At 42.0% G+C, this 72,089-nt stretch overlaps 2 protein-coding genes across 2 annotated transcripts; both read right to left on the reverse strand.

Annotated features, from left to right (window-relative positions):
- Window positions 1–22,318: 22,318 nt before the first annotated feature.
- On the reverse strand, window positions 22,319–25,745 carry LOC311066126 (uncharacterized protein). The gene is made up of 2 exons (XM_084087134.1): window positions 25,595–25,745; window positions 22,319–23,854 (listed from the first exon to the last, which is right to left on the reverse strand). Exon 2 carries the CDS (start codon window positions 23,715–23,717, stop codon window positions 23,040–23,042), a length of 678 nt encoding a protein of 225 aa, XP_083943260.1. The 5' UTR covers window positions 23,718–23,854; window positions 25,595–25,745; the 3' UTR covers window positions 22,319–23,039.
- A 9,062-nt stretch (window positions 25,746–34,807) lies between these two features.
- Window positions 34,808–53,610, reverse strand: LOC311066102 (nuclear factor 7, brain-like). The gene is made up of 6 exons (XM_084087100.1): window positions 52,982–53,610; window positions 46,091–46,186; window positions 45,646–45,876; window positions 45,546–45,568; window positions 45,346–45,464; window positions 34,808–35,834 (listed from the first exon to the last, which is right to left on the reverse strand). The coding sequence occupies exons 1-6, from the start codon at window positions 53,363–53,365 to the stop codon at window positions 35,338–35,340; spliced, it is 1,350 nt and encodes a 449-aa protein (XP_083943226.1). The 5' UTR covers window positions 53,366–53,610; the 3' UTR covers window positions 34,808–35,337.
- Window positions 53,611–72,089: the final 18,479 nt, after the last annotated feature.

Raw genomic sequence — 72,089 nt, forward strand, 5'->3', positions numbered from 1 at the left:
GTGTTTCTATATCTATATCCGCCCGCGTGCGGGTATAGAAACACTAGCACTAGATGTCGCCTTCGCTATTGCAGTTCATTAGCCAAGGCGACATCAGTGTATATATCTATACCCGCCCGCGCCGTCAGATCAGTTGGACGCGGCTTTGTTCAAGAGGCAAAAACTATATAAATACGGTTCGTTTTCTCACACAAACCGCTCGTTTCGTGTCTTAGGCCATCAAAGTGTACTTACGATGGGGAATTGTTTCATTTGGACGATGGGGAATTGTTTTAATTTGGACTTGTGCATGCTCTTTGAGACAGTGACCATAGACCTGCATTATATGACTGACAGACAAGAACGGTTTGACCTAAAAATATCAAAATTGAAACTACTGCGGAAAAAAAGACACCTACATCTTGGATGCCCTTCAGGTAAGCTAAAACATACCAAAATTTAATTTCAAAGTGAACTATCCCTTTAAAGTATAGGGAGCCGGAGTTGTCTGGGGCCTGGATGACGACGTGCTTCCCATCCACCAAACCAAGACAGTTGGGGAAGTTCCAGCGATGGCTGAACACTTCTGCAATGGCACGCCAGTCCTCCATGCATGGTGCAGGCAGGTACTCAGGTAGCAGGGCATCCCAGATGGCAGCTGACACCTCTTTCTTGTGTAAAGGTGACACACGTCACCTTCACACACTTCTCCGCAACTTCAGGGTGGACCTCGATGAGGCGGCGGTACATCCTCCACTGTGAGGAGAGGATGCCAAAGGCGTTCTCCACCACCAGCCTGGCTCTGGAGAGGCGGTAATTTAAGACACACCTCTCTGGAGGAAGGGGGCGTCCAGGGAAGGGCCGCATGAGGTTCCTCCGCAGCGGTAACCTCATCAGCTACGAAGACATGGGGCTGGGGTCCTCTGTCTTTTGCACCAGGTAGATGGTGGTCAGGAGGCAGATGAAGTGTGCCAGCCCACACTTCACACTGTCCGAAGGCGGAGTTCGCCAGAATCCCACTGTCGCTGGTCCTGCCGTATCCCCCAACATTGATCACCCAGAAGCGATACTTCGCTTCCACAACTGCAAGGAGAACGATGGAGAAGGTTCCCTTGTAATTCTGGAACTGGGATCCAGAGTTGGGGAGTGCTTTGATCACCACATGCTTCCCACCCACCCCTCCACAGCACAGAGGAAAGTTCCACCGCTCCTGGAATCCCTCTGCAATGGACCTCCAGTCATCGGTGGTGGGCACAGCCATGTAGTCCTCCACAAGGCAGTCCCAGATGGCAGTCACTACTTGGAGGACAATCTGGCACACTGTGGAGACACCAACCCTGTAGCTGGATGCTATGGTCCTAAATGAGTCCCCAGTGGCAAGAAACCTAGAAAACATTGTTATAAATATTATTACAAGTACACTTGTAGTTACATATTCAACTATATACAATAACCAGTCTGTTTTACTTAAATGCACCATATTTGTTTGTTTGCTAGCAATTTTACAAAGTTTTGAATCTCCAAAAACAAAAGGGTATATGGTGTATTAAAATCACTAGTGTGCCAATAACCAATAAAAAAGCACTACATATTGCTTACAGATAGAGACATGACAGTATCACGTCTGTCAAGAGAATATTTTATTTTTTAGGTAATAGCAGTTAACTGAGTATCACTAGAAAGAGCACTATGTATTACTTACAGAGAGACATGATAGTATCACGTCTGCCAAGAGAATATTTAAATGGTCTGCATTTATATAGCGCTTTCACAGACCTATGGCCACCATAGCACTTTACCCATTCACTCACTCATTCATACACCGACGGCGTCAGCCATGCAAGACACCATCCAGCTTGTCAGGAGCAGCTGGGGTTAGGTGTCTTGCTCATGGACACCTCAACACTTGGTCAGGTGGAACCGGGGATTGAACCACCAACCTTCCAGTTGGTAGACAACCTACATGAGCCACTGAGCCACTGCCGCATATTTAAATTTTTAGGTTATAGCAATTAACCGAATATCACTAGAAAGAGCACCAACAGTGGTATCCGTACCACAGTTTGAAAAACATTGATAGCATAACGTATATTAGCATATATTTAATATACTGTATTTAAAATTTCATATACATTTACTAACCGAAGATAGATAGACAGGCGCTCCGCAGCTGGGATAGCGCCTGTAGTTGGTGTCCTGGAGGGTCATCCTCGCTCCGATGCGGGACAACAGGTCCTCAAACTGGAATGGATTCAAAAAAGTTCAAGCGTCCAACTAGACGCGGTAGACGCGAATTTGACGTGCTATTCGCGTTGGTGTGGTGTGAACGCACAGTTAAAGTGTTTATTACAAATAAATGACTAAATTCTATAAATGTTAATGAACTAATTAATGAACTAATACATGTAGAATATTTAGGTAGTACACATTAACCAGTATATGTAATCACTGTTTTAGATATCACACGTTAGCCTATTGCCCTCATAAGAAAATTTGAAAACAGAAATGTAGTGGTCCTCACTGAAATACCCTATTGACGCTGAGTATCTATTAATTAATTAATTAAACAATGTTGCTTTAAAGGTGCAATGCGCAACATTTCATGTTAAAAATACCCGTTTTTCTAACCCATACATGCTTAAACAATTGCCCGATGATTCTCTGATCACTGCGATTGCCTCTATAATCCTGTATAGTAAAATAAATAAGTGGGATTCGGGACGGAATGAGTGTGCACACCTCTGGTTGCAGTTTCGCTTGTCTCCAGAGGGGGCATAGTTCTGCAAAAACTCAGAGACTTGCGCAATGCACCTTTAAGATCATATTGAGTGAACGTCCACTACTCAATTTAACTAGTATTGAAAATAAAGTGATGTATTCTGATAGTAAATTAACCTGACATAATCATTTGATAACTGCATTATCTGTAGCCTACCATAGACAAATTACCCAGGGGGCAAAGGGGGTTTAGCAGACATGGGCTGCTGTAAAAGGCTGCCATATAAAAATGAAATCTATGATGTCTGAGGATCACAACCTGGGGGTGGACAACCCGGTTAACTAGCTGCTGGAAACTTGTAATTAGGTTCAAAACAATGCTACCTCAAATTCTGCTTTAACTACCGGAATCACCCAAACATGCTAAAACGGTTTAATTATATGAATCCTGAGCCATATCTCCCTGATACTTTATGCTAGAAACAAACTGAGCACACCTTTCAAAAGAGTGGAACATATGCTTTCATATGATGCCTTGATTGTACATGTAATTAGAATGTAACAGTTAACAATGCCTCTTAAAGGAGAAATCCGGTCAATTTTAACATTGAGCTAATTTTTTGGTAAATTTGGAGCGCTGTCAGTACAGAGAACAACGACAAAAATCGGTGTTGCCTACATCATGTTATCCGCTTTTTAAAATTTGCACCCTGTTGACTTCAATAAGGCAAGTTTTAAACCTGCTTTTAGCGTCTTAACATCCTTGATGTGTCATTACAAGTGCACAGCCAATGTGAGTGATTCCTTCAGAGCGTGTGAATCTGACTGCAGTAGATGTGAAAGATATGAATAAAAATTATGTTTATTCAGCCAGCGCTTATACCTGTATTTACATCCTGTTTTCGGTCGAAGTCCACAGTAATCGATTGTCGAGTTCACGCGCATAGGTTTAGTTACCTATGATCAAGCGCGTGAACTCGACAATCGATTACTATGTCAATTCAAACAAGATCCAAGAAAGAAGTTTACCATTAACTGATGTTAACTGTATACTGCTCTGTTTCTTTATGTACAGTATATCGTTTGCCTATTTATACAATATCTATTATTTGTATCGCAATCTGTTTCTAATATTCTTTCACAAGTGGGATAGCTTTATTTATTCTATCGAAATAAAAAAAAAGGATTTGAGGATTTTGGGTTAGGCTGGTTTCTGTTCAATCCAGGTGTTTGGAGTGTGAGACAAAAGGTCCTGACAACTGAATGTTGAAAGACTAAAACACACAGGAGTCATGTGTGGAGTAAGTTTAAAAGTATTTACTGATTAAAACTGTTACATTAAGTAGCAATTTGTATAAAAAAAAAAAAAAAAAAAAAAACGATTAATGAAACAGACAAACAGATTACAATTCAGGGTGATAACTAATTTCTGTAATAATGTTTATACAATTTGTTTAGCTGTTTTCAGAGTCACTGCTGCTGTCGCTGCTCTCTAGTTTTTCAGCATGCTGTATCCTTCTACATTTGGTTGCCAACCCCTGGCAACGGCATCCTGTGTAGCATGGAGCAGTTCTTCTGACAACCTTTAACCAGAGATGGGAACAAATACATCAAAAAGTATTTAATTACAAATAACAAATACTTACTCATCAAATGTATTTAAATAAAATACAAAATACTGCTGTGAAAAAAGTATTTAATTAAAATACAAGTAATTTGTAATTTGAAAATACAAAAATATATTTTTTTACAGTCTTCTGTAGTGTAAGTGTGGCGTTAGATACATGTAAGAGTCTAGAATATTGCAATATCATTGTTTAGTGCAGAAGATTTTTAGCTTTTAACGTACATGTTGCCACATACTGTCATAATAATTACGCATATATAACACTATATTTGTATTATATTACACAAAAACTATTTAACGCTGCTGCGAGGGTGTTTCTAATAGCGCGGCTGTGAAAAACTTGACAACTTTCTCTCTTCCGACTGCCATTAACTATTTTTTTACTCTTTTTTAAAGTTGTGAAAACGCTGTTGTGGCGTTTAGCCCATGAAAATTAGTCCATGATTTACTCAACCTGACGTCATCCTAGGTGTATATGACTTTCTTCTTTCAGAAGAATACAATCAGAGTTATATTAAGAAGTGATGGACAGATGCACTTTTATGATGGACAGATGCACTTTTATGATGACAGATGCACTTTTATGATGGACAGATTCACTTTTATGATGGACAGATGCACTTTTATGATGGATAGATGCACTTTTATGATGGATAGATGCACTTTTATCATGGTTAGATGCACTTTTATCATGGTTAGATGCACTTTTATGATGGATAGATGCACTTTTATCATGGATAAATGCACTTTTATGATGGATAGATGCACTTTTATGATGGAAAGATGCACTTTTATCATGGTTAGATGCACTTTTATGATGGATAGATGCACTTTTATCATGGATAAATGCACTTTTATGATGGATAGATGCACTTTTATGATGGATAGATGCACTTTTATCATGGATAGATGCACTTTTATGATGGATAGATGGACTTTTATGATGGATAGATGCACTTTTATCATGGATAAATGCACTTTTATGATGGATAGATGCACTTTTATGATAGATAGATGCACTTTTATCATGATAGATGCACTTTTATGATAGATGCACTTTTATCATGGATAAATGCACTTTTATGATGATAGATGCACTTTTATGATGGATAGATGGACTTTTATGATGGATAGATGCACTTTTATCATGATAGATGCACTTTTATCATGGATAAATGTACTTTTATCATGGATAAATGCACTTTTATGATGGATAGATGCACTTTTATCATGGATGAATGCACTTTTATCATGGATAAATGCACTTTTATGATAGATAGATGCACTTTTATCATGGATAGATGCACTTTTATCATGGATGAATGCACTTTTATCATGGATAAATGCACTTTTATGATAGATGCACTTTTATCATGGATAAATGCCCTTTTATGATGGATAGATGCACTTTTATGATGGATAGATGCACTTTTATCATGGATAAATGCACTTTTATCATGGATAGATGCACTTTTATCATGGATAGATGCACTTTTATGATGGATAGATGCACTTTTATGATGGATAGATGCACTTTTATCATGGATAAATGCACTTTTATGATGGATAGATGCACTTCTATCATGGATAGATGCACTTTTATCATGGATAGATGCACTTTTATGATGGATAGATGCACTTTTATGATAGATAGATGCACGTTTATCATGGATAGATGCACTTTTATCATGGAAAAATTCACTTTTATCATGGATAAATGCACTTTTATGATGGATAGATGCACTTTTATCATGGATAAATGCACTTTTATGATGATAGATGCACTTTTATGATGGATAGATGCACTTTTATCATGGATAGATGCACTTTTATGATGGATAAATGCACTTTTATCATGGATTGATGCACTTTTATGATGATAAATGCACTTTTATCATGGATAAATGCACTTTTATGATGGATAGATGCACTTTTATGATGGATAGATGCACTTTTATCATGGATAGATGCACTTTTATCATGGATAGATGCACTTTTATGATGGATAGACGCACTTATGATGGATAGATGCATTTTTATCATGGATAGATGCACTTTTATGATGGATAGAGGCACTTTGATGAAAAATATACCCATTGACTGTCATTATAAAGCTTGGAAGAGCCAGGACACTTCTTAATATAACTCTGATTGTATTCTTCTGAAAGAAGAAAGTCATATACACCTAGGATGACGTCAGGTTGAGTAAATCATGGACTAATTTTCATGGGCTAAACGCCACAACAGCGTTTTCACAACTTTAAAAAAGAGTAAAAAAATAGTTAATGGCAGTCGGAAGAGAGAAAGTTGTCAAGTTTGTCACAGCCGCGCTATTAGAAACACCCTCACAGCAGCGTTTACTAGTTTTTGTGTAATATAATACAAATATATGCTTATATAATATATATATACTTTTTGATGTATTTGTTCCCATCTCTGGTTAAAGGTTGTCAGAAGAACTGCTCCATGCTACATAGGATGCCGTTGCCAGGGGTTGGCAACCAAATGTAGAAGGATACAGCATGCTGAAAAACTAGAGAGCAGCGACAGCAGCAGTGACTCTGAAAACAGCTAAACAAATTGTATAAACATTATTACAGAAATTAGTTATCACCCTGAATTGTAATCTGTTTGTCTGTTTCATTAATGTTTTTTTTTTTTTTGGTACAAATTGCTACTTAATGTAACAGTTTTAATCAGTAAATACTTTTAAACTTACTCCACACATGACTCCTGTGTGTTTTAGTCTTTCAACATTCAGTTGTCAGGAACTTTTGTCTCACACTCCAAACACCTGGATTTAACAGTAACCAGCCTAACCCAAAATCCTCAAATCCTTTTTTTTATTTCGATAGAATAAATAAAGCTATCCCACTTGTGAAAGAATATTAGAAACACATTGCGATACAAATAATAGATATTGTATAAATAGGCAAACGATATACTGTACATACAGAAACAGAGCAGTATACAGTTAACATCAGTTAATGGTAAACTTCTTTCTTGGATCTTGTTTGAATTGACAGGCTATTATAGGCTTGAAATTGAATTCCCTCTAAATGTGTTCTGGGCCATGAGGACTGTCTGGTTAGTGAAAATGATCAAATATGATTTCCTCTTGTAAAAGTTAACTTCACATGGTAATTTGTTTATTTTAACAACAACAAAGGGAAAAGAATGCTACCGATTACAAATGGAATGTTCAATATTTTTTTCCTTTTTTTTGCCTACCTATGAATTAAGAGGCATTGTTAACTGTTACATTCTAATTACATGTACAAACAAGGCATCAGATGAAAGCTTATCTTCCACTCTTTTGAAAGGTGTGCTCAGTTTGTTTCTAGCATAAAGTATCAGGGAAATATGGCTCAAGATTCATGAATATAATTAAACCTTTTTAGCATGTTTGGGTGATTCCGGGTGTTACGGAGTCCAGTCTCCCGGGTTTCCCCATCTCTCAGTCATGAGCTTCCTCTCCCGAGTTCTAGTGCAGTACATACTTCTAATTAGTGTGCATCATTTGTACATTCTTGCCTTTCACCTGTTCTGTATCAGTTCTCATTGCTCAGCCTTTATCTGCCTCATTAACAGAGTGCTCCTTTGCGAAGTATTGCCTCTCTACGTGTGCATGTCCGAGCCGTTTCTGAGTTCCTAACCTTCCTGTGTTACTGACCCTCGCTAACGTTTTCCCTCTCTGATTGTCTGCAGCCTGCCTCTCGACCCATTGCCTGACTCTGACCTTGTTTCTCAGCCGCCTGCCTCGACCTCTTGCCTGTCCCTACTGGTTACCAGCCGCCTGCCCCGACCTCTTGCCTGTCCCTGGATACTGTTTTCTCGCCACCTGCCCTCTACTTCCAGCCTTGGTCTTACTCTTCGCTCAGTGCACCACTCAAGAATTCCTAAGTTTACTGTTTTCCCTGCCTCTGTTATTAAACGTTGTTGCATATGGATCTGCCTCTGCCTACTGATTCGTTACAGAATACTTCGCCACACGAGGATCCAGCAACTATGACGGCATTATCCGCAGCGATCAACGCTCAAGCCTCGCAACTGGCCACGCATCACCATCAGCTTTCCCGATTAACTTCTGTAACGGAGGAACTGGTAAAAGCTATGCAAACTCTACGTACCCCATCCTCGGATTCCTCGTCTGAAGCGGCTTCTCCGTCTTCCGCGCTCATGTCTGTGCTTCAGACCACCGCAAACCTTCGACTTGCATTACCGGAGAAGTTTGACGGGGATCCAGGTAAATATAAGGGATTCATCCTTCAATGTTCTCTGTTTCTGAGCCAACAGCCTTCACCGCATGCTTCGGACGCCAGCAAGATCTCCTTCGTCTCCTCCCTGCTTACTGGCCGCGCACTGGACTGGATAACGGCCGTATGGAGAACGGATGGCTCTGCATTTCGCTCATACAATGAATTTCTTCAGGAATTCCGGGCCGTCTTCGAACACTCCAAAGGAGGAAAGGGAGCGGAGGATCTTCTTCTGGAACTCACGCAAGGACGGACCACAGCTGCTGAGTATGCACTACAATTTCGTACTCTTGCCGCGCAGACTAACTGGACTGATAGTTCTCTTAAGGTGGTTTTCCGGCGCGGACTTAATCACGAGTTTCAGGCAGAGCTGGCATGCCGCGATGAGGGAAGGAATTTCAACCAGTTTGCTCAACTCGCCATTCAAATTGATAACCTGATGCGCTCACGCCGCGCTGGTATTCGCTCCACCCCCTCTCACAGTGTTCCTGTGTCACGTTACAGTCCCATGCCTATTGATTCAAGTGAACCAATGCAAGTTAACTCTTATCATATCACAGATAGCCAACTAACAAAGATAATGCTGCGGTGAGTTTAACTCTTGATTGTCTAAATCATGTGTAACTGTTCCCATTGAATTTACTGTCAATGGCAAATCCGTTTTCACATCAGCTCTGTTGGACTCAGGCGCTGCTGGGAATTTTATGTCACAAGAATTTGCTGAACTTCACATGATTTCTCTAATTCCATGCACTTCTCCCCTTTCTGTCGAGGTTGTTGACGGTAGACCGCTGGGCACCGGCCGCGTCACTCATCTCTCTCAAGAGTTAAACATGCGGACCGGTCTGCTGCACAGAGAATTAATTCAGTTCTACATTCTTCAAGATCCTCACACTCCTGTCATTCTGGGGTTGCCCTGGCTCCGCAAGCATGACCCACTTTTGCAATGGACCTCCGGCCAGATCGTCAGCTGGGGAGAGAGCTGTTTTTCCGATTGCCTGTCTACTGTCCAACCGCTTACTCTACGAAGCATTCAAGAACACCCTGATGACACTGTGTTGAAATGCCTACCCTCCGTGTACCACGACTTGGCGGAAGCCTTCAGCAAAGCAAAAGCCACAAAATTACCACCTCATCGCTCTTACGACTGCGCCATCTACTTCTTACCTGACGCTACACCGCCTAAGGGGCGTGTCTTTCCTCTGTCTCAGCCCGAGACCGAAGCCATGCAGAAATACATCGAGGAAGAGCTCGCCAAGGGTTTCATCCGTCCCTCCACATCTCCTGCATCTGCCAGGTTCTTTTTCATCCAGAAGAAGGATGGAGGACTCCGTCCATGTATTGACTACAGAGCGCTCAACGATTGTACCGTCAAGTTTCGCTATCCACTACCCCTGGTACCAGCTGCCCTGGAACTGCTCCGGAAAGCAAGATATTACACCAAGCTGGATCTGCGTAGTGCCTACAACCTTGTCCGTATCCGCGAAGGGGATGAGTGGAAGACTGCCTTTTCTACGTGTACTGGGCACTACGAATATCTGGTCATGCCTTTCGGCCTTTCCAACAGTCCAGCTGTGTTTCAATCATTCATTAATGATGTGTTCCGGGACATGCTCCATCGCCACGTCATTGTCTACATAGACGACATCCTGATTTACTCTAATACCCTAGAAGACCATGTCCAGCACGTCCGAGCGGTGCTTCAGAGGCTCATCCAACACCAGCTATACGCAAAGATTGAGAAGTGTGACTTTCACCAGACCTCTACCTCGTTCTTGGGCTACATCATTAGTCCAGGAGGCGTGGCCATGGATGATGGCAAGGTAAAGGCAGTGGTGGAATGGCCCAGACCTTCTACGCTTAAAGAGCTGCAGCGCTTCCTTGGGTTTGCGATTTTTAATCGCCGCTTCATCAGAGGATTCAGTACGGTAGCGGCACCCCTGACGGCACTGGTTCGCAAGGGCACGTTTCATCTACCTTGGAGTGAAGAGCCCACTAAGACCTTCAGCCGTCTCAAGCAGGATTTTACTTCAGCTCACATCCTGCGACATCCTGATCCAGAGCTACCTTTTGTCGTCGAAGTGGATGATTCTAGTACCGGACTGGGTGCAGTACTGTCTCAACGTCAGGGATCTCCTCCCAAGTTGTACCCCTGTGTGTATTATTCCAGGAAGCTCAGTTCTGCGGAGAGGAATTATGATGTGGGCGATCGTGAGTTACTGGCCATGAAGGCAGCTTTTGAGGAATGGAGGCATTGGCTAGAAGGTTCCACACATCCCTTCATCGTCCTTACTGATCACAAGAACTTGGAGTACCTTCGCACGGCAAAGAGACTGAACCCCCGTCAAGCCAGGTGGTCCTTGTTCTTCTCACGCTTCCAGTTCACAGTTACCTTTCGCCCGGGCTCCAAGAATACCAAGGCGGATTCCTTGTCTCGTCAGTTTGCTTCAGAGACAACCATCAAAGATCCAGAAACCATCCTCAGTCCAGATTTAGTCATCGGGCCCGTACAGTGGGATATCGAGACTGAACTCAAGCTGGCCAATGATGACACCAAGATCCCTCCTGAATGTCCTCCTGGAAAACTCTATGTACCTGAGCCCCTCTGTGAAAAGGTGCTAGAACACGTTCATGCCCTGCCCAGCTCCGGGCATCCAGGTATTACTGCTACTATCCATCTTCTTCAGAATCACTTCTGGTGGTCCACTCTGTCCCGGGATGCCAACCGGTTCGTTCAGCTGTGCCAAACCTGCAATATTCAGAAATCTTCCCGTCTCATGCCCGCTGGTTTACTTCAGCCACTGCCCTTACCACAGCGACCATGGTCTCATATCGCCATCGATTTTATTACGTATCTACCATCATCAGACAGACACACCACTATCCTCACTGTCATCGACCGCTTCTCCAAGGCCTGCCACCTCATACCTCTCAGTAAACTTCCCACGGCCCTGCAGACCGCTGAACATCTTTGTAATCTGGTCTTTCGATTTTATGGTTTGCCCGAAGACATTGTCTCGGACAGAGGTCCTCAGTTCACGTCCCGTGTCTGGTCTGCCTTTTTCCAAATGCTCCAAGTCAACATGAGTCTCACCTCTGGCTACCATCCTCAGGCCAACGGACAGGTCGAACGTCTCAACCAAGAGATCTCTCGCTTCCTCCGATCCTATTGTCAACTCCATCAGAAGGACTGGAGCCGGTACCTTATGTGGGCTGAATATGCACAAAATTCCATCCAGATGCAATCCACGGACTTGACTCCATTTCAGTGTGTCCTCGGTTTTCAGCCACCCCTGTTTCCTTGGTCCGGTGAGCCCACCAATGTCCCCGCCGTGAATGATTGGCTTAATCGAAGCGAGGAGACCTGGAATCTAGCACACACGCACCTCCAACAAGCTGTCAATCGTGGCAAAAGTCTGGCTGACCATCATCGCCGTCCCAACCCAGAATATCAGACAGGTCAATGGGTATGGTTATCCACTCGCAATCTCCGTCTCAACCTCCCTAGCAAAAAACTCAGTCCGAGATTCATGGGTCCTTACAAGATCTTACGTCAGATAACTCCTGTGTCCTTCAGTCTTGCTCTACCCAAGCATCTACGTATTTCTCCCACGTTCCACGTCTCGCTGCTCAAACCTGCCATGCCTCCCTCTGAGGAGAGGAATTTGTTTATGAGTATTAATACCATTCATTTTCCTTATCATTCTCCATACCACATGCATTCCAGTCTCTCTCCCAATTGTGTTACAGAACTCCTGCCATGCTTTTCTCTTTGCACTTTTAATTACCCTTCTTGCAGCTGCCCTTTTTTTCTGATAATCTATTACTGTATCTTGAGTTATTAACCTTTTTAAAACCCGGGATGCCTTATTCTTTTCAGACCACCATTTAACATTTTTCTTTCTTTTCCCATTTCCTCTTATTAATGGTATAGATAGGTTCGCTGCTAAAATAATTCCATTTACTACTTTTTTATATCTCTCCTCAATATTCCCTTCCAGCTTCATATTTTTGAAATTTTCTTCACACAACTCACAAAACTCCCCCCACCTTGCCTGTTTAAATCCCCACCTTGCACACTGGCTGACACTTTGCTTTTGTATGCACTCTGAATCTCACAGACTACAGGCCAGTGATCACTGCCCAAATTATCCTCTTGTACGCTCCAAATGCACTTACCTGCTAATGCAGCTGGTGTTACTGTGAGATCTAAACATGACAAGCCGCCTTTAACTATATCCATTCTTGTTGATTTTTCATCATTTAAACATACTAATGAGTGTTCTTCTATAGACAAGTTTCCCGGGCACTTCCGGTTTACTTCCTGTTTCTGCCAAGAACTTCCGGCGCAGGCTGAGTAGTGGTGTAAAAATGGCTTTGGAATGGCAACATTCGACCGAAAATCTTGTTAAAAATGGTGTTTTGACCATTCCGCATCCAAGTAAGGTAACTGTAACAGTACAGAGACGGATACAATCGCAAGTAAAAGAATGTTTATTCAAAGGTCAGAAAACACAGGTCGGGAACAACACTCAGATGTGGGAATGACGCAGGGACTTCAATGGGCAACCCGGTGATGGTGTGCGGTGAACGGCGTGCTCAGGAACCAGGAACAATAAACAATCCAGACGCGTGAACACACAACGAAGCAAATCCACGAAGACAGGAATCCACACGAGGAGATGAGAGCCACACACGGGAACAGGACACGACACCAGGGAAGCCACAAACAATCTGACAACATGAGATGGGAATTACTGCACATATAAAGGGAACGGGGATTGAATACAGCTGGCAACAATAATCACCACAATGAGTAACCACACCCACACACACACACATCAGTAATGAGACAGCCGATTCATGAACCGTGACAGTACCCCCTCCCTTAGGAACGCCTCCTGGCGTTCCCCGATAACCCTACCTGTCGATTGTAATCATCGATAAGGGAGTGATCCAGGATGTCTCTAGCAGGTACCCAACTTCTCTCCTCCGGACCGTAACCCTCCCAGTCCACCAAGTACTGAAATCCGCGTCCCCTCCGTCTCGAGTCCAGAATACGACGTACCGAATAAGTAAGCTCCCCATCTACGAGTCGCGGCGGGGGGGGAACTGGGACTGGCGGATTAATGTGAGAATAAAACACGGGCTTAATTCTAGACACATGAAAGGCGGGGTGAATTCTCCTGTACGCTGGAGGAAGTTTGAGTCGGACTGTCACCGGACTAATAATCTTGGTGACAGGAAACGGGCCGATAAATTTGGGAGCTAACTTGTTAGAAACGGAGCGGAGAGGAATATTTCTGGTAGAAAGCCACACTTTTTGACCCACGACGTATACGGGAGGCTTTGACCGGTGGCGATCGGCCTTGGCCTTCATGCGCCCCCCCGCTTGGAGAAGAGTCTCACGGGCTCTAGTCCAAGTGCGGCGACACCTCTGGACGAAGGCGTGAGCAGAGGGGACCGCGACTTCGGATTCCAGACTCGGAAAAATTGGTGGCTGGTAACCTAAACTACACTTAAACGGAGAGAGGCCCGTAGATGACACTGGTAACAAGTTATGGGCGTACTCCACCATAGAAAGTTGTTGGCTCCAGGACGAAGGATTCTTGGCTACCAAACATCGCAACGTTCTCTCCAGATCCTGGTTGGCCCGCTCAGACTGGCCATTGGTCTGGGGATGATAACCTGAAGACAAACTGACCGTAGCCCCCAATAATTTACAGAACTCCTTCCAGAATTTGGACACAAATTGGGAACCCCTGTCAGAGACCACGTCCGTCGGGAGGCCATGTAACCGAAAGACATGATCAATGACCGTGACCGCTGTCTCCTTGGCTGAAGGTAATTTGGGCAAGGGGATGAAATGTGCCGCCTTCGAGAACCGGTCCACTACGGTTAAAACAACTGTCATGCCCTTGGAGGGCGGGAGGGCGGTAACAAAATCTAGTGCGATGTGGGACCAGGGTCTCGAAGGGACAGACAGCGGTCGAAGTAACCCATCCGGAGGTCGGTTGGATGTCTTACCAGTGGCACAGACAGAACAAGCCAAAACAAAATCGTGAACGTCGCGAGCCATTAATGGCCACCAGAATCGTTGCTTAACTAAAAAACTGGTGCGAGTCACTCCTGGATGACAAGCCACGTTGGAGCAATGACCCCATCGAATAACGTCGGACCGTAACCCCTCCGGAACAAACAAACGATTCGGTGGGCAGCCGGGCGGAGGCGTGACCCCTTCTAAGGCCGTCTTGACCTTCGACTCGACCTCCCATACGAGTGTGGAGATAACTACTTTCTCAGGTAAAATGCACTCGGGAGTCACCGGGCGTTCGGAAGGATCAAAAATACGAGATAAAGAGTCGGGTTTGATGTTCTTGGAACCCGGGCGGTACGAGAGAACAAAGTCAAAACGTCCGAAAAAAAGTGCCCACCGAGCCTGCCTGGAGTTGAGTCTTTTAGCAGATCTAATATATTCAAGGTTCTTGTGATCGGTCCAAACGATAAAGGGGACCCCTGACCCCTCTAACCAATGACGCCACTCCTCCAACGCTAACTTGACTGCCAACAACTCTCTGTTACCAATGTCATAATTGCGTTCGGCAGGCGATAGTCAATGAGAATAAAACGCGCAGGGATGCATCTTGTCGTCTGAGGAAGCGTGTTGAGAAAGCACTGCTCCTACTCCCACCTCTGACGCGTCGACCTCCACCACGAACTGACGTGTGGGATCAGGGGTGACGAGAATGGGGGCCGAAACAAAACGACCTTTGAGTTTGACGAACACTGCCTCGGCAGTGTTCGACCACCTGAACGTCGTTCGGGGGGAGGTCAAGGCAGTCAGAGGTGCGACTAGATGGCTGTAATTGCGAATGAAACGCCGATAAAAATTGGCGAACCCCAGAAACCGCTGTAGGGCCTTACGGGAATCTGGACTTGGCCAATCTACCACAGTCTTAATCTTGTCAGGATCCATGCGCACTCCCTCAGAAGAGATGATGTACCCTAGAAAAGGAACAGACTGTGCATGAAACGCGCATTTCTCCGCCTTGACAAAAAGCCCATTCTCTAACAGTCTCTGGAGCACTCGTCTGACGTGTTGAACGTGTTCCTGGAGAGACGAAGAAAAAATCAATATGTCATCCAGGTAAACATATATGAACTGATCGACCATGTCTCTCAACACATCATTGACGAGTGCTTGGAAAACCGCTGGGGAGTTGGAAAGCCCGAAGGGCATAACCAAGTATTCAAAGTGCCCCCTGGGGGTGTTAAAAGCAGTTTTCCATTCATCCCCCTTCCTGATACGAACCAAATGATATGCATTACGCAAGTCCAGTTTCGTGAAAATGGATGCTCCCTGCAACCTCTCGAAAGCCGAAGACATCAACGGCAAAGGATAAGAATTCTTTACCGTGATGTTGTTCAGCTCTCGGTAATCAATACAAGGTCGCAGAGAGCCATCCTTCTTCCCAACGAAAAAGAACCCCGCCCCCGCAGGAGAAGAGAAAGGCTGGATGAACCCAGAGGCTAAAGAATCAGAAATATATTTCTCCATGGCCTCCCTCTCGGGAACAGAAAGAGAGTAGAGTTTGCCTTTAGGCGGAGATTTACCTGGCAGTAGATCTATCGCACAGTCATAGGAACGATGCGGAGGAAGAGAAGCAGCACGAGACTTACTGAACACCTCCTTCAGGTCGAGGTACTCCGCGGGCACGTTAGACAAATCCGCTGCCTCACTCTGAAACACAGAACCAGACACAGATGAACAGGCAGACACCAAACATGACTCATGACAATGGTTACTCCAAGAGGAAACAGAATTATTGTGCCAGTCGATATGGGGGTTGTGTTGAGTGAGCCACGGGTGCCCTAAAACCACTGGTGCTAGTGGTGAATCCATGAGTAAAAAGGAAATGTTCTCGGTGTGATTGCCAGAAGTAATAAGTTTAAGTAGATCAGTAGTGTGGGAGATTTCAGGAAGTTCTTGTCCATTGAGTGCGTTGATGGAGATCTTGTGGGAAAGGGGAGTGATAGGGATCTGGAGTTTGAGTGCAAGTCCGAAGTCCATAAAATTACCCTCTGCTCCCGAATCCAGCAGTGCTTGAGTGCGATGCGTGGAAGTTGCCCATTTCAGTCTTACCGGGAGAAGGGTCGATGATGGTGATGAGGTCTTCTCGGCGGAGATCCCACCCGATAGTAGCCTCATACTTACTATCGGGCTTGCTCTTTTACCGGGCAGCAAAAAAGGAAGTGGCCAGCCTTGCCACAGTAAAGGCAGAGTCCCTGGGATCTCCGCCTCTCCCTCTCCTCCCGGGAAAGCCGAGCTCTCCCTACCTGCATGGGTTCATGATCTGGAACTGGGCTGACCGCGTTCCCGCCGCTGGCCCGTAGATCCTCAGGATGGTGCTGGAGTCGACTCTGCTGTGCACGAGAAGTCACACGATCAAGACGAGCATCGACCCTCAGCGCAAGATCCACCAGGCCATCCAGGGTCTTGGGAAGGTCCAGGATGTAAATCTCTCTCTGAACGCGGTCAGCCAACCCATGCAGGAACATGTCCCACTGCGCCTCCTCGTTCCATTGGCACTCTGCAGCCAGGGTGCGGAACTGGATGGAATAGTCCGACACCGAGCCATTTCCTTGGCGTAGATCAGCGAGTAATCTGGCTGCCTCCTTACCCGCCACCGCTCGATCGAATACTCTTCTCATCTCCAAGGAGAGTGCCTGGAACGAGGCGCAGCAGATGTTTTGGTTTTCCCACACCGCCGTTCCCCAGAGAGCCGCCTTCCCCGACAGTAGTGTCAACACGAACGCCACTTTAGACTGTTCGGTGCAAAAGGTCCGTGGCTGCAATGCAAAGTGCAAAGAACAAGCAGTGAGAAAAGCCCTACAATACTCGGGCTCACCTGAGTATTTCTCTGGCGTGGGCAGACGAGGCTCCGGCTGATTCTCTTGTAGAGGCGGGGGGGGTTGAACGGGCGGTGTGGGCGGCGCAGTGGGAACACGGAGAAGTTGTAGCTGTTGGGTGAGCTCGGACACCTGCGTCACGAGTGTCTGAACCGCGCGACCTGTGTTCGCGATCTCTTCTCCTTGTTGATCCATTCTTGTGACGCTATGCGTGATGAACTCATTCAATCTGCCCGAACTTGCTGTATCCATTGTTTGGTCAGATCGTTCTGTAACAGTACAGAGACGGATACAATCGCAAGTAAAAGAATGTTTATTCAAAGGTCAGAAAACACAGGTCGGGAACAACACTCAGATGTGGGAATGACGCAGGGACTTCAATGGGCAACCCGGTGATGGTGTGCGGTGAACGGCGTGCTCAGGAACCAGGAACAATAAACAATCCAGACGCGTGAACACACAACGAAGCAAATCCACGAAGACAGGAATCCACACGAGGAGATGAGAGCCACACACGGGAACAGGACACGACACCAGGGAAGCCACAAACGATCTGACAACATGAGATGGGAATTACTGCACATATAAAGGGAACGGGGATTGAATACAGCTGGCAACAATAATCACCACAATGAGTAACCACACCCACACACACAACACACACACATCAGTAATGAGACAGCCGATTCATGAACCGTGACAGTAACATCATGGGCGGACAACATGTCGACATGGCCCAGCATCACAACATCCAAGATCTTTTCTTTTTTTATTGATTCCATGGCGGTGGATGGGAATGCAATTAATAACCTGAAAAGCTCAGAGGCGTTTCAGTACCTCCATTCCGACAAAGTGGGCTGTGTAATTTTACACGATATGGGCAGTTTAATTTACCTAAAGGCCGATGTTCAACCAAGCCAGTCCGTTAACAATTCAGCGCATAACGCCTGGGTTTTGGTTACCAAGACGGGAGATGTGGAGACTGCAGGCTGTACCTGTATCGCCGGACCTGGACGTTCCTGTAGCCATGCAGGCGCCGTGCTTTGGAAGGTACGTTAGCCCATCTTATGCTTGTATTAAGATGTTTGTATGTATCCGTGTGTTAATCTATAACAGAACACGAAGAGTAATAAAAATAAAAATAAAAAGTAATCCCCTCTAGCCTGCCTGCCTAGCATTTTAAATGCTTGTTGATCGGCGCTGATAGGAAGAGAGACATTTTGCATACATTGCAAGTTACTTTTACTTTTAGAGTTACTTTTAAGACAACAGCAATGTGTTTACAGTGAGCGCAGAATGCGGGGGTGTTTGACAGTGCTTTAATTAATTCGGTGCTAGGTGACAAAAGAGTTTATTGATAGCAATGTTAATGGTATCAAGGAGGATGGCTGATAAACCAGATTGCTGTACAAGTGATCAATCGCAGGATGATGAAAACCCTGGTTCATTTAGCGACAAAAAACAAACTTGGATGCAGTTTATTGTGCAAACGTGTAACCATATACTCTCATTCACTTGATCTGACGTTTGGCATGAGGCTGTGGTTTGTTGTTAATATTTAGTATGTAAACAAGCACAGGCATCACTAGACTTTTTTTTACTGATGCATGTTCCCCAGTATAAATAGTGTGATCTCTCTCTGTTTTATTGGTTGTTTTGTTTATTGTCTAAGGGGGCTTTCCTTTTAACCATATCCTTGCCATAAGCAGCTCTTCGCCCATCCACACCTTTATTAAACATTGATGTTGATGGCTGCAGGCCCAGCTCATTAATTGTTTTGAAAAGTAACAAAAACGCTCTACCTTCATCATACCCTTGTTATTTTGATTTACAAAATGTTGTCTCTAAAAGAAGTCAATTGTGCTGTGATGCTCAAACCATTATTTAAAAAGTGTGTGATTTTGTTTCTATCTGTCTGCAGGTAGAAAATGCTGTGAGGCAAGGGAAGACAGGGCTTATAAAAAGCAATACTGGGCAGCAAAAAATCAGAGATGTGTCTTTCCGAAGACACAGCAGAAATAATCTATACCAACCAGCATCACAGGCATCCTCCTCCAGCATAGTCTCTACACCTAGTCGCAAGGTAAAAGTCCATAAGACACTGGAAGAATGGCAAAATTACTGTCTCTCCACACCAATAGCGGCACTTTTTACTGCACCTGGCAGTGGACTAATGCAGCTCACTTTTAACACCAGCCTCCCTGCTCAGTCTGCCGAGACATCAAAAGCTCCACTGCCCCTACATCATGGTGATCACAACACACAACTTGAATGTGAGAAATGTAGGGCATTCTGCACCACATACATTGACATGACCACAACCCAATTTATGTACATTGAGCAGCACACAAAAGAACAGAGCAGGGAACAACTGTGGCATGACATGCGACGGGTACGGATAACAGCAAGCACAGCCAAGAATGTGCCAGTTCGGGCTACCACAGCACCAGACAAATTCTTGTCTGAACACCTCCATCCTACCTTTCATGGTAAAGCGGCAACCCGGCAAGGAGCAGAGGGTGAAGAGCACGCCAGGCAATACCTGCAAGACCAAGGTCATGACATCGATGTGAAAGGTTTGGTGGTTTGCCCAAGTGAGCCATGGCTTGCTGCGAGTCCGGATGGTGTCATGAACAGAGACACACTACTGGAGATCAAGTGCCCTGTCTTAGTCAAAAACCAGTCCCTTACTGGAGCACTTGCTGTGAGATCAAACGCATGCCCACAGGGGACTTCCATCTGTCCTTCAATGGGCCAAAGGGATATTACATGCAGGCAGTGTTGGGAACGTTACTTTAAAAAAGTAATTAGTTATAGTTACTCACTACTTGTTCCAAAAAGTAACTGAGTTAGTAACTGAATTACTCTATAATAAAAGTAACTCGTTACCAGGGAAAGTAACTATTTGCGTTACTGTTAAAAAAAAAGTTGCTATATGTCAAAGAATTTGAAAACACTTGTAACGATCGTTACTGTGTATTCATGTTTATCACATTATAGTGCAGTGTGCCCTTTAAGAGATGGTTACGTCACTCATGACGTGTACTATGCTAGACGTGCTCTACCCTTTTCCTGTATATTTTATTTGTTGACTAAGTTTTGTGACGCTAAGAAAGAGTAGCTCTCGTGTATGAGAGGATTGCATTGCCTGTGCACTTATCATTAAATGTGCGTGATACAGCCTTTTCCGCCTTCAAGCTCAGCTTTCTTCCCTCGATTTCTCTCGAGTTAATTTATCCGGTCCAAGCGTTACACACTTTGCAGTTTCAAAGTCCTGTATAAACAAAATTACGGAATGTTTTTATGTTTCCACTGTTCGATCGCGTCCGCGCCTCACACACACACACACACACACACAAGTAAACACTTTGCGACTTTTCGATCGCGCCTCTCTCTCTCTCTCTCTCTCTCTCTCTCTTTCGCGTATCTAACAGTAGTTCCGCATTAAATTAATTAATTTGCACGTGAGTTTTTATTTATTTTTATACCGTGTATTCTCCGTGTAAATGTATGCACCGATCGAATCTCTGTTTAGCTGGTGTGTGTGTGTGTGTGTGGCGCGTGTGCTGGCATGTGTGTAAAAACACTGGCTCTGAACACTGGCTACCATGAAACACATGACTCTGCCTTAGCCAATCATAATCGCTTATCTCGTTATTAACCCACCTCCTTACTAGCTGTGCGAGGCTGCGAGCCAGGGGTGCAACTGCGGTCGGATTACACTGTTTATTCAATCAATGCATAGTAACGCACCGCATTTAACGTCCAGTAATGTTAACGGCGTTGTAACGACGGGAAAAGTAATTAGTTAGATTACCCCGTAACTGAAAAAATAACGTCGTTACCTAACGCCGTTCTTTTAAACGGCGTTATTCCAAACACTGCATGCAGGTGCAACTGGGCATGCACTGCACAGGGCTACGGCAAGCCTTGTTGGTGATTTGGAGTAACACTGAATGTCTACAGCTCAACGTGCCCTACGACCAAACCTTTGTTGAGGGACGTATCTCAAGGCTACACTCCTTCTATTTCACCCACATGTTGCCAAAAGTTGTCGATGACTTCGATGATGGAAGGCTGGAGTTGTGCTTCAGATACATGAATGTTGTAAAATCAGCATGACCTGCTTATGTGTACTGGGGTGATTAGTCATTCCTTTTTTAACCCCTTGTCCCCTGTTGTCACAAATTTGTGACAAATCCTTTCTAGCTTTTATTTATTTTTATCAAACTGATTTATTTTTATTTTATTTTTTTATTTATTTATTTTTATATCAGTCACTTATCATTTATCTTTATTTATTAATTTTATTTCATATTTTATTTTATTCCAGTCTTTTTCTTTTTGTAATATTTTGAGATTTTTTCCTGTATTTACTTTGTTTTTATTTAATTCAAAAAAAAAAAAATCAGCCATTAGGAGTTAATGAAATTGTCCCTTTGTTATGGAATAGGATCAATAACAATTAATTCATTTCTTCTCAAAAATCTAATTGTTTATTGTCATGTGTCAATATTTACAATACAAGAAAAAGAATAGCACTCACACAAGTTTTTCTTAGTTAAAACTCTGTTTTGTCTTATCAATAATCACAACACCAGAAAGGGAACAATAACAATACATTTTTATTTATATATATATATATATATATATATATATATATAAAATAAAAAAAAAAGGAACATGTACAATTTAAAAAAAAATAAAAAAAACAACTGCAGGTAACCCAGGTTTTACTTTTCATAGGGACTTACACCTCATGTGGCAGTCGGATGAGTCTGGACCTCATGTTTGCTAAAGCAGCACATATGATAAGAATCTTGTCCAACCTCGGGTCATGGAGATGGGGACAGTTTTGGACAGAATTTTGAAGACTTTAAGTCTTTGGATTGCCCTCTCTACATGTATACGGACATTGGCCACTCGTCTAGTGCGCGTTACCTCCTCATTGGTCAATAGAGCTGGTAAGTCCCGCCCATCCGTAAAACCCCAAGTGGACCTCTAGGTTGAAAAATCGTCAATGCAAGTGAATGGGAGAAAATAATTATTTTCTGGTCCCGTTTGAATTGTGCCATGAATGTGAACATATGTTGTCTGTGAATTTTTATATAACTTTTCATGTTACGAGTTTGACAGTATATGGTATGATTCTTCAGCTAGCAGTTGTGTAAAAGACATAACGAGAAAGACTACATGTCGCCTATGTGACGTCACCCCATAAAGTTGACTTACCCGTGGTTTTCGCCAACCTCACCGATTTTGTCCTCTCCCTGAAAGAAGGCAGTGAAGTGCACCAAAGACACAGCCATGTTTAGCGGGATCCGTGAGCTAGTGTCCGTGTGCGAGTGGTGGTGACGTTTCAAACGCGTCGAAAGCAGCGAAGAGTTGTAGTCCACAAAGTGCTCTCACACAAAGTCTAACCGTATCAAACTTCTACCCGCTAAATTGTAGCATTCTTTACACGAAAAATTATATAAAAAATTAACAGACAACATATGTTCTCCCATTCACTTGCATTGACGATTTTTCAACCTAGAGGTCCAGTGGGGTTAGCGGAAGGGGCGGGACTTACCAGCTCTATTGACCACGCTTGTAGGTAAAGGCAGGAATTTCACCTTCCTTTCATGTAGTACATCTCGAATCGTGAAACCCCTGTCAGCCATTACCTCATCACCAGGCCTTAGGGCCTCCAGAAACCCACTGTTTATAGTGATGAACTTATCACTGCTTTTACCAGCATAGGCCTCTGATATAAACATTATCAGCCCATGAGGTGACACAGCAACAAGATATTTGGCAGTACTGGTTCCCTTGTAATGACTGAAAGTGGCACTCCTACAGTTAAGGTTTGTAGCTCTCTGAATAGCCGTTTCAGCACAATCGATGATGCAAGTGGTCTGGGGGTGGTTCTTTTTAAAGGATGGTGGCATGTTAGCACGAATAACACTTCTTGGCAGCCAGGCAACCATGGGTTCAAGCTGCTCACCCAATGTATCAATCCAGTGAGCAATCACCTTACTTACTTCACCTTTAGACACTTTAAAGCGCTTTGCCACATCCCCTAACACAAGGTTCAGTTTCAGTTTCATGAGGGTCATCAGTATTTGGTCAACAACAGAAATACTACATGATGGTTTACTAAATGGCAACATCGTTTTCACCAAAGTAAAAAAATATACCAGACGCAGTCCTGTGTACAGCAGCGAGGTATCATCATCCAGGAGCATATCATCAGCCACAGTCTGACCCCCAGTCTGCGTCGATTTGTTCACGTGGTCCAACTTTGCCGCGTAGCTGTGGTCAGTTTTTGTTAGGTCCTCCCATTGTGTTGCAGCATCTTTAAACTTCGGCTCGATGCACACTTCTAAAAGACAAACAGCATCAACTATAAATGTATATACCCTACTGGTAACACTTTAGAATACTGTATCTTACTTACTGCATAACTAATAAGTAATTATTGAAGAACTAATAGGTAATTATTCATTAACTACTTCTTCACTACTGTTAACTACTAAGGAAGATGTGTTAACTAATCAGTATGTAATATATTTTTATGATTGTGTTAAGTAACAGTTAGTTAATCAATAAATAATGAATTCTGTCATAACTCTTGAAGAACTACTACTAATTATCTACTAATTAAGGTTCAAGAAAAATAACTAAGAAGTAACTACTAATGAACAGTCATACAAAACTAACCTGTTTTTATATTTTATATACAGTACTGTGTGTGTCTGTTTTCCTCAGCATATAATGCCATTGAGTAAATTCATGTTTGAGGCAATGACTGAGGGAAACTGAAAATATAGGGAACTTATTAGTAATTCATAAATAATTATCAATTAATTCTGCAGGAATTACTTAAAACCTGGAACAGTATTCTAAAGTGAGAATATAGGGAACTCATTAGTAATTAATAAATAATTATCAAATAATTATCCAGGAATTAGGCTACTTATAACCTGAAACAGTATTCTAAAGTGAACGTATAAGGAAATTAATTGGTAATTAACAAATAATTATTAGATAATTCTTCAGGAATTACTTGGAACCTGGAACAGTATTCTAAAGTGAGAATATAGGGAACTCATTAGTAATTAATAAATAATTATCAAATAATTATCCAGGAATTAGGCTACTTATAACCTGAAACAGTATTCTAAAGTGAACATATAAGGAAATTAATTGGTAATTAACAAATAATTATTAGATAATTCTTCAGGAATTACTTGGAACCTGGAACAGTATTCTAAAGTGAGAATATAGGGAACTCATTAGTAATTAATACAGAATTACCAAATACTTCTGACTCAAATCAAACTTACTGTAAAAAACACATTATTAACGGTATTATCTAAACCTGTGTAAAATAGATAAGTTATCATACATTATGATACATTTTGCTAATTAAATAAAAAATGTGCTTATTTGCAGATCAATATATAGCCTAGTAAATGTCTGCACTTATCTTTCTTATTAGTGCTGAAGAATGACTAAAACTGGCTAGAAAATAAAATAAAAAACATTGATCAGTGCTTTTTACTTTTCAAGTAATTACCTTTGTACTTTTACTAAAGTAATTTTGAAAATGAATAGGCCAATAGTTTATCATTTTACTGGAGTAATATTGTATTGGGTTATCTGTACTTTTACTCAAGTACTTGATTTGTGTACTTCATCCACCACTCCACTGCTAAAATAAAACGGTTTATTGTAGTAACCACTGTGTATGACTGTTCATTAGTAGTTACTTCTTAGTTATTTTTCTTGCACATTAATTCATAGATAATTAATAATAGTTCTTCAAGAGTTATGACATACTTCATTAGTTATTGATTAACTAACTGAAACTTAACACAATCATACAATTCTATTACATACTAATTAGTTAACACATCTTCCTTAGTAGTTAACAGTAGTGACTTAAGTGTTAATAAATAATTATCTATTAGTTCCTCAATAATTCCTAATTAGTTATGCAGTAAGTAAGATACAGTATTCTAAAGTGTTACCACCCTACTAACACAGGACAGAGACACATATATCAACGAACTGTTGCTGCAAACTTTAGCTAACCAGAAAAATATCAAGATACACTTACCATCCGATTGCGTGTCACTTGTGTTTCTGTCGAGTTGACGTCTCTTTTGCTGGGGAGGTCGCTCGTATCCCAACCAAAAGTTCCGGGAAAGGGTTTTCCTCTGTGGGCTTTTTATCAATGAAGTGATAAGAACAAAAAAACAGTCTTTTGGGCGGATTCTTCAACTTCAAAGCCGCTAGCCACTTCCGAGATTCAACATTTTGGTTTCTCATACAACGCATACGGGGGAGCACATCCACATTGGCGCCTTGTAGATGGTTGATGGTCGAAACATTCTCCTTCCGACCAAACATCCAGCAATCGCCACGAGTTGTTGCAACCGCAAACAGCACAATATGTCCTGGAGCCGTGTCGGCGTGTAACACCATCCATAGTTTACTTTTTCTGCACGCTAACCAAAGACAGTAAAAGTTGACCTCAGCTCAGATTACTGCCGCGGCAGATTACGTCATAAAGAGAATAAACTGACACTTTTCAAAGTCTGTGATTACAGCGCCACTCAGCGGTAAAAGGCAGCAAATACACATCCCGCGGGAACGGCGGCGGTAAAAGTCTCATTCTGGTTGGCCTGCCTGTATGGGGATTTAACATAGGGGTGTCCAGACTTATGCACCCTGTTTTTTAAGGAAGAACATTTATTTATTTACGATATATAATTCATTCACAAAGACAATTGGTGTCCTTAAAGGTGGGATTTTTCCTAATTTTTTTAATTAAGGCATTAAGTTCAGATCTTTTCTTTCTTTTTTCTCAGCCTTTTTCTTGGTTGCTTTTATAAACAGTGAAGGGTTACAAATTTAAGAATCTATTTCAGATATGCTTCCTTACATAACATCATGGTGAAGAATACTGATTTTAGCATTTAAGGTTTTAATTTAGATTCCAATACAAACTGATAAAGTTTAGTAGACTGATTTCAGATGATTATTGAGTCTCCAGCAAGAGTCTCCTTTCCTGCCAGTCCTGTTTTCTCTATTGTATTTTAAATGAGTCAGATCACTGAGATTCTCACCTTTCAGCCTAGACGTTGAATCGTTAGGTTGATTGGATTAGCTGTAGGGGAGACTTTCACCTTTTTTCTTTAATGGCTCTGGGATGGCCCTTGGAACCGGAGTTCCTGGCCAGTATCAGCATTTGAATAGCGATGCTGATTCAATTGGACTGGTAGTGCTCTCAGACTAGGGTGTTTCCTAAACCTGTTACATGCTTTGTTTGAATTTGTCTCCATCTTCAAAAGTCCCTCCTCCTAAAATGCATATAAGACACCATGTACAGTTACATACTTTAGATAATGTTGGATTCCTGCAGCCACGTCAACACGAAGTCCTCAATAAAGAATAACTTTGTTTGAACGTGATCCCAACTGTCTCCTGGTTTTGCGTCGATGAAAGAAAACTTTCCAACAACAGACAACCATTTATTTAACAGTGCCTTTTATAAAAGAGACTATAATATAACTAAAAATTACCATTATGTAGAATATTTGTGTACTTCAATTTTATTTGTTCCCATGTTCTAGTGTGGTGACTGACATTACAATGAATGAACAAAGTAATTATGCAATTATTAAAATACAAAAATATAGGCTAATAAGTGATAAAAACATCTAACATGGCCACTTCTAATGGATTTAAATTGTCTGCTACTTTTTGCCAGTCCTCTCTCCTGGCTTTTGCAGACTTTGAGGTGTTCCCTGGCGTTTTGATTAAACATTAAAATTCAGAATAAACTTCGACTATTAGTTCTTGCTCTGCTGAGGAGAAAAACTGAGCACCTTCTTTGGCCACGCTGAACAGCCAATAGCAGCGTTGCTGATCAATGTTTCTACTATCAATACATATACCCTTTTAACCAGCGCATGAACGCGCAGTTATCTCAGATAACTCAATCCAGCGATACTAATCATATCCGGCAAGTGTGTTCGAAGAACCTAATTAGCCAGATCATGTTTAGCACGATGATATCATCTTGGATGTGTAATTTGATCTTGGATGTTTTAAGCAACGTACGAAGAACGGGCCCCTGTTCGCTACTTGGGGTACTCTCATTTATTTTGATGTGATTACACAACAAATTGGCGACAAGGATGGCAGTTCATCGTCCTCCTACATACTTAAAATGTCCTGGTGAGCCTGCAGTTCCGTTTGGGATGTGGACACAAATGTTTGAGAACTACTTGTTGGCGATTCATGCTGAGGGAGATGACTGGCCTGATACTCGTAAGCGTGCTACACTGCTTCACTGCCTGGGCACAGAAGCACAGAGAATTTTCTACACTCTTCCTAATACCGATACGACCTATGCATCTGCTCTTACGGCTCTCAGAACGCATTTTGTACCGAAAGTTAATGTCATTGCTGAGCGACATAAAGTTCGTCAAAGGGAGCAAAGGCATGACGAAAATATACTTCAGTAAGTAGCCGCGCTTCGTGATATGGTGTCATTATGTGCATTTGGTGACAAAGAAGATGAAATGCTAAGAGATCAAATTGTGGAGAAAGTGCACAGCAGTCGAATTCGTGAACGCTTACTACTTGAAGCGGATTTGACGTTAGACAGAGCAGTACAAGTGGCCGTTCAAGTGGAAAATGCCATGGCTAATGCGAGTGAATTTGCAAAACCTGCCGACTTACCAGTTCAACGGCTATATGTCAAAAAATAAATAAACGACCATGCATAGAACCACACAAGGTAAAACCCAGAGCCATTCTGCACAGAAATTTTATCGCTGTGATTCCAGCTGCCATTTGCCAAATTCCAAGCAGTGCCCTGCTTTAAATAAGACATGTAAGTTGTGTGGTAAAATGGGACATTTTGTAAAAGTGTGCCGCTCTGGATGAAGACAGGACATCAGAGAAATCGAAGTCCCTGAACTGACTGTTTTGTACATGACTAACACATTTGCTGCTGCAAACAAAATTGTGTGTGACATTGAAATGGGCACATTTTCTGGTACTACGGCGCAAGAACTAATTGTTGATACTGGATCATCATTATCTTTGCTTCCAGAACATATATATAAGCAATACTTCTCTGAACTACCCTTGGAACAGTCAGATGTGCGTCTTGTCACATATTCAAAAGATGACCTTCCAGTGCTGGGATGTATTAAGACGTCTGCGCGACATGGTGAACATTCAGTACCTGCCACATTCTATATTGTGAAAAGTGGAAACGCACTTATGGGCATGGACTTAATAATATATTCCAGGAAATAGAGTACTCACCCCCAAACAGTCAGTGCAACTAGTGTTCAATACTGATACGTAGTGATGTATGTCTCGAGACCGGTCTTGGTCTCGAGACCGGTCTCGAGACCACTTTTACGTGGTCTCGGTCTTGTCACGGCCTCGACGGTCTTTGGTCTTGGTCTTGTCTTGGTCTCGGATCTCTCGGTCTTGTCTAGGTCTCGATGTCTCAGACCGACATAGTGGTCGGGGGATTTAGAAATACAATACTACAATATCCACGACGACACAGCGTTCGATAATGCAACATTATTATCCGCAACGGAACGGATTGAAGCGCGCGCCCGATTGATGACAGTGCGGTGTGTGCGCGAGCCACACGAGAAAACACTGTATCCGCGCCACTGATCGCAGCGGCAACAAGCACTTTGATCACTTGGTTTAAAAAACACATATCAGTGACATGATGGGTTTTAGCTTCATTCAGGAGATTTTGGGTAACTGCACAACTGACAGATGACTTTGAGCGCACCGCCAAACGGTCTGTGTGTGTGTGTGTGTTGTGTGTGTAACCATAGCGACAAAACGACAAACTTTCGGATCCTGCACTTAAGCCTATAATTTCGTTTTTAAAAATTTAATTATGTATTTAAAAGTTGCAGAATGGATTCGTTTGGAGTCTGAGGGTGTATTCACACCAGGAAAGTCCGATAGTTCACTTGCTTTGGTCCGGACCAAATAGAATGTTGATTTTTTTTGTTTGGTACGGTTCGCTTTCACACTGCTCTTTTTGCAAGTGAACCAAAATGTGTAAACAAAACCACACGTGTGCTAAGGTCGTCCATTCATTGGACAGTAATCCTCAAGCAGGGAAAAGCAGGAAGTGCACAAACAGGCTCAGCATGGAGATATTTCGTAATGTAATATTTGTTATTTTACTGATTTGGTGTTATTCTCTACACACGCAATATAAAGAAACTTTATGGTATAGATAAAAGCCCGCCCGCACCGACAATTGATTGCTTGAGTCCTTACATGCGCTTCGTGAGGCACACTGGCGCACACACACACGCAAGGTCTCTCGCTCCCTCTCTCTCTGCCGTGCGCGCGCTCTTGCTCGCTCGCTCGCTTTAGACACCATTATGCCAAAATGTCCGTTTTGTTAAGTATCCTCATAAGAGCAGTCAAATAAAAAGACGCAGTTTTCTGTAGTTGGGTCGGTTCATGTTCACACCGTAAACGAACCGTACCAGAGTTCGTTTGGAATCGTACCGAGACCACCTCTTCAGCTGGGTCTCGGTTCGATTGTTTGGTCCGCACCCGAGTTCGATTGCTGTATTCACACCTGCCCAAAAGATCCGCACCAAGGGGGAAAACGAACTAGAGTTCGATTCAATCGAACCAAACAAGGCAGGTGTGAATACACCCTGAGACTCCGAAATCGGCAGAGATAGACATTTAGACAGATAGAGATAGCATTTGCTTAGATGAATTTGTGTCTTTGATATCTCTGTGTGTATGTGTGTGTGTGTGTGTGTGTGTGTGTTGTTTGATTACAGTATATTGTATTTAAGATGGTGTTAGACTAAATAAATGATCTTTAAAATATCATCTGCATATCTATGTTGTGTTAACTAAACATTAGGCCTAATCCAAGTTTATAATTGTGCATCTTTAATTTGCTGTTACGATTTCATCTACACATTAAGTATAATTTCAATTGGTTAAATATTTCTCATTCTTTAGACACTTGTTGGAGGAGCAAGATGGTGTTGGAGGTGTTTGATGTTTTGTCAGATGAACCAGTCAGTGTCACGTCAGTCTTCAACAGTACACAATAAGTTAAGGGAGTCTCAATCCTCTAATAGTGCAGTAACAGCCGTCATGCAATAATTGCTCACATAGTTGATCTCACCCAGTCTGCAAAAACATTTACAGTGAGCTCACAGTCACACACGACATGGTCTGTTTCTGTATTGTTCTGCCAACTGCGGCTGAACCCTAGTATGCTGCTGTTCTTGAATTCATACAAGTTATAGCTTAGCTTCAACACTAGTCTGTTTTGTTATTCCTCCGGTCTCGACTTGGTCTCGGTCTTGGTCTCGACTTGGTCTTGGTCTTGACTTATTCTGTCTTGGTCTTGGTCTTGTCTTGGTCTCGATACCCTCTGGTCTTGGTAGTATCTTGGTCTCGGTTTAGGCGGTCTTGACTACAAGTCTACTGATACGCCATCCTTTGGCTGTGCAAAGAACTATGTACACAAAGTGAAAATGCATGAAAATGTCATTCCTGTGCAACAGAAGCTACGCAGACTACCTTTTTCTGTAAGGGATGCTGTGTCTGCAGAGCTGAACCGCCTACTAGCAGCGGATATTATTGAAAGAGTGGATGCTTCGCCTTGGGTTTCGCCCATCGTAGTTATTCAAAAGAAATCTGGAGACATCAGAATGTGTGTGGATCTTAGGGAACCCAACAAAGCAATCGTTGTGGACAGCTACCCCATTCCACACACTGAAGAACTCTTTTCACAGTTGAGAGGTGCTGTGATGTTTTCTACAATCGACCTGGCAAATGCTTACTATCAGGTACCACTACATGAGGACATTAGGGACCTCACTGCTTTTATAACACATGATGGTTTGTTTCGTTTTAGGCGAGATTGCTACGGATTAGCATCAGCCCCAGCAGCGTTTCAAAAACTGATGTCTACTATTCTCAGGGGTGTTACAGGCGTCCAGTGTTATCCGGATAACATAATTGTGTTTGGTGACTCTGTTACTAGCCATGATGCTCACCTAAAAATAGTGCTGCACAAACTACAAGAAGCAGGTCTGCATCTAACTGAGAAGAAATGTACATGTCACCAGGAGAAGCTCACATTTCTGGGACATACCATCTCCAAAGAGGGACTGATGCCAGATCACAGCCACTTGGAAGCAATACGTAATGCTCCACCACCTTCGGATGCGCCCACACTAAGATCATTTCTAGGCCTCACCGCTTGGTATGCTAAATTCATTCCTAACTACGCAGCTGTTGTGGAGCCTATGAGAGATGTCGTTAGAGGAAATTCAAATTTTCTAAACTAATGAAGCACACAAAAGTTTCCAGGAAGTAAAAGAACTGATTACACAGAGCTCTGCATTGGCTTTATTTGATCCTGCTTTGCCCACAATTGTTACAACAGAGGCCTCAGACTACGGCATAGGTGGCATCCTGACTCAGCTTCATCCAGATAAGTCAGAAAGGACCGTGGCTTTCGCATCCAGAACCTTGACATCGGCAGAAAGGAAATATTCTGTTGTTGAAAAAGAAGCCCTTGCTTGTGTCTGGGTCATTGAGCGTTGGAGAACATACCTGTGGGGCAAACACTTCAAATTAAGATCAGATCGCCAAGCCCTAACCACCCTTTTGACTACTAAAGGTATGGGACGAGCTGTACTGAGAGCAGCACGATGGTCTGCCAGACTGCTCTGCTTTAACTATACTATGCAGTACAGATGGGGGGTTGACAACCAGGTAGCGGATTGCCTTTCGCGTCTTCCATTGCCAAATTAAATTAATTCTGACTTTGATTCTGAACCCGAAACTGTTGCTGCTATCACTACACTCCTGTCAGCTGTTCCTGTGGCCGAGTTTGCTGCTGAAAGCTCCTCATGTCCTGAGCTTGCCAAACTTCATCAATACATTGAGTATGGCTGGCCCGCTACATCTAAAGCCCTACATCCTGACATGTCCAGGTACTTTCCAATACGAGATGAACTGTCTATTTTGGACTCGTATGTTCCAAGAGGACCACACAGACTGATTGTGCCACTTAGTTTACGTTCACGTCTGGTCACCCTCGCTCATGATGGCCATCAAGGCATTGTGAGAACCAAGCAACGGCTTAGGGAGCTATACTGGTGGCCTAAGATTGATTCGCAGGTACAGTCCACAATTGCAACCTGCGTCACCTGCCAACTCAATGATAAAACTGCTAGAACCACACATGCACCACTTACCCCAGTTGACTATCCAGTAGGTCCGTGGCAGAAACTGGGCATTGACGTGGTGGGTCCTTTCGACATTGGTCCTGTTAGTTGTAGATACGCTATCACACTGATTGACTACCATTCAAAATGGCCAGAGGAAGCTTTTGCACCTCATGTGACTGCATCTACCATTATTGTTTTCTGAGGTCAGTGTTCAGCCAAAAAGGGAATCCTCTGGAGATTGTTACTGTCAATGGGCTTCAGTTCCTGTCAACGGAGTTCAAACTATTTCTACAAGAAAGAGATGTAAAGCACATCCGTACTTCTATATATCACCCGGAAGGAAATGGAGCTGTGGAGCGCTGGAATAAGGTACTGAAGGAGGCTATTCTGACTGCAGAAAGGGAGAGAGCCCCTTGGACATCGTTCATTGCAGATTTTCTGCAAACTTACCGAGCCACACCTCACGCCACAACAGGAATTTCTCCTTTTGAGCTGATGTTTGTAAGGAAAATGAGAACAAAATTGACAATTTTTCCAAAGTGCAATGTGAATCCTGCTATAAAAAAGCTGAAAACAAACGTGATGCGAAACCAGAGGAAAATGAAAGCATACAGAATTTACTCAGGTTCCTGAACACTCTGAACAGTCAACTCATACTGCATCACCTGGAAGTGGTAACAACCAATTGGAGGGACGTTGTAGAAGGAAGCCAGTATGGCTGAAGGACTATGTAACTTAAACTGCCATAGTAGGCAAAGAAGAAAGTAATGGGAAAAGAAGGAAAAGGAAAACCCAGAAGTTTAGTTCAGGAAAGTTGTGGTTTTGAACTGAAAGGATGTTCATGTAACTATTCATGCTATATGTGTTTTGTCAAGAGACATTGTTAGACATTGTTCTGTGTTCTCTAATATAAGTAAAGAAATCCGGTAAGAAAACAAAACAACTGAATATATTGTTTAGCAATGTTCATTGTAACTGCAGATGGAAACAAATTAAGTCAGGGGGAGATGTTGTGTTCTCTTATTACGTTGCTAATTGATAAATGTCCACTAGATGGGGATATTGTTCTAGATATGAAAGTAGGAAGGTGAAGAGGAAGAGGTTGTTGTGCTTATGGAGAATGAAAAGTAAAGAGACCTGTTCGCTACTCTGTGTGCTCTCATTTAATTTGATGTGATTACACAACAATATCAACTGTGGTTTCAATGGCCCATGACCAAGTAAACACTGTAATAAATAAATCATGTAATATTTTTTAGAAATTATAATACTGGAATACAGAAATACTTCACAAAACAAACTGCCATATAGCTAATTTAAGACAATATGTTAGAAAAAATACATAGATGGAATAATTATTGTATCTGGTAAGTCAACTAAAGTGTCAAAGTGGATTTACATCGAATATTAGATTTATGTTTCCAGAAAAGATTGTTTGCAAAAAAAAAGGTTTAGTGCATCAAAATGTTTACCGACATGGAAATGATAAATCGATAATTTTTTTATTATCGTTCATCAAATCTTTTTCCATTTAACTTCAAATGTTGCGAAAAACTAGTTTGGAAACACCTTTTGTTGAGAAAGAGGGTTTTAAAGCAAATAAATATGGTGTCACATGACAGAAGCTGTATTTGTTGATTCTGTTAAAGCACCGTTAAAAAGGTTCATAATATTAATTTAATTTAAGTTCAACATAAAAATAGCCTAATAGCTGCACCCGTTTCTGAATATTGCTGGATCAAGTATTGATCTAAATAGTCTTTATAATGAAGTACAAAAAAATCATAAAAATAATTGTATACAATTTAATAATATATAATAACGTTGTTTCAAATGCATGAGGAAAACAACGTCTTGAAAATCTCTGCCGCTCGTCAAAACTACAAATGTGCGTCTGTCAAACGAAGGAAGACTGAAGGAGTTTCCAATAAAGGCAGAAAGAAAGGTAAAATAAACATGTTACGTCTGTAAAGTATTGTTTCCACGACTTAAACCCTAATTATCATCCCAAACATTTAATCTTTCACTCTGAGCATTAAAACACATAATCACATATTATTTATTTATTTAAAACACAAGATTATCAGCAAGAACCTTTTACATCCATTTATTCCAATGAACAAATGATCATTTCTCCTCTATAACTGAAATAATTATTAATTAAGTCTCATGTTGAACAAACACTGAGAATGTGCAGAATTTACTGCTTCAGTGATTTGATGTAATACAAGAAAAAAATATGATATATAATAACTATATATAATTATAATGCAAAAAAGTTAGAAATTAATAAACACACATTGACTGAAATAATCGGGTAAATGTCAATTATCCTGAAAACATGAATGCTAAAACGGTCTCTAATCGGTCTAATTGTGTGAAGTGGAATATAAATGAAAACTTCTTGTTTATTGGTCTGAGTGTTGCTGTAGTGCTGGACATCAGTCATGTGATCATCACGGCCCAATCACAGCCACCGTACTGATATTCAGATCAACAGCACTCTTACTCATGTGATGTGGATTAAATATTGGAAACATGATGAAAGCAGGAAGATCCAGATCTACAGGAGTGACGTTTACTGACTATTGACCGGTAAGATCCTCAGAGAGCCAGAAGAACACCGGAAGAATGGAAAGAGTGTGTGAGTGAAGGTGGTTGTGAATGTGTGTAGATGTGTGTTAGTTACAGGATCAGAGAACGACACAGTTCCTCCGTCATAGTCCAGATTCACTCTCACACGATCAAGCTTCTGTTCAACACGAAAACCAGAACTAAAATACAGTCCGTCCTCTTCATCATCATCTTCGTCCTGATCATACTCCACACTCCAGACATCAGTGTCGAAGAAATCATCTCCCTTCCTCTGGTTTGATGCTGTAGTTACTCCAAGAGTCCAGTCTGAACTCTCTTTAACCTCCACATCCCAGCAGTGTGTTCCTGAGTTAAAACCCTCTGAACCCAGAACACAGTAATAATCGTCAAATCTCAAATTCCAGCTCCATCTCACACTGGTCAGATCATCAGACAGGACGAGACGTGGATCTGCAGTGTTTGGATCCAGAATCACAGGAGCTGATGAGACACAATCAACAGATGCTTTTATTCTGATCTTCATATAATGATCAAGAGTGAACCCAACACAGATTATTATGAATTATGACACTCGTCCTGTTGATCAAACACATTTTCCTCTGATCACTGTCAGTGCTGTTATTAGTTTCACACTCGTTTTTATCATCAGCGTTTAACGGCATCAACTACAAACATTAAATATGAGATTCAGACATTTGTGTCCATCAAGAGAAACTGATACTTTGGGAAAGTTAAATAACAATAAATCAATGAGATCTGTTGAGATTTATGCTGTAGATGAAGAACTGTAAGTGTGTGTCTGATCTTCATGTAGGTGTACACCCAGAGTGTGCACATATTTCTTGATATGTAGCCCCTACGATAACATGAAGAAATCCCCCAAAATATTCTCATCCAATCGCCCACAGGAACTTGGACATAGACTCGGCCAATCAATGACTTGCATGCGGGTACACTGGTGAATGAGACGAGAGGAGAGGGCGGGACAAGAGCGAGGTGAAAAAAAAAAGAAAGAAAAAACAACGGAGAAGATGGCGGCGTCCGAAGAGGTCCCATGCTGACGGAGATTTCGGTATGATAATTCAGTAAATAACAGTTTAGCTCTTAGTTATTGCGGGTGCTACATGTTTTGGTCTGAGCTACAGAACTGTTGCGGTTTGAGTGGCGTGTGTAAGAGCGGAAGACTCCACGCTATCAGTACTGAAGATTCATCCGTCGTCATATCATCAACAAGTATAGTTCGCATAGTGCGAGGCAAACGTTCTCGCTAGGTAGTGCAAAGTGTTGATTATTCAGCTATACTACTAGCGCGTCGCCAACGTTGGAAGCTTGTCACACAAGGAAAGGAAGACAACCAGCCAGTTCACTGCTATAGCCCTGGACGTGTCTGTGGCTCATTTCACCTGCTCTCTCTCTCTCCCTCTGTCTCTCACGCCATCGATACACGGTGCGGTTGATGAATAATAGGCTACCCTGCCACACATGACTCCACCATTGTCACGCGATAGCAACGCCCTCGTGATGGACATGTTCTATTAATTGGTGTACGGTCGGCACATACGTAACGTGGACAATCCGAACCAAAAGGAACATTGAACTGAGGTTGGTCATGGAGTGTTGTTAAGTGTATTGTGTGAAACTGTTTTTGAGGTTACCGTTGACCTGAAGGTTACTGTTATTCAAATATATAGTTTATCTGCAGTGTATTTAGATACATGCTGATGTTGTTAAGTAAAACTTTCAAGTGTTATTGAGCCACTCTGGTGAAGTGGATGTTAATACAAGGGTTTGAACACTTTATGGTGGTTACAGGTTGATAGGGAAACCATTCCTATCGTTTAACATTTGATTTATACATTTTTTTATATATATATTTTTATTTTTTTTATTTTTTTCCTCAGTATTAAAATACTGGTACTTAGTATAATAAATAACCACTCATTTCTCAACGTTTACACTATTGTTTTATTGTGAAGTTTTTCCATCTCCCCTGAAGTAGGGGCGTCTCATCCTCTGTCTGTAAAGTATAGTAGTTAGGGGGAATACAAGTTGAGTCACACACACTGATGGTTAGGCTACTGATATTCTGCACTTTAGGTCTCCACCGTGACAGGTCCAAATCCTAAAGCCTAAGCTATTGTGCTCTATTGAGCGGACAGAGTAGACACGAGATTAATAGGTCTGGGGGTTAGGGACTTAGATCCTCTGATTTCCAGCCATTCAGGGGAGAGTGATTTACCCCTACTAAACGGACGTTGGTCCCGTCCGCTACATATTGGCCGCCACGAACAGGATCTACTTTTTTTGTAGCTTTATAGTTTATGCTCCATGGCTGAGATGGAAGAGTTAAGGAAGCAATTTAAGGATCTCCAGGAAACAGTTACAGCTCAGACAGCTAGGCTGGGGGAACAAGCGGCACTTCTTGATCAAGCCAGACAAGATCAGAGGGAGGCTCTGTTGATGGCTAAGACTGTAATCGAACAGCAGGCCAAGACCCCCGCGTCTTTGTATATTCCAAGAGAGAGAAAATGTTCCGATTTCACCGGTAGCCCAGCCCAAGGTGAACCATGCGTTGAGGAGTGGATAGCATCCATGAAGTCTAGCTTCAAGATAGCCAGGGTTCCAGACGAAGATAAAATTGAGTTGCTCAGGCAGCACCTCAAGGGTGAGGCTAAACTGACAGTTAAGTTTCTATTAAGTGAAGAAAATACTGATATCACAAAAGTCTTTGAAGTTCTGGAGAAAACATATGGTGACAAGGTCCCTGTTGGTGCTCGCCTTAGAGAGTTTTATGACAGGAAGCAAGGCCCAGGTGAAAAGATACGTGCCTATGCTTATGATCTTCAGGAGAAACTGCATAAGCTGAAACGGCGAGACCCAGAGCGAGTTCAAGATCCAGACAAAATGCTGAAGGAACAATTTGTACTTGGGCTAAGAGATGACTTCTTACGGCGTGAAACAAAGAGACAGGAGAAAGCACAACCAACGCTGTCCTTCTTTGACCTGATGCAAGCGGCCATCACGTGGTCGGAAGAAGAAGAAGAGGCCCCTACAGCTGCCAGAGGCCCAGTGCGAGGAGCAGTTAATGCAGCAGCTGCTGAAGAAGCCTCTTCTCCACTGACCCTGACATCACTATACGAGGCTATCCAAAACCTTGCTGCCCGTCAGGAGGAACTCTACAAAGCAGTTCATGGCAGGGAGCAGGCTGCAATGCCCCCTAGACCTGCTAGACCCCCTCTAAGAGACGACGAAGGGCGACTCATTTGCTATTCCTGCAATAAACCTGGTCACACGAGCCGCACGTGTCGGCAGAGTAAACCAGCCGAGCATAGAGCAAGGATGGCAGCCGTTGCTACAACAGAGTGTCAAGCTGAAAATGACACACAAAGCCCTAGTGGTTTGGTTTCAGCTGGCATTAAAGCTGTTACCCAGACCAGCGAGAGGGACTCAGCAACTTCGGTTGGTGCATTTGGGGAGTGCTTCACAATTGATATTTGGATAGATGGTGTAAAGACCAGCTGCCTTTTAGACACTGGTTCTGAGGTCACTACCATTCCAGAGAGTTATTTTAGGGAACATTTCCAGGGGACCGAGTGCTGTCTGTCACCAGCTAAATGGGTTCGTCTAACAGCGGCTAATGGCCTTGAAATTCCAGTGGTCGGGTGTCTGGAGGCGGATATTGAGTGTATGGGCAGGCTGTTGAAGGGTCGGTGTGTTTTTGTGCTGAAAGACAGTTGCAGCGGCAAGAAGGAAAGGGGAAAACCACCCGGCATTCTGGGAATGAACGTGATCGGAGAGCTCAAGGGCTTCCTGACTGATTTCAAGGGTGTTAAGAAGCTGGACCGAGGTACTCCACAGCTAGGCCATGCCAGCCTACGCCGTATACTGGCCACCATGGAAGAGGAGGAACGGTGTGTGGGCCCAAACGGACGGATAGGGTTCGTAAAAGTTGCAGGGAAGCAGGCTGTCACCATTCCCCCGTTCAGTGAAAAGGTGATCGAAGGTCGCTGTAGGATACCACCCAGAGCAACATGCAAAGTGCTGGTGGAGGCGTCTGCCAGTGTCAGTCTCCCTCGTGGTCTAATGGTGGCAAATGTTCTGGCCCAGGCTACTGAGGGGAAGGTCCCAGTGCGCATACTCAACTCAAGTAAGAAGACCATCACATTGTTCCCAAGATGCAGAGTGGCAGAGTTGAGTAAACCCAATGTGATCGTACCAAGGGAAGTAGTGTCCGTGGAGGAGGTGAATGGAGAAGTGTACGTGAGGAAGGTCAGCCGTGGAGAGGTCGAGTCGGTAAAGGGGGATGGACCACTGTCTGTTCCGGTACACGCAAATCTCGAGGGTCTGACGCCACCTCAGGTGCAAAAGCTGGACAATCTTCTCAAGAAACACCGGGATGTGTTCTCAGAGCATAAAAGCGATTTTGGGTACACCACCACGGTGACTCACCGTATTCAGACTGGAGATGCAAGGCCGATTAAGCAAAGGCACCGGCGTATACCTCCACACATATTTCAAGAGTTTAAGAAACACGTGCAGGACTTGGTCGCACAGGGGGTACTCAAAGAAAGCTGCAGCCCGTGGGCCTCCCCTGCAGTAATTGTCATTAAGCCAGACCAATCTGTACGGTTCTGTTGCGATTACCGTAAGCTAAACAGTGTCACGTTGAAGGACGCCTACCCGCTCCCGAGGGTTGAGGAGTCCTTGGATGCCCTTGGAAAGGCGAAGCTCTTCTCGTCGCTAGATTTGACAGCAGGGTATTTTCAGGTGGCTGTTCATGAAGACGATCAGGAGAAAACGGCTGTTACCACCCCATTTGGCCTGTACCAGTGGACTAGAATGCCATTTGGTCTTTGCAATGCCCCTGCCTCATTTCAGAGACTAATGGAGGTAGTCCTAGGCGATCTGGCGTTCGACGTGTTACTGATATACCTGGACGATGTCCTGGTCTTTTCCAGCGATTTCGATAGCCACTGTGAGAAACTGGACGTAGTATTCACTCGTCTGAAGGAACATGGGCTTAAGCTTAAACCGAGCAAGTGTTTCCTGCTAAAGTCAGAAGTCAAATTCTTGGGCCATATTGTTTCTGCGGAGGGTGTCCAAGTGGACATGGAAAAGGTCAAAGCACTCCGTGACTGGCCGGTGCCCAGGAGTACAAAAGATGTGCGGCAAGTGGTGGGGTTTATGTCATATTACAGGCGTTTCGTCCCGAACTTCGCCCAGTTAGCAAAGCCGTTACATTCTCTAATGGGAAAGGGCAAGAAAGAGAGTGGAGGCCATTCTGTTCCCTTTGTGTGGAGTAGAGAGTGTCAAGAGGCCTTTGATAAGCTAAGGGAGCACCTTATGTCATCTCCGGTACTTGCGTACCCCGACTTTTCACTCCCTTTCACCCTTACCACCGATGGGAGCCTTCTTGGGTTGGGGGCAGTGCTCAGCCAGCGGCAAGAGGGGGTGGAGCGCGTGGTCGCCTTTGCTAGTCGAGGTCTCCGGGGTTCAGAGCGGAATGACAAAAATTATAGTGCATTTAAGCTTGAGTTACTAGCCCTTAAATGGGGAATAACAGAAAAATTCCGGGACTTCTTAATGTACTCTAGATTTGTTGTGGTGACCGATCATAATCCTCTGCGCTATCTCGAAACAGCTAACCTCGGGGCGGTGGAGCAGAGGTGGGTCGCCCAGTTAGCAGAATATGATTTTGAAGTGCATTATAAGCCGGGGAGGGAAAACACAAATGCGGACGTGCTGTCTCGGCTCCCTCGAGCACAGGAGCCTGAGGTCAGCGACACTGAGAAAGACTTTCTGGTCATTCAGGCTGAGGAAGTGCGTGCCTGTCTATGGCCTGGACAGAAGACAAATGCAAGAAAGCCTAGTGTGCAGGTGGCTTCACAAGCTGCTGTTACAGCGAAGGTTACAGGATATAGCTGGGAGGATCTTCAGCAACTTCAGGCAGAGGATCCTGTCGTGGGCCCTATAGCAAGGGCAATGAAATGTAACGCGAGGCCCAATAAGAATCAGTTACAGGAAATGGCTCCAGAACAAAAAAAACTGGCCTCACAACGGGATCGACTGAGCATCCGTCATGGTGTCCTATTTCGTAGCATTTATGACCCCAGAGATGGTGAGGAGGTACACCAGTTGGTATTACCAGAGGCTCTGCGGAAACATGTGTTCAGTATGGAACATGAGCATGGGGGTCATTTTAGTCAGAAGGGTACACTTGCGCGTATGACACGCAGTTTTTACTGGCCCTCAATGAGCAGAGATGTACATGAGTGGGTGAAGCAGTGTAAGCGTTGTGCACTTGCCAAAGACGTATTTCCAGCTATCCGAGCCCCATTGACATGCACTAATGTGACCACACCTCTGGAGGTACTGGCCATGGATTACACCCGATTAGAGGTGTCTGTGGGGGGCTATGAGAATGTGTTAGTCATGTCTGACATGTTCACACGGTTTACGATGGCTGTACCCACGAAAGACCAGTCTGCTAAAACCACTGCCAGGGCCATTGTCAAGCACTGGTTTGTGTATTATGGCTGCCCCTCTAGGCTTCACTCAGACCAGGGGCGCAGCTTTGAAGCCAGTGTCATCAAAGAACTCTGCCGTATCTATGGCATCTCCAAGAGTCGTACAAGCCCATATCACCCCCAGGGCAACGCTCAATGTGAGCGATTCAATAGAACGATGCATGATATGCTCAGAACTTTGACGCCAGAGAGGAAACGCAATTGGAAGGAGTATCTTCCTGAGCTTGTGATGGCTTATAACAGTCATGTTCACTCCTCGACGGGATACTCCCCGTTTTATCTCCTCTTCGGGCGAGATGCACGACTGCCTCAGGACATTCTGGGGGGAAGAGACTTGGAGCCCAGTGACATTGACAATCTCGATGATTGGGTCCTCGACCACCACGAGAGGCTGAAAGTGGCAGCAGAGGCGGCAGGGGACGCCGCTCGGGATGCATCCCGGCGACGCAAACGGCTCTACGATCGGAAGTCACGCGCTGCACTTGTCAGATCGGGGGATCGAGTACTGCTAAGGAATCATCGACCAAGGGGGAGGAACAAGATCCAAGACAAGTGGGAGCCAGAGCCATATTTAGTTGTCAAGCAGAACCACCCCGACTTACCTGTCTTCACAGTCAGGCCCGAAACTGGGGGGCCGTCAAAAGTAGTGCACCGAAATCAGATGAAGCATTGCACCTTTCAGACACCTATTAGAGAAGTAGTTGCTCCCAGGCACAAGAGAGCTGCATCTGATTCAGACACAGACTCTGTAGGATTAGTTTGCATTCCTCGTACCCTTCACAAGGCACCAACACCAGGCGAGAGTATGGGGGCTAGTCAAGGAGAGCTGCGGGATGTTGAGCCAGAGGCAGTCTTGGGTGGTAGCCTGGGGGAGGTATCTGATCATGAAAGTGGGGGAGCCTCTAATGCTAGCTCTGGGGAGGGGTCTGTTATAGGGGATTTAGTTGAAGATGCGGATAACTCGGAGTCAGATAATGAGTCTGTAATAGTGAGACGCCCACAGAGGAACACTAGGGGTCAGTTACCTGTTAGATATCGGGAGGGGTATGTTCTGAAGTGAGCTCCTTTTCCTTTGGTATGTTTTGTTTTGTTCTGTGATTTTGTTTTACACTAACGAAAGTCTAAAAGAAATGAATGCATGTGTACTTCTGTTCTAGATGTATCGATGTTACACTGTATGAAAAAAAGTACATGGACTGTGGGTTAGCAAGGGACTCAAACATTGAAGTCTATGATGTGGCAGGGTTTGGAAGGGGGGAATGTAGGTGTACACCCAGAGTGTGCACATATTTCTTGATATGTAGCCCCTACGATAACATGAAGAAATCCCCCAAAATATTCTCATCCAATCGCCCACAGGAACTTGGACATAGACTCGGCCAATCAATGACTTGCATGCGGGTACACTGGTGAATGAGACGAGAGGAGAGGGCGGGACAAGAGCGAGGTGAAAAAAAAAAGAAAGAAAAAACAACGGAGAAGATGGCGGCGTCCGAAGAGGTCCCATGCTGACGGAGATTTCGGTATGATAATTCAGTAAATAACAGTTTAGCTCTTAGTTATTGCGGGTGCTACATGTTTTGGTCTGAGCTACAGAACTGTTGCGGTTTGAGTGGCGTGTGTAAGAGCGGAAGACTCCACGCTATCAGTACTGAAGATTCATCCGTCGTCATATCATCAACAAGTATAGTTCGCATAGTGCGAGGCAAACGTTCTCGCTAGGTAGTGCAAAGTGTTGATTATTCAGCTATACTACTAGCGCGTCGCCAACGTTGGAAGCTTGTCACACAAGGAAAGGAAGACAACCAGCCAGTTCACTGCTATAGCCCTGGACGTGTCTGTGGCTCATTTCACCTGCTCTCTCTCTCTCCCTCTGTCTCTCACGCCATCGATACACGGTGCGGTTGATGAATAATAGGCTACCCTGCCACACATGACTCCACCATTGTCACGCGATAGCAACGCCCTCGTGATGGACATGTTCTATTAATTGGTGTACGGTCGGCACATACGTAACGTGGACAATCCGAACCAAAAGGAACATTGAACTGAGGTTGGTCATGGAGTGTTGTTAAGTGTATTGTGTGAAACTGTTTTTGAGGTTACCGTTGACCTGAAGGTTACTGTTATTCAAATATATAGTTTATCTGCAGTGTATTTAGATACATGCTGATGTTGTTAAGTAAAACTTTCAAGTGTTATTGAGCCACTCTGGTGAAGTGGATGTTAATACAAGGGTTTGAACACTTTATGGTGGTTACAGGTTGATAGGGAAACCATTCCTATCGTTTAACATTTGATTTATACATTTTTTTATATATATATTTTTATTTTTTTTATTTTTTTCCTCAGTATTAAAATACTGGTACTTAGTATAATAAATAACCACTCATTTCTCAACGTTTACACTATTGTTTTATTGTGAAGTTTTTCCATCTCCCCTGAAGTAGGGGCGTCTCATCCTCTGTCTGTAAAGTATAGTAGTTAGGGGGAATACAAGTTGAGTCACACACACTGATGGTTAGGCTACTGATATTCTGCACTTTAGGTCTCCACCGTGACAGGTCCAAATCCTAAAGCCTAAGCTATTGTGCTCTATTGAGCGGACAGAGTAGACACGAGATTAATAGGTCTGGGGGTTAGGGACTTAGATCCTCTGATTTCCAGCCATTCAGGGGAGAGTGATTTACCCCTACTAAACGGACGTTGGTCCCGTCCGCTACATTCAGCATCTGATCATCTTCATTTTATTGGCTCTTACAGTCTGTGTTTTGTTTTAAATTAGTTTATTATGACTGTCTGTTGTGTTTGACTTACAAAACACGAATCACCTTCAACACTTCCTAGCCATGCCCTAGCAACCATTGTCGAGCACCCTAGCAACCCAAATCCAAAGAGGGATATTTTGTAATTTGAATGTCATAGAGGAGTTGCGGTTGGTTTATATCATTCATACTGGTAAGCAGCCTTTGAAGTAACATCATTTGGAGCTGCCAAGCCACTCCCTAGCAACTAAACAGAGTACCCTAGCAACTGTTCAGCAAGACCTATATCTCTGCACCAGAACATCATAGAGACATGGTGGTTGGCTCCTTTGACTAATGCTAGCAAACAGAACTTGCTACAAATGCTAGCAGTGAATAGCTACATGCTAATAGCAATTAGTTAAGTTTTAAAACATGAAAAATGCTAACTAAAACACAGAAGCATGCTAATCATGTTAGCACAATGCTAACAACATGTTAATAATGCTAGCATTATGTTAGCATCTTGCTAAAACATGCAAGCAACATGGTAATTGTATTAGAACAGTTTGGTGTTTGTTAGATGGTTAGAATTAGTAGCACAATGCTATCTATCTATCTATCTATCTATCTATCTATCTATCTATCTCTGTCATGAAGAGCCTCTAACTCTCCACCCATCCATCATGTCCAGCTCAGATCTCCTGCTGTCAGACTCACTGTTTTGGACGATGTCCTGCATCTTCTTCCAGACTCTGAACGGCAGGTTGCCCAAGTATCGTGGCACATGAATCAAAGCTCCAGAAGCCATCTGTGGATCCGGCTGTGAGCTCTGGACTCTGGAAGAACATTCAGGAGTCAGAACTGCAGTGGCTTTGGATCAGAACCAGAGAGACCAGAGACAGGAGCAGTTCACTCACCTTTCCATTGAGCCTGGAAACTCCTGCAGAACAAACACACCATTTATCATCAAGAACTCAATCAATCATCAATCAATCAACCAATGATCTGAAATCAGACCTTCAGAAAGCAGACGTCATTGGCTTTCATTATCTCCTCTATGTCTTTGATTGTGTGTGAAAGAGCTGAGATGTGTGTGTTCATCTCCTCCAGCTTCTCCTTCATCCTCTGCTTCTTCTGCTCCTCTTCCTCCCTCAGTGCAGTGACTGTAGCTTCTTCTTCATCTCTGAGAAACTGATGAAGCTTCTCAAACTGCTGTTTAATCTGACGCTCTGTGTGCTCAGCTTGAGACTGAAATCAAAGCACATTCACTCCAATCATCTCAATCGACACACATCATTAATATCCAAGATAAACTCGGATACCCGACATAAAACGGGTCCAGAAGCAGATTGCTGCTAGTCATTTACAGAAATAATAAACTGGAATACATTATATCAGATCATAACTGTATATAGTGATCCAACAGCTGTAATGAAAATGACTCTCGTTTCTGTTTCCTCACCTTGATGTGTTGAACTGTTTTCTCAAACTCTGCTTTCATTTCTTCATTGTGTTGAAGTTTCTCCTGTAAGGTCTTCAGTGCTGTATTGAGCTCCTCCTAGAATTGAACAAAAATACATTAAAACTCCAGATTACAGTGAAGAGAAGACAATACAGTGATATGATCATATAATGCAGTGAAAAAGTATTTGCCCCCATCTCATATTAAATTGATTCAGAAATTAAAACCTACTATAAAACAAAGGCAACCTGAGTAAACACAAAGTACAGTTTGTAAATGACAATGTTATTTATTGAAACAACAGTTATCCAATATCAACTGGGCCGGCGTGAAAATGTATTTTCCCCCGTAGTTACTAATTCCTCAGATCTATGAAATTGCATTTATAATGTAGTTCAGCTGGACTAAACACAACCAGTCCTGATCACTGCAGCTGTTCAATCAGATCAACACTGAATACTGAAGCCTGATTGGTTCACATTTGTACAGACAAAACTGACGGGGCCGACTGCATATTTAAGTCGGGCTGAAAACTATATTAATCCTTCAAGTGTGAAGATCATCTCCTCGCTGTCTCCAAAGAGAAGAAGATAGGAGCCTCAAGCAGCTGTTTAAGATCTGCAGTGTTACAAAGCTCAAAGTCTCAAACCCAAAGAGATATTCTTTGTAAAAGTTAAGGCTCAGCCACGCCTTGCTGTAACGCTTCATTCAAACACGCCGCCACAAATCTACGTCAGTGTGTGTGCGCAGAGTTTCATAACACCGCCCAGATGTATATGTCACAGGTCGGGGTGAAGCGCCAGCGGGCCGCCCACCCCTCCGCCCGCGTGCCGCCCCTGAGGAGCTGACCGTGGACACAAAGGAGGCAGACACAGAATTAAAAATAAATATTCTTTATTAAATAATAAAAACAATATAAAGTCCCTTCCACATCCTCTTTTCTTCGGGAGCAGGTTCTTCCAGCATCAGCAGGCTCTTCCAGCATCAGCCGGCTCTTCACTAGCCTCAGGCTCTTCCAGCATTAACAGGCTCTTCCAGTATCAGCAGGCCCTTCCAGCGTTAGCCGGCTCTTCACTAGCCTCAGGCTCTTCCAGCATTAACAGGCTCTTCCAGCATCAGCAGGCTCTTCCAGCATTAGCAGGCCCTTCCGGCATTAGCCGGCTCTTCACTAGCCTCAGGCTCTTCCAGCATTAACGGGCTCTTCCAGCATCAGCAGGCTCTTCCAGCATTAGCAGGCCCTTCCGGCATTAGCCGGTTCTTCACTAGCCTCAGGCTCTTCCAGCATTAACGGGCTCTTCCAGCATCAGCAGGCTCTTCCAGCATTAGCAGGCCCTTCCGGCATTAGCCGGCTCTTCACTAGCCTCAGGCTCTTCCAGCATTAACGGGCTCTTCCAGCATCAGCAGGCTCTTCCAGCATTAGCAGGCCCTTCCGGCATTAGCCGGTTCTTCACTAGCCTCCGGCAGAGAGTGGAAGATACATGTAACTCACAGCGTTAGCAGATTCTTCAAGCGTTAGCAGGGTCTTCACTGGACTCAGGCAGAGAGAGGAATGAATACATGTAGCTCACAGCGTTAGCAGGGTCTTCAAGCGTTAGCAGGTTCTTCACTGGACTCAGGCAGAGAACGGATACATGTAACTCACAGCATTAGCAGGTTCTTCAAGCGTTAGCAGGGTCTTCAAGCATTAGCAGGTTCTTCACTGGACTCAGACAGAGGGAGGAATAGACACGTGTAACTCACAGCATTAGCAGGCTCTTCAAGCATTAGCAGGCTCTTCACTGGACTCAGACAGAGGGAGGAATGGACACGTGTAACTCACAGCATTAGCAGGCTCTTCACTGGACTCAGACAGAGAGAGGAATAGACACGTGTAACTCACAGCATTAGCAGGCTCTTCACTGGACTCAGACAGAGAGAGGAATGAATACATGTAGCTCACAGCGTTAGCAGGGTCTTCAAGCGTTAGCAGGTTCTTCACTGGACTCAGGCAGAGAACGGATACATGTAACTCACAGCATTAGCAGGTTCTTCAAGCGTTAGCAGGGTCTTCACTGGACTCAGGCAGAGAGAGGAATGAATACATGTAGCTCACAGCGTTAGCAGGGTCTTCAAGCGTTAGCAGGTTCTTCACTGGACTCAGGCAGAAAACGGATACATGTAACTCACAGCATTAGCAGGTTCTTCAAGCGTTAGCAGGGTCTTCAAGCATTAGCAGGTTCTTCAAGCATTAGCAGGGTCTTCACTGGACTCAGGCAGAGAGAGGAATGAATACATGTAGCTCACAGCGTTAGCAGGGTCTTCAAGCGTTAGCAGGTTCTTCACTGGACTCAGGCAGAGAACGGATACATGTAACTCACAGCATTAGCAGGTTCTTCAAGCGTTAGCAGGGTCTTCAAGCATTAGCAGGTTCTTCAAGCATTAGCAGGCTCTTCACTGGACTCAGACAGAGGGAGGAATGGACAGCTGTGATTGCGAGTGAACAGCAGAAATAATTCCCACACTCACATTTCCACCACACACTGTAAGGTTTCACTCGTGCTCATTTCCACAATAAAACTGCAATTCAACAGACTCAGTGTACCAAGGCTTCCGCCCGCAATCCAGCCGAAGTTTTCTCTGGCTCTCTCATCTGTCTCTCTCATCTGTCTCTCTCGTCCTCTCTCTCCCGCGGCCTCCCGCCGCGACCGCGGCCACGGCCGCTCACGTGCTGCGCGTCTCACCTCTCATTCTCGTCGTGTCCCCATCTGCTCGTGCCTCTCTCTCCCGCAGCCTCCCGCCACGGCCGCGGCCGCTCACGTGCTGCCCCCTCTCTCTCACAACCCCCGCGGGGAAGAACCACCCTCACTTTCTCTTCCTCTGACTTTTTATACTCTCATGAGCTAGTGTGGCCCCATTCAAACGCTCAGCGCAAATTACCCACACCTGCTGTCAATCCGCCACTAGGTTACCATAGCGACAGGCACTCACCCAGGCTTTGGGACGGTGTTTCGCTTCCCAAATCTCAGCGGGGACATTTCTCTAACAGGGATAGTCCCGGGCTTATTTGTCACCCCGTGACATACCCCCCCACCAATCCGCTCCAGTCCCTGGAGCGGGACGCCGAAGAAAAGGGAAGAGAAAAACAAAAAAGAAACAAAAAAAAAATAAACAACAAAAAAAAAAAGGAAAAAAAAAACTGGTCGCCATACCTTCGGCCCACGGTTGCTCAACTCAGGGCGGCACCCTGCCGACTACGCCACTTGTCACAGGTCGGGGTGAAGCGCCAGCGGGCCGCCCACCCCTCCGCCCGCGTGCCGCCCCTGAGGAGCTGACCGTGGACACAAAGGAGGCAGACACAGAATTAAAAATAAATATTCTTTATTAAATAATAAAAACAATATAAAGTCCCTTCCACATCCTCTTTTCTTCGGGAGCAGGTTCTTCCAGCATCAGCAGGCTCTTCCAGCATCAGCCGGCTCTTCACTAGCCTCAGGCTCTTCCAGCATTAACAGGCTCTTCCAGTATCAGCAGGCCCTTCCAGCGTTAGCCGGCTCTTCACTAGCCTCAGGCTCTTCCAGCATTAACAGGCTCTTCCAGCATCAGCAGGCTCTTCCAGCATTAGCAGGCCCTTCCGGCATTAGCCGGCTCTTCACTAGCCTCAGGCTCTTCCAGCATTAACGGGCTCTTCCAGCATCAGCAGGCTCTTCCAGCATTAGCAGGCCCTTCCGGCATTAGCCGGTTCTTCACTAGCCTCAGGCTCTTCCAGCATTAACGGGCTCTTCCAGCATCAGCAGGCTCTTCCAGCATTAGCAGGCCCTTCCGGCATTAGCCGGCTCTTCACTAGCCTCAGGCTCTTCCAGCATTAACGGGCTCTTCCAGCATCAGCAGGCTCTTCCAGCATTAGCAGGCCCTTCCGGCATTAGCCGGTTCTTCACTAGCCTCCGGCAGAGAGTGGAAGATACATGTAACTCACAGCGTTAGCAGATTCTTCAAGCGTTAGCAGGGTCTTCACTGGACTCAGGCAGAGAGAGGAATGAATACATGTAGCTCACAGCGTTAGCAGGGTCTTCAAGCGTTAGCAGGTTCTTCACTGGACTCAGGCAGAGAACGGATACATGTAACTCACAGCATTAGCAGGTTCTTCAAGCGTTAGCAGGGTCTTCAAGCATTAGCAGGTTCTTCACTGGACTCAGACAGAGGGAGGAATAGACACGTGTAACTCACAGCATTAGCAGGCTCTTCAAGCATTAGCAGGCTCTTCACTGGACTCAGACAGAGGGAGGAATGGACACGTGTAACTCACAGCATTAGCAGGCTCTTCACTGGACTCAGACAGAGAGAGGAATAGACACGTGTAACTCACAGCATTAGCAGGCTCTTCACTGGACTCAGACAGAGAGAGGAATGAATACATGTAGCTCACAGCGTTAGCAGGGTCTTCAAGCGTTAGCAGGTTCTTCACTGGACTCAGGCAGAGAACGGATACATGTAACTCACAGCATTAGCAGGTTCTTCAAGCGTTAGCAGGGTCTTCACTGGACTCAGGCAGAGAGAGGAATGAATACATGTAGCTCACAGCGTTAGCAGGGTCTTCAAGCGTTAGCAGGTTCTTCACTGGACTCAGGCAGAAAACGGATACATGTAACTCACAGCATTAGCAGGTTCTTCAAGCGTTAGCAGGGTCTTCAAGCATTAGCAGGTTCTTCAAGCATTAGCAGGGTCTTCACTGGACTCAGGCAGAGAGAGGAATGAATACATGTAGCTCACAGCGTTAGCAGGGTCTTCAAGCGTTAGCAGGTTCTTCACTGGACTCAGGCAGAGAACGGATACATGTAACTCACAGCATTAGCAGGTTCTTCAAGCGTTAGCAGGGTCTTCAAGCATTAGCAGGTTCTTCAAGCATTAGCAGGCTCTTCACTGGACTCAGACAGAGGGAGGAATGGACAGCTGTGATTGCGAGTGAACAGCAGAAATAATTCCCACACTCACATTTCCACCACACACTGTAAGGTTTCACTCGTGCTCATTTCCACAATAAAACTGCAATTCAACAGACTCAGTGTACCAAGGCTTCCGCCCGCAATCCAGCCGAAGTTTTCTCTGGCTCTCTCATCTGTCTCTCTCATCTGTCTCTCTCGTCCTCTCTCTCCCGCGGCCTCCCGCCGCGACCGCGGCCACGGCCGCTCACGTGCTGCGCGTCTCACCTCTCATTCTCGTCGTGTCCCCATCTGCTCGTGCCTCTCTCTCCCGCAGCCTCCCGCCACGGCCGCGGCCGCTCACGTGCTGCCCCCTCTCTCTCACAACCCCCGCGGGGAAGAACCACCCTCACTTTCTCTTCCTCTGACTTTTTATACTCTCATGAGCTAGTGTGGCCCCATTCAAACGCTCAGCGCAAATTACCCACACCTGCTGTCAATCCGCCACTAGGTTACCATAGCGACAGGCACTCACCCAGGCTTTGGGACGGTGTTTCGCTTCCCAAATCTCAGCGGGGACATTTCTCTAACAGGGATAGTCCCGGGCTTATTTGTCACCCCGTGACATATACGCAAAGAAAGAAGGTGTAACTTTTATTCTCGCTGTATTATTGTTGCCGCCGGCGCCGGCATGTCGTGGAGACGCTGTGAAACTACTTTGTTTGGCTTTCCAAAAGAGAACAAAATTAGAAAACAGTGGTTAAGCTTTACTTACAACACTGCTCCAGAAAAGTACAACCAAAATATTCGACTGTGTGCTGCGCATTTTTCGGAGGACTGTTTCCAGAACCTGCGAGAGTACAAGGCCGACTGTGCAGAAAGGCTGATTCTAGAAAGTGGGGCAATTCCATCTTTGCTAGTACAGTCTGGCGCTTCTGACTCACAGACACAGCCTGTAAGTATGTTTTCATATTTTAATAATTTGCTACTGACTATTCAAACGCGAGTTATGAGCAGTATAGAGTACGATCACAAATGCAGACATGGTTTTATGCTTACAAAGTGTTCTCCCCCGTAGCGCGACGTAAAAAGACGGTATAAGTCATAAATAGCCCCTCATCACAGTTCTTGAGATTCACGTTCGAAGCGGTGGCTTACCATCCTACAGTCCTACCATTCTGACTGTTTCTTGCTTCGCGCACTTTTATGATATTCGTGGATGCGGCCCTCTCCCCCTGAGACAAATAGGAGTTCGCATCCTGAATTCCCTCAATGTTTGGCTGCTTTTGGCCTAATCGAAGGCCTGATCGCACAAAGATCTTTTGCTCCTCACAACGGCCGACCTTCGGCCTCTCTCGCTAAAGATGCCCTTCAGCCGGCTCTGGCATCGGTCAAGCGAGTTGGTGATCTGCAGGCTCTTTCAGTGGATGCATTCTGCCTCGAGTTTGGGCCTAATGACAGTAAAGTCCTCCTTAGATTAAGACAAGGCTATGTGCCTAAGGTGCTTTTCCACGGCCTTTAGAGAACAGATCATAAAGCTCTCTTCCGTTCTGCGCTAGTAGCACAGCACTATCGGATTGCGTTCCCCATAAGTATCAGCTACTTATGCAAGGCGAGTGAACAGTATCGAAAGGGAATGTTCCAGTTACTAACGGTTCTGGTTCTCTGAGATAACGGGAATGAGTATTGTCTAGTTTGTCGTGCAACTGTACACAAGTCGATGCTGCTGCTCATCAGTAGAAAAATTTGGATGAAAATGGCTTTCAGTGTGACTTAAATAGGCAGTCGGTCCTGTCCGTTTTGGCGGACTGAAAAGTAATTTGTCTGTGCAGGTGCAGAGCAGGCTTCAGTATTCAGGGAAAAAGTGAGTTTTCCTCATAAGCGTCAGTTACTGAATCTGATCTCAGGGAACTGAGGTTACGTTAGTAACCGGAACGATCTGTGTTTATGACTCGGTATGGTTCTTTACATGTGAATCAAGAAACATTTGTCTTACCTTATATGATGAAACCACTTCACCGATGGGTCTGAATTTTGAATCTCTGCACACTAAACACACAGGCTGTTTGTCCTCCAGACAGAAGAGTTTGAGTTTCTCACTGTGTAAACTGCAGATCTCCTCAGACCCTGATGAACGCCTCTCATTTCTCTCCTTCAGGAACGACTCACACAAGTTTTTTAACACAAGATTAACTGGAGGAGGATCTCTTGAGGCTCTTTTCCTGCAGACAGGACACTCCTGAGATTCCTTTGTTCTCCAGAACTGTTGAAGACACTCTTTACAGAAACTGTGACTACAGGATAAAATAACAGGAGCCTTGAAGATTTCACAACACACAGGACAAGAAAGTTCTTCTGCAGATACATTTAGTGAATCCATTTTCACTGTTTGAGCTCCAGCAATCTGAACTTTCACTTTCTGAATGACGGTTTAAAAAATGAATCACCATGAGAATCACAAAGATCAGAAAACAAATTTGTTCAGAAAGAAACTTCTCAAATTCCTCTGTGAAGTTTTTCTCTTCGTACTCCACTGATCGCTGATTCTTTATTGCTTTTGTCGAGACAAAGTCAGCATGGCAGAAAAGAGAAATAACAAGTCCGCCTCTTCCTGGTTAGTGTTGTAAGAGGGTGGAGCTTCTGATCAAGGAGTGTTGAAACAAGTCAAAGAACAACATCAGGATTTCTTTAGGTAAAATTAACTTGAATTGAAACGTTAGAAAGATGTAACGCTTTAAAGCCTTAGATAAAACACAAAAGAACAATGAAAACACTGAAATATTAAAAATAAAAGATCTCAAAACCTTTGTCACAGAGTTTCTCCAGAGTCTGACATGATCCAATCTTTCCTAAAATGATTTCTTCTCATGCTGAAGTTTCAGTGATAAACACTCCTCTGTTTATCTGCTGATTGTCAGTGTTTGGGGAACCAAACAGGTCAACAGATTAAAAGTCCTGAATAAACAGGAGAAACGGAGATGAGACAAAAGTTTGTCTCTCAGGAATCACTCATCAGCACCTTTGTTAATACTTTCTTGTCACAAAAATATACTCACTTCATTAGCATAAAGACATTTCTTAACGAATAGAATTTCAATATACAGTGCGTGCAGAATTATTAGGCACGTTGATTATCTGATCATATTTTTTTTCCAGGCACATTTTACCAATTCCAAACCACATTAATCGTAATAACTACTATTAATTTTGTATTTAATAATTTAACTCTTGAAGGACCAGCACCACATCCTCTTCTAACACTATTTGAAGAATTCATCTTCCAGAATACATTTAAATAAGTTTTGGGAGTTTATTTTTAGTCCATCTCCTACCCTGAAGTCTGTTTTGCAGAGATGGACTAAAAATGAACTCCCAAAACTTACTGTCAGATTCTGGAAGATGAATTCTTCAAACAGTGGTAGAAGAGGATGTGGTGCTGGTCCTTCAAGAGTCACTCTCAATCTGTCTGTCTATAAAGCCTATAAAACAACAGTCTTCATGTATTTCACAACACTTCAGCTTGTGATTCTTATTAAGTGGGGGTCATTTTTTAGGATTCTTTTTCCTAACCCAAGTCTCTGAGATCCTGACACCTTGCTCTTCTGGAGACTCCAGGTAGGTTGCAGTTCTGGAAAATGGTGGCGCTGGAGACTAAAGGGTTCCTGATGGTTTCACACACACACACACAAAAAAATGACGGCTGGGGGCATGCACAGTTTGGCAGGAGCTGTGTGCTTTCTTCTAAAACCGCCCCGACTATCTAATGCAGCCACCTGGACGCCTTTTACAAAGTTGGATAATAATTGTGTATATTTTAACACTATTAATTGTGTCTGTCAAGCATTGTTGTCTGCAAGAGAATCAAAACTGCGTGTACACACAAAACAACAAGAACTATCACCTTCTATATTCCAAATTCCTCAATAATGTTCCTCCTAAAACTTCATCTAAGGCGTGTGAGAGATCTCCATCAAACAACATTGATGTGATTTCTACTCAATTCGTGATTGTGCTACTTTTGGCTGGAGACATCGAAGTTAATCCAGGCCCAACACCAGCGGTCAACACCATTTGCGCTACAGAAGAAACAACAGTGCCAACAAATAGTGGCCCTCAATACACTACCATCTGGTCACTGTCAAATCGCCTGTTTGACCCACCTCTGGAGGCTGTGGGCCCTGTGGAGTTCCCGCGTCTTGGGCTGTTGCGTGTGTGTGGCCCTGCCGGCGCCTCTTCCTGGTTCGGCGCGGGCGTGTCGTTGGCTGATGGTGCGGCGTGCGGAGACGTGGGAGGCCTTGGGGGGGCTGTTTCGCCGTGTGTGGGGCGCAGTGCTGGCTTTGCTGGGCTGGGACTCTCTGTGGGCTCGGCAGGGATCGTGCCAGTGGCGGCGAGCTCACCGGAGAGGCAGCGCTGCAGGAGGGACGCGGCGGGACTGTGCACTGGTGAGCGTGTGACTCCGCTAACACAAACAACTGTTGCTGACTTTTGCAATGTTAATCAACAGACTCTTCCAATAAAACACAGGAATCCAGTCTTCAAACGGCACAGAACCAATAAAATATTTCGCACATTAAATCAGGCAAGGGTAGTTTGGGATCCGTTTTCAAAAGTAAAGGGACTATTTGGCGGACACTTAAATGTACGCGGTATGAAACCAAAACGTGAACAATTGCAACATCTGCTGTGCAGTTCCAATATTGACTTTTTAGGACTTTCAGAGACGTGGTTAACCCATTCTTCCCCTAAGGCTGTTGTAAATATGCGGGGGTATAATGTATTTATAAAGGACAGAAACAATGGGAGGGGTGGGGGAGTAATAATGTATGTTAGAAATACTTTAAAGTGCACAATGATTGAATGGCCAAGTGAAATTGTTTTGGAATGTGTAAGTGTTGACATATCACTTTCTGCAACAATGTCTTTTGTTATAGTGTGTATATATAGAAAGCCCACTGCAAAAAGTGATTTTTATGAACAACTTAAACTTCTCCTTAAACACTTTGATAAAACCAAGGAAATTATTTTAATGGGTGATTTTAATATTAACTGGAATATAAAGAGGGAACGAACAACTCTTAAACAAATTACTGACTATTTTAATTTAACATAAATGATAAAAACACCAACCAGAATAACAAACCATTCGGAAACTCTAATAGATCTGTTATTCACAAACCACGCTGAGAGGATTAGTACAATACAATCTCATTACAGGGCTTTCTGATCATAATATTGTATTTTTCTCCCGAAAATTAAGTAAAAAGCGATTTAATTCATCTACATTTAATAACTATTACAATTTTATTCCAAAACATCTACATCAAAATATTGATATTACTCTAAATGAAGTAAATTGGTCTGGATTATTTTCTGATAATGATATTGAAACCAACTCCCAGATATTTAACGCTAAAATTACAGATGTTATGGAACCTTTTATTAAAAGAGGAAAAGGTAAAAAAAGGGGAAATCATCTACCCTGGTTGAATAATTACTGCAAAATACTTATGAAAGAAAGAGACATCTTACTCAAAGTGTTTTTAAAATCTGCTCTTACCATTGATAGGCAAAGATTTACTTCCATGAGAAATAAAACAACTCATACCTTACGTAAAGCCAAGGCAAATTTTTTCTTGGATGTCATTACAAGTGCAAATGGAAATGGCAAAATAATATGGCAAAATATCAATAAACTAATTGGAAAGCAAAATAAAATGGACAATGATAGATTGGAAATAAAAGTTAACAACGAGCTGCTAAATAATCCAAAAGAATTAGCAACTGAATTCAATAATTTCTTTATTAATTCTGTCAATGAAATAACACAAATGTTTAGTTCCTCAGAGATAGCTCTTAAGCCTATTAATCCTGGACAGCCGGTTTTCAGGTTAGAGCAAATAACTGATCTGGAAGTGGCTAACATTATTAAGTCCATGAAACCATCAAAGGCCAAAGATGCGTATGGCCTTGATACACATTTTTTTAAAAATACACAAAGACGTGCTGGTATGCCGCTAACACATCTGATAAATTTATCAATTAAAATGGCAGTTGTTCCATCAGGATGGAAGGTGGCTGTAGTCTCACCAATTTTTAAATCAGGAGACAAAACAAACATTTAAAATTATCGCCCCATCAGCATCCTCCCTGTCGTATCTAAGGTTGCAGAAAAGTGGATCGCCAAGCTGCTGAATAAACATCTCAGTCATGGCCATTCTCTCCTGCACCCCATGCAATTTGGGTTTCGCCAGTACCACTCCACAGAGACTGCAAACTGTGTCTTCATAGAAACAGTGAAATCCTCGCTTGATAAAACCACATGTGTTGGTGCAGTCTTTTTGGATTTAAAGAAGGCGTTCGATACAGTAGATCATCGAGCCCTTCTGTCTAAACTGACTCACTTCAACTTTGCAGAAGATGCGCTAGCTTGGTTTCAATCTTACTTGTCCAATAGAAGACAAGCTGTGAGTGTCGGTGGCACTATGTCATCTTATCTTGAATGTTCAGCAGGAGTCCCACAAGGCTCTATTTTGGGACCAGTACTGTTCTCTGTATATATAAATGATATGCCAAACATTTGTCAAAAAGTCCATTTCCATATATTTGCTGATGATGCTGTTATTTTTACACCTGCTAAAAGCACACAGGAAGCATCATCCATTCTTACATCAGCACTGGAGAATATTCAGCATTGGCTGCTTAAATCCTGCCTACTATTGAACAAAAAGAAAACTGTTACCATGATTTTCTCAAAAAAAAGTCATAAAACTGGAGCGGTCCAATGTGTTCCTGGGGGGAGTGGAACTTGACATTGTAGAAGAGTTCAAGTAGCCCGGGGTCACACTGGACCCAACACTTTCATTCAAAAAACACATCAAACTCACACATCAAAAAGCGAACAGAATCAAATTCAATTTACATAACTTTAAACAAATCAGACCATCATTGACAATTACTTCTGCTAAAATGTTCCTACATTCAATGATATTTTCACATATAGATTACTGCATCACAACCTGGTCATTCACTGGAAATACAATTTTAAAACCCATAGAAATGTTATTCAAAAAATCTATAAAAATACTTGATCAAAAGCCTCTGTCATTCCATAAGTGTAATATTTTGGGAAAATACAATATGCTCAATTTTGAAAATTTTATTAATTTTAAAAATAGCTGTTTAATTTATAAAGTTTTTCACGGATTGGCCCCACCTTCACTTTCTACATACATCAAACCAAGGTCGGACAGAGGTTTTTGCACCAGAGCCTCATTTAGAGGAGATATAGAGATCCCGCACAGAAAAACTACCTTTGGACAAACTGTTCTGTCCGTCAGAGGAGGTCACCTTTGGAACAGCCTCCCAGCAAACATTAGAGAATGTCCTACTTACTGCACATTTAAAATGCACCTTAAACAGCTTCTTAAAAGTTCCCAGATATGTCCTCATTTTGACTAATTTTATTGATGCAATGTAATCTGCCTGAATGTGTGCTAATGTGTTTCTTGCTTGATACTGTATATTGTCTGTTCTTTTGTGTTGCATTATTTTTTATGTTGTTGTCTTCCAGCCTCGGGACTACAGGTGAAAATTAGCATTTATGCTATAACCTGGCTCATTTACAGTCTGTACAGAAATGTTAGATTGTTCATTAATGTGCACTGTCCCGAATAAAAAAATAAAAAAAACACTTAATTCTTCACCTTAATTCTTAATTCTTTTGCAGTTAACATGTGTCTTTTCTTCTCCACCTGTATTTGTCTGACCCTGCTGACCCAATGAGTATTTCACTGTCCAATGGTCATGCCTTAACTGCAATCTCTAGTATTGCATTGGTATTGCATCCTTCTCATGGGGATTTAATAATTTTTTACTTTTAAGTCTGAATTAAATCTCTTTTTTGGCTTATTTTATCTGTAAAAGGAAACGTGCCTAATAATTATGCACACCTGAATATGAGGCGTTTTTTTATTTCCAGCCTTCATGAACAATTATATATCACTTATAAATTATTAAATACAAAATTAATAATAGTTATTACGATTAATGTGGTTTGGAATTGGTAAAATGTGCCTGGAAAAAAATATGATCAGAAAATCAACATGCCTAATAATTCTGCACGCACTGTATATAAAATCTTTATAAAGAAAATGTACCAATTATTTCTGTTACAAATAAAATTAGTATTAATATGTTCGAGTTTGTGACTTAAATTAATAGTTAGACAGTAACCAATTTGATTTCATGATTCAAATACATGTTCGCATGACAGCCGACTGCCTTCCCTAGTGAGATACATATTGCATGAGAGCGTCCCTGAGAAGCACAGCTTGTGCAGAAGGTCGGTCATCGCATTGCAAGCAACACGGTTGTATCTCACCTTCGCCTCGGGAGTCTTCACAAGGTTGTATGAATCGTTGCTTCTCCATCTCACAGATGTTATGGAGTACACAACATGCTGCCACAACTGTAGGCATGAAAGAGTGGTGAATGTCTGACCGTTTTGCCAGGATGCGCCATCCGAATGTGTGCTCCACCTTAAAGGATTAGTTCACCTCAAAATGAAAATTTCCTGACAATTTACTCACCCCAATGCCATCCAAGATGTTCATGTCTTTCTTTATTCAGTGGAAAAGAAACTAAGTTTTTTGAGGAAATTATTTCAGGATTTTTCTCCACACAATGGACTTCAATGGCAACCAAGATGTTGAAGTCTAAATCAATGCAGTTTTAAAGGGCTCTGCCCGATCCCAGCTGAGGAATATGGACTTATCTAGCGAAACGATCGGCCATTTTCTAAAAATAAATAAAATTTATATACTTTTTAACAACAATTGTTTGTCTTGTGCTGGTCTGCGACGCGCCACACATTACGTCATCACGTTGGAAAGGTCACGCTTCACGTCATCTAAGTTATTTGTCTGTGTACTCCGGTTCAAAAAAGTTGGGAATGAAAAATTCCATCTCATTTTCTCCTCCAACTTCAAAATCGTCCGACATCTTTTTTTTAATATATTATTATTATTAATTATTATTTTTCGTGACCTTTCTAACGTGATGACGTAATGCGTGGTGCGTCGCAGATCAGCACAAGATGAAAAATTGTGGTTAAACTAACTCTTAACTTAGTTAAGATAACGAAGTTTACTTATCTTAGTTAACTAGTGGTTAACTCTCGATCCATTCAAGTGACAGATTCATTTATTTCAAGTGTCATTATTCTGACATATAGTACTAGTTACTTAGTGTGTTAATAAATGGTTTATTAACATGTATTTCTACTGTAATTCATGGTTAATTCAGGTAGTTATAAAGCATTTAGTAGTGGTCAGTAAACTATTTTTGTGAGCTCATCTAAATGAGGACTAGTTATGCCTTGTAAAGCATTTATAAAGGAGATTTAAAGGCTCCTCATTTAAGGGTGAGTAAATTGTCAGGAAATTTTCATTTTGAGGTGAACTAATCCTTTAAAGTGACGGTTGAATGCTCCCTGTTCTTCTGACAAAGTGGGTCCAGAATAAGCTTTTATGAGCCAAGGCAGTCGTGGATCGGCTGGGTCTCCTGCCACTAGCAGAGGCACCTGGACTCCCTCCACAACAGCTGTAGCCTGGGGGAGTCTCTCAGGGTGTCTGAGTAATACAGATACAGCAGAGCTCATTTACTGTGCAGGGCAACAGATTTGACACACCTCACGGATTTTCATTATTTAAACAATGTTTTATTAAACTGCAAATATTTCAAATTCTTTCCCATAATAATTGTACATAATTTTTGTATAAATAAATGTGGTTCAGTGATGTTAAATAATATTTTTGACTAAAGAAACCTGTTAATGTAGATGTTACCATGTTCTTCAGTGCAGCATATAGTTCATATAGTTGTAAGACACAGAACAACAATTGTTAACTTGTTTTAATCATGACAACACTTTAACAAATAATTTTCATGATTTATCACAACTTTCTTTTGTCAAATACAATTAGATTAACTAATATTTTTTACAACTTTGAAAGACATTTTATTGTGTGTAAAGCTATTTTGGGCCTGGTAAAGGATGTTGAATGGTTAGGCTTACCTGTGCAGATCTGAGGCTGCAAACACGCGTCATGGGCACTTCCAGCAGTGCCAACACACACGTCTCGTATCATGCAACTGTCATCAACAAGTGCCTGGAGAACAATAGATGGCCACCCTTTGCAAATAATCGCGGTAGCCTTCTGTCGGGGAAGAATTGGGATGTGCGTGCCATGCAGCGCACCGGAAACCTGTAAGTTTAGACACCCATGCTAAAGTTGACTAAAAAGAGGAATAAAAAATCATCTTTTGGAAATTGAACTTAATGCCTTAATTAAAAAAACTAGGAAAAATCCCACCTTTAAGGACACCAATTGTCTTTGTGAATGAATTATATATCGTAAATAAATAAATGTTCTTCCTTAAAAAACAGGGTGCATAAGTCTGGACACCCCTATGTTAAATCCCCATACAGGCAGGCAGATTTTTATTTTTAAAGGCCAGTTACTTCATAGATCCAGGATACTATGCATCCTGATCCAAAAGTCCAAAAGTCCAAAAGTGAGAGCTTGAAGGTAAATGTCAATTCCAAGTTTACATTTGAACATTTATGGTTTTAATTTTAACAAATATGCGAAGGTATACTGTTGTTATCAAGTAAATACTATAAAGAAAAGGTAATGAAGTTAAATTTCTTGAGAGAAAATGTACTTAGATAAATGCCATAGAGTGCAGCTAGTTTACAATGATATAAAAGTAGGTTACAATGATACATATTTGATATATTATTACCAGCATTTAATAGAAAACATTTATGTAACAATTGCATTACATGTAAATACTGTACAATAACAGTAGAACATAGAAACAACAAGGCCTTTTGTCAGTACAGAAATTAACTTTAGTATGTTTTGTAAGTGTGTGTTGTCAGAAAATACTTACTTCATTTTAAAAAAAACTAAATTAATTATCTGTCACTCGAACACCACAACACAGCATCATTTTAATATAACAAGACAGAAATGTATAATAAATATAAAGTCCACAGCATCTGCAGCCTCAAACATATGTAACAGTATGATTGTCAATTGGTAGTGGTATTAAAGCGCATGATTTAGGATCATTAGGAAATTATATATTAGATATATAAGGAGAAACTTAGCACGGTCATTTGTGACATTGAACAAAGCTTGACAACTAACAGACACAGAAAAACAAGGGAACTAATTAACTAGACACACATGAAATTAGGACACTTATTACACAGGACTTGTGTATTACTGAGGTGTATTCCTGCCCAGACATTATCAAAAAGGTCAAAGCTGAAGCTTATTAAAGTTTTGTCAGTCATTTTTTCATATTCAAACAATAACACATTGCTACATTACATTAAGGACATCGATGGAGTCAACAGATTTGCAAAACGTTGCAAAGAAGTCATTTCCAATGCTCCACTGGACAGGTATGGAGAGCCGAATGTGTACTTCTGCAGAGGCCTTATCGAGCACCTCAACAAATACCTTCTACCTTATTCTGGATTGTGGATCGGGATAATGCTAGGTTTGCCATCATTAATCAATATATCCATTTTCGATATAAAAATCTTGCTTGGTTTTATGAAAATTAAACACATGGCTTTACTTACGTATTTTTGTTCAAAGGGGACCTTGGACGGCATGGGACGGGGCCACAATATGAGCAGTGCTCTAGGAAATACAACACCCTCAGAAAGCTTCCAAGACAAGTAATTATAATATATTTTACATGACATGACTTTATTACTCATTGCTTAATGTGTTTATCAGGTAAATTATTTTACAAATTTGCCTGTTTTTTATACATTTCTCAGAACATAACAGAGGACAACAGAACCCAGGGCATTATGGAAAAGAGCCAGTGAGGGCATTTAAGAGTTTAAAACACATTCGATTTCCCTCTGGCCGCCTGACTAGGCTTGATGATTTTGTTGCCCGCTATCAAACTACTCACACTGCTCTCCTGAAGGAGTATGAAGATTCCGAAAGAGTTTTTAGAAGAAAGGTTTGAATACTTTAATTAAGGTTTCATTGAAGGTGGCATGGGTAAAAGTGTTTAAGTAAATATAAAGAAACTTAAATTTTGTATGTCATCACATTTTATGTATTGGTATCTAAAACAGTTCTCCAAAGTTATTGAAATTATAAATGACTGCTTCCATCAAAACTTTACTTTATGCAGACGTACAGAGTGGACCAAGAAAAGTGGAAAGAACGGCAGCAGAAAAAGAGGGGGAGATATGTTACACCACTCCGGAAGCCGTTTCATTTCAAGACATTGAACAAGAAGGTATACTGTAAATATAAAGCTGTCATGCCTTCTACAGAATTAATAGTAATAATCCTAATCTAAACATTACAGTTTTAGCTTTACTGCAGCCAATGTAATTACAGCCAATCCGAAATAGTTTACTACTCATAGATATATAAAGCCGTTTTTACTACACACTACACAATCTTTACTTAATATTAATATTATATGTGGTTTATCATTTTGTGTGTGGTACATTTTTTTTTGAGAAACTATTAATGTAAATTACAACTGAAACTTCTACAAACAATTGAAATATTGTAAAATATTTTATTTTATATTTGTTTTAAATGTATTTAAAATGGGAAATTAAGAGACAAACGAAAGGAATTTAACATGAGGATCTTTAGTAAGGTGATTTGTTTTTAAATACATTGTTGATAGGTTGACTGCTCAGAACCTGACGGTGCCATTGGGAAACAAAAATCTTCACCACAGCCTAGTTCATCTCTGCTGGGGGACAAGGAAGAAAGCTTGGATGGAAAGGATGTAGAACCTGGGGATATGTCTACCAAACCTCAGAAACCATCCAAGACATCAATAACCCCACAGCATCAAGTAAGAAGGCTTTCTAGTATCACAAGTTCTTACTAGTAACTTTTAAAGGTTATTATTTGAATGAACATTAAAAAGAAACACATTCAACTTATGTTTAACTATGTGTAATTTTTTATTTAAATTTATGGCATGCAGCTCACCTCCTGGTGGAAAAGAAAAGACACAGAGGTTGTGGTTTCTGTGATCCCCACCCAGAACATAGGGCAAACAATTATTGTCCGTCACCGTGAGCTCCGTACACTTTAACCGCACCGGTGGTTATATGGCGAGGTAGTATACATTTCATTCGCTTGAGTATTTAGTTATACAAACTGTAGTTAAGTTTTACAATTATAAATCTGTAGTTCTATATTAACACTTCAGCTACCACTATTTGGTAATATGAAAAATAAGTAAATTTAGGATAAGATAGTTCCTCAATAGGTAATCAATAAATACAAAATAACATTAGCCTCGTTAAGTAGTACTGTAACAACGAACAATGACAAATAATGAACAATTACTAAATAATCACCACTTTAACGTATCTGAGATGTGACCATTTGTCTTTTTGTAGTCTTACCATGGTCATAAAATGCATTGATATTTACCTATTAACTCTGTATGAACTGCTTGTGTTCTGATCCACTATTTTAAATCAAAAAACATTTTTTTTTTTTTCACATTTAAATAAAGGTCCAGATCACTACTTGTTTCTGCATATTGACTACATAACATCTGAGTCATTAGAAAACGATCATATTCAGAGTAAAAAATGCCATGTATTATGTCTCAGACAGTGTACAGTAGTTGGTAATAATTGCTAATAATTTGTCATAGTTACTTAATATTATTTTATAATGAGGTTGATCTAATTCATTAGTTATTGATTACCTATTGAGAAACTATATCGGTTCTAAGTTGACTAGTACTTACTGATTAGGTAAACTTGTTTTCACATTAGTTAATAGTGGTAGATAGCTGAAGTGTTTATGTAGTTTTACTCATTTGTCCTGCATTAATTCATGCACAGATACCTATTAATGATGGACCATTATTGTGAAGTATAATTATAGACATATGGTTAGTTATGTTGTGTTTGTTATGTGTTTCTTGGTGTAAACATTAAAATATTGAAATGGTTGAATGTAACAAACCAAAAGTACAAATTAAATCAAATGATATGTCCTTATGATTGGAACTTTAATAATTATAATGTCTTCTTAACATTGTATTTTTATTCTATAATAAAACTTCAAATATATTAAAACATTTCTCCCAAATTTCTTATTTAGATAATTGAAGTCCTGTTTCATCTTGCCGTCAGTCAGCTGGAGATGGGGAACTCCATTTACATTCTCAATCACTACACAGCATGGGTGATTCTGAACGGGGAAAGCTCACAGCTTGTCCTGCACAGTTTGTCAAAGGTGATCACGGTGGTTACATGGACTACAGTGTGGATGTGCAATGGATGTGTTTTGTGTGTTTGTGCAGGGACCTTATGCATGTAAAAATATAAATTATCTATTGCAGCACTACATACTGAATGTATGATGAATATGCCAGCTTTCCATATTGCTTTGAAAAGCTTAATTTACTAATTATGGTTTACAGTGCAAAGGTAATTATTATTTAACTTCTTCATTAGGTCAACTTTGACAATTACCAGGCAATTCTTTCATTTGTGAACATCTGTGACGTCCACTGGAAACTTCTGGTGAGTAGCAGAATGATATCTGTATGTAATTATTTACAGTGTCTGGTGTATTATTAAAATATGTATTGGTTGCATTTCCATCTTATCATTTTCAGTACATAAATGCTGTCAACCACACAGTGTACTTGATGGACCCTTCAAAAAATAACACAGAGAAAGCCGATTCCATTCATGCTGCCCAAAAAATCAGGTATTCATTTTATAACTCCTAAATTCCTAAACCAAGGAGTGGTCATTGGTGGAGATACATATTTACTGATTTACATTCACTAAAAGGGTTACACCAAATATTAACCCAATAGCCTGGTAAAAAAATTAAGGAAATTCACTATATCATTTATTTTTCCCCAATCGCAAATTAAATTAATCACATCACAATTTATGGAGACATTACAAATGCTGTAAAGACTTTGAATTACATTAAATTAATGGATTTATTTAAATGCCATACCTTGTAATTTGGTTTAGTATAAACTTAATTCAATTAAGAGTTTAAGAGAATTATTTGGGTGTACTCAGACTTTTACGATTAGAAGAATTATAAGTTTAGAATTTACCTATCATTTGAAAGCAAAGCTTTTTTGCTAGCTTTTTTGCTAACATATTCCCGTAATACATCACATACAGTGAGTACCTACAGATGAGGAAAACGTGCCATGGAAAAGTGGAGTGGGTGAACATAAAATGGAAAGGAGGAGTTCTAACACATCCAGTCCAGCAGGATGCCAGTAGCTGTGGGGTCATTGTCACCTTGGTATGTGAAGTTTTGTAATATCTATCTTTTTTTTTTTTTTTTTTTACATAAATTAAGTTGATATTTGTTTCAACAACTTACACAACATGACACAATACAAAATAATTGGAATATTGTAGTTATGCTGGAGTCTGACACAGTCCACACAATGTTTGTAAATATTATTATTTGTTTAGATGGCAAGGGCAATAGTGAGGGCATTTCCAGCTGTTCCAGATTTACATTTTGGAACAACCAAAAAGGAAATGGCGCAAGAGCGGAAAACGATGGCTCTGCAGATACTGAAACAATCAGGTTTGTAAAGCAAGTGTTTGTCTGTTGTGTGGAGGGATTCAAAATAAAATGCAGCTTAACAGTTTAGCCTCTAGTCAGAATTCAAATGCACAATGCAGAAGTCTAGTGTAATGTAAAAACAGCAGTAGAAAAAAATATTTTATTTGTAATTTTTCATAAAACTATCTGTTAATGCAGCTTCAGAGGGAAATAGATGGTTATAACAATAATTCAATAATTCACAATTCAAAGAAAGACTTCACACTAGTTAAGATGTCTTCTGATGGTCAACACTCACAGCCAGGTTGTATAATATTACATTAAAGCTACCACAAAATGTAGGGTTGCCAGAGTAGTATCAGCTAAGACAGACAGAATACGGCCTGTGAAGCCATGGTGGCCAGTAATTTCAGGACAACATATGGTGAGCTACAACACAGAGCAGCTTACAACTGTTATAAAATGGTTACTACAAAAAGCTGTAAAGATTTGAGAGTAACCAAAAATATTTAATATATTAAATATTTTATTGCTAAAAATACTTTTTCACCATAGAGTGGCGTTATTTAACAGCATTATGTAGAATTTAACAAGACAAAAAATAATAATAATAACACAGCAGAACAGTAATACTGATGGCACAGGGAGGGTGTTTATAGTTTGTTGGCAATGGCTTCTAATGCAGCACATGCAATCATAAACACAGAGGGGATCAACTGAAATTACAAATAATAATAATAATAATAATAATAATACATCACACTTGTATAGCGCTTTTTTGGACACTCAAAGACGCTTTACATGAGGAATAAAACTAAACAAAACAAAACAAAAGGGGTTTAAGGAAAAGCTAGTTTGAACAGGTGGGTTTTGAGTACTGATTTGAAGTTTGGTAGTGAGTCGGAGTTTCTAATGGATGTAGGGAGTGAGTTCCAGAGGGTGGGGGCGGTGATAGCGAAGGCTCGGTCCCCCAAGGTCCGGCGGTTAGTGCGGACGATCGGAGTGAGGCGGTTGGTGCCAGCTGAGCGGAGGTGGCGGGTGGGTTGGTGCTGTTCCAGGAGCTCAGTGAGGTAGGGCGGGGCCAGGTTATGGAGGGACTTGTAGGTGAGGAGGAGGAGCTTATATTGAATGCGATAATGAACAGGTAGCCAATGGAGCTGCTGGAGAACGGGGGTGATGTGTTCTCTGGACCGGGTGTGGGTGAGGAGGCGGGCAGCTGAGTTCTGGATGTATTGCAATTTTTGTAGTTGATTGGTAGGAAGTCCGTAGAGAAGGCTATTGCAGTAGTCAAGTCTTAAAGTTATGAATGCGTGAATGAGGATTTCAGCTGTTGAAAGGGTAAGAGGGAGGGGCGAAAGCAGGCAATGTTGCGGAGGTGGAAGAAGGATAGTTTAGTGATATGGTTGATGTGTGTTCGGTATGAGAGGGTGGAGTCCATTATGATACCAAGGTTTCGGACAGAGAGGGAGGGGGTGACATTATGTCCATCGATAAGGAGAGTAAAGTTATAAATAGAAGGGAGGAGAGATTTTGGGCCGGTGATGAGGAGTTCTGTTTTATTGCTGTTGAGTTTAAGAAAGTTATTGTCCATCCAGGTTTTAAGTCGGAAATGCAATTGGTGATGGTGGAGAGGATAGCCGGGGTGATGGATTTGGTGGACACGTAGAGTTGGGTATCATTGGCGTAGCAGTGAAAATGGAGTCCATGGTGGCGGATGATCTGACCGAGGGGAAGGATGTAGATGGTGAAGAGGAGGGGGCCGAGAATGAGACATAAAATGAGACATACCAGTAAACAGCAACACAATAGATATACTGTGACATAAATAGGTTCACAAAAATGAAAGGGGTATAAATGGACAGTTTATAAGTTTATAATAGTAAAAATAATTTCTTGACACAAGTTACAAACATTTGTATTTTCAGTATTTTAAAACTTGGTTTAAAAGCAACATTTAGTAATTACAGTACCAATCACTGTTCCATGTGCGCACAGAAAGAGCCAATTGGCAACGTGTGACAAAGTGGGTGAGTTTTTTGGTTCACTTGTAAAAGGAGAATTGGAAAGTAAAAAGGAGTAGCAATTTAAACCGTGGATCTGTGTATGTAGCAGTTCAGTAAAATTTCTAACTTATTTTAGATCCAGTGTGACCTCTGCAAGAGATGGTACCACAAAAAGTGCCTGGGCATGACTCAGAAGAAGCTGAAATGGGCCAGAGTCAATAATTGGGACTTCATTTTGTGCTGTTAAATTTGTCGAGTTAACAGAATTATTAAATTTATGTTATTTATCTTTTTATTTACATTATGCTATTTTCAATTTTTTTTTTTTTTGTAAAATAATATTGCTAATTACATTCTGTTCATTTAAAAAAAGTGTTCACATATTCACTATAAAAAAGTGTTAAGAGTTTTAAATATTTTGTAAATAACAATTAAATAAAAAATGTAAATGTGAAATTCAATAACAGATTATCTGCAAATAATCTGCAAAACAGAAACAGCAAATATTTGAGTTTTGTGGGGCTCTTATTTTGGAAAACAACATCAGAATGTCCTGAAACTTTACAGGGGACACCTTGAGAAGGTGTACTCTCCAGCTGAGGTGGAATTGGTCTGTGGAAGCTAGGACTTTTATTTTTATGATTTTCTGAATGTATGGACAAAACAGCGTATATATGAGTTTTGGGGGGCTCTTATTTTTTAAAACAACATCAGAATGTCCTGAAACTTTACAGGGGACACCTTGAGAAGGTGTACTCTCCAGCTGAGGTGGAATTGGTCTGTGGAAGCTAGGACTTTTATTTTTATGATTTTCTGAATGTATGGACAAAACAGCGTATATATGAGTTTTAGGGGGCTCTTATTTTGGAAAACAACATCAGAATGGCCTGAAACTTTACAGGGGACACCGTGAGAAGGTGTACTCTCCAGCTGAGGTGGAATTGGTCTGTGGAAGCTAGGACTTTTATTTTTATGATTTTCTGAATGTATGGACAAAACAGCGTATATATGAGTTTTGGGGGGCTCTTATTTTTTAAAACAACATCAGAATGTCCTGAAACTTTACAGGGGACACCTTGAGAAGGTGTACTCTCCAGCTGAGGATGAATTGGTCTGTGGAAGCTAGGACTTTTATTTTTATGATTTTCTGAATGTATGGACGCAACAGGTAATATATGAGTTTTGTGGGGCTCTTATTTTGTAAAACAACATCAGAATGTCCTGAAACTTTACATGGGACACCTTGGGAAGTTGTCCTCTCCAGCTGAGGTGGAATTGGTCTGTGGAAGCTAGGACTTTTATTTTTACGATTTTCTGAATGTATGGACAAAACAGGTAATATTTGAGTTTTGGGGGGCTCTTATTTTGTAAAACAACATCAGAATGTCCTGAAACTTTGCAGGGGACACTGTGAGAAGGTGTACTCTCCAGCTGAGGTAAAATTGTGCTGTGGATAAGAACAAAAAAAAAAAAAAATATATATATATATATATATATATATATATATATATATATATATATATATATATATATATATCACAGTGTCCCCTGCAAAGTTTCAGGACATATATATATATATATATATATTTTTTTTTTTTTTTTGAATTTATAGACACAACAGCATATGATTTTATGATAGATAGATAGATAGATAATTATAGAGATATATAGATAGATAATAATATAGATATATAATTAGATAGATAGATAGATAGATAGATAATTATAGAGATAGATAGATAATAGAAATAGATCGATAAATAATTATAGAGATATAGAAATATATAATTATAAAGATAGATAGATAGACAGATTATAGAAATAGATAGATAAATAGATAAATAATTAGAGATATATAGATAGATAATAATATAGATAGAGACGGACAGACAGACAGACAGCAGGGTTGCCAACTCTCACGCATCTCGCGTGACAGTCACGCATTCAGCCTCAATCTCACGCTCAACAAAGAAATCTCACGCAAAAATAGACATTCTTCTGTGCTGTATTTTTTTTCACTCATGTGCACTAAATTTCAGAATTACTATAAACAATTCAGGCTCTTAACTACTGGATGGACCACTAGTTATGGCGCAAATGATTTAAAAATCTCCCACAATCTAGAGCGAGCACGCATGCGAGACAGAGACTGTGCTCCAAACCAACCGATAGCGCGCGCGCACGCACGGCAGAGAGGGAAAGTCTTACCAACCTACAACTTACCTTACCAATTCGCAGGGTTGCCAACTCTCACGCATCTGGCGTGACAGTCACGCATTCAGCCTCAATCTCACGCTCTCACGCTTAACAAAGAAATCTCACGCTAAATTAGACATTCTTCTGTGCTGTATTTTTTTTTTTTTTTTTTTTCACTCATGTGCACTAAATTTCAGAATTACTATAAACAATTCAGGCTCTTAACTACTGGATGGACCACTATTTATGGCGCAAATTAGTTAAAATCTCCCGGAATCTAGAGCGAGCACGCATGCGAGACAGAGATAGCGCACGCACGGCGTACGGCAGCGTTGAGCATTGTAGCCAATCACTGACATGTCTGTTGAACGCATTGGCCAATCAGAGGCGTTTAAATGAGTCGCTGTGCTGAAGATGTGTTTTGCGCGAGCTCACCGAGTTCTACACTTTCGCAAACCTGTCATTATTATTGCCTATAAACTTAAGATGCAAATAAAAGATTCACTGCAATGTATTTGATATTCTTGATGCTGTTCTGATGCACTCCATTACGCACCGCTCTGTTTGGTGTTAGGATGACTAAAAGTTCAGCGGTCTAGCTCTTCAATGTCAGAATGATTAAAGAAGTGAACGAATGCCTGGCAAAATGTAAGTGGAAAACATTTAATATTTGACTGTTTTACAATAGAAATGTTCAACTACCGACAGTATCCGGTGACGCGAATTACTCAACTTTTTTATTTATTTACTAAATTTAGCCTTTTTGAATTGAAAATATGCTATAATTTCTTTGATTCATTTAGAGAGAATGCATGCATAATTAAAAATAAAATATTATTTGCAAATAGTTACAATTATTTCACTAATACAATAAGTTTTTTTTCTTTATTCCCTTAAATCGCTTTTATACCCCCCCCCCCCCCCCCCCCCCCTTTGGAGAAGTCTCACTCCGAGCTAAACTCAAAAGTTGGCAACCCTGAATTCGGGTGAGTGTGATCGGGACCAGGTGTGCTGAGTTGACGCTGGCTGAGGTGTGCTGAGTGAATCCGTGACACACGCCACGACAGGAATGTCTCCTTTTGAGCTGATGTTTGTAAGGAAAATGAGAACAAAATTGACAATTTTTCCAAAGTACAATGTGAATCCTGCTATAAAAAAGCTGAAAACAAAAGTGATGCGAAACCAGAGGAAAATGAATTTACTCAGGTTCCTGAACACTCTGAACAATCAACTCCTTCTGCATCACCTGGAAGTGGTAACA

This window comes from Abramis brama (genome assembly GCF_963993115.1).
Source record: "Abramis brama genome assembly, chromosome: 16".
Taxonomy (NCBI): domain Eukaryota; kingdom Metazoa; phylum Chordata; class Actinopteri; order Cypriniformes; family Leuciscidae; genus Abramis; species Abramis brama.

Coding starts and splice junctions, on each gene's coding strand:
- LOC311066126 (XM_084087134.1), bottom strand. CDS start 23,717: ATGCTCCTGGATGATGATACCTCGCTGCTGTACACAGGACTGCGTCTG.
- LOC311066102 (XM_084087100.1), bottom strand. CDS start 53,365: ATGGATTCACTAAATGTATCTGCAGAAGAACTTTCTTGTCCTGTGTGT. Junction 45,877..46,090: donor AAACAGTTCAACACATCAAG/GTGAGGAAACAG, acceptor CTTTGATTTCAG/TCTCAAGCTGAGCACACAGA. Junction 35,835..45,345: donor GCAGGACATCGTCCAAAACA/GTGAGTCTGACA, acceptor GTGTCTCATCAG/CTCCTGTGATTCTGGATCCA.